This window comes from Hemitrygon akajei, chromosome 11 (assembly GCF_048418815.1).
Source record: "Hemitrygon akajei chromosome 11, sHemAka1.3, whole genome shotgun sequence".
NCBI classification, from domain to species: domain Eukaryota; kingdom Metazoa; phylum Chordata; class Chondrichthyes; order Myliobatiformes; family Dasyatidae; genus Hemitrygon; species Hemitrygon akajei.
Genome location: NC_133134.1, coordinates 130356646 through 130428734, shown reverse-complemented (window position 1 = coordinate 130428734; position 72089 = coordinate 130356646). Strand labels below are relative to the sequence as shown.

At 41.2% G+C, this 72089-nt stretch overlaps 1 long non-coding RNA gene across 1 annotated transcript; it reads right to left on the bottom strand.

Moving 5' to 3' along the window:
• Nucleotides 1-33527: 33527 nt before the first annotated feature.
• Nucleotides 33528-44102, bottom strand: LOC140735189 (uncharacterized). Its single transcript, XR_012100718.1, has 3 exons — nt 44005-44102; nt 36318-36420; nt 33528-33736 (listed from the first exon to the last, which is right to left on the bottom strand). It is a non-coding gene; the product is annotated as an uncharacterized lncRNA (long non-coding RNA).
• Nucleotides 44103-72089: the final 27987 nt, after the last annotated feature.

Here is a 72089-nt window from a genome sequence, read left to right as displayed (position 1 = left end):
AAATTTGTTAATTTAGCAACAGCAGTTCAATGCAATACATAATCTAGCAGAGAGAGAGAAAAAAATAATAACAATAAATAAAATAAAACATTATAATAAATAGGCAAGTAAAGAAATTACGTATATTGAATAGATTTTTTAAAATGTGCAAAAACAGAAATACTGTATATTAAAAGAAGTGAGGTAGTGTCCAAAGCTTCAATGCCCATTTAGGAATTGAATGACAGAGGGGAAGAAGCTGTTCCTGAGTCGCTGAGTGTGTGCCTTCAGGCTTCTGTATCTACTACCTGATGGTAACAGTGAGAAAAGGGGCATGCCCTGGGTGCTGGAGGCCCTCAATAATGGACGCTGCCTTTCTGAGACACCACTCCCTAAAGATGTCCTGGGTACTTTGTAGGCTAGTGTCCAAGATGGAGCTGACTAGATTTACAGCCTTCTGCAGCTTCTTCCAATAAGTGTGAATTGGTTCATTTAGGTCAATTTGAAGACAGAATATAATATTAATGGCAAGACTCTTTGCAGTGTGGAGGATCAGAGAGATCTTGGGGTCCATATCCATAGGGCATTCAAAGTTGCTGTGCAGGTTGACTGTGTTGTTAATTATAATATGTTATAATTATAATATTATAATATGTTGTGTTGGCCTTCATTAGCCGTGGGAGTGAATTCAACAGATGTGAGGTAATGTTACAGCTATATAAGACCTTGGTCAGACCCCACTTGGAGTACAGTGTTCAGTTCTGGTCACCTCATTACAGGAAAGATGTCGATACTATATAGCGAGTGCAGTGGAAGTTTACAAGGATGTTGTCTGGATTGGAGAGTGTGCCTTATGAGAATAGGTTGAGTGAACTTGGCTTTTTCTCCTTGGAGTGAAGGAGGATGAGAGGTGAGAGGTGTATAAGATGAAAAGAGGTATTGATCGTGTGGATAGCCAGAGGCTTTTTCATAGGCTGAAATGGCTGACACAATGGGGCATAGTTTGAAGGTGCTTGGAAGCAGGTATGGGGGGGAAGTCAGGGGTAAGTTTTTCACACAGAGAGTGGTGGGTGTGTGGAATGCACAGCCCATGATGGTGGTAGAGGTGGATAAAATAGGGTTTTTTAAGAGACCCTTAGATAGGTACATGAAGCTTAGAGAAATAGAGGGGCATGCAGTAGGGACATTCTAGGCAGTTTCTAGAGTAGGTTACATGGTTGGCACAACATTGTGGGCCAAAGGGCCTGTAATGTGCTGCAGATTTTATGTTCTATGTTCTATACAAACTTAGCATAAATACTGTACATTTGCCATAAACCAACATACATACATCAGATGTACCATTCTATTACTCACTCTAAGGGACATGTAACTTGGTTAAGGTGACTCTGTTCCAACTGGCCAACATTTGTTTGTTCTTCTCCAGGAACTTGAAGGAAGGTTAGTTATCTGCTATTTAAGAGATCTACTGTGTTATTTTGATGGATACTATACAGCATTGATCCATCCAGCCCTTCTCCTCCACAATAATTTTGTAATTGTCTAGCAGTTGCAGTGATAATCAACAATCTCGCATTTGTATAACATCTCTGAAATGCTCATAATGCCAAACATGACCTCTCACTCAATCTATTTTTTGAATAGGCTGGTTTTTACCATTGTTCTGTAGGCATCACACTCAATTTGATTACAGCAATCAGCAAGGGATTAAATATTCAATATCATAGGAAATCCCAAACTCCAGATAATACCTAGTCAAGCAAAACTATCCTGAGGCGCAGAATTCTAACTGTAAATAGTTCCATATTTAAGAACAATGATCTCTTATGTGAATGAATTTCACATGGATGTTCGCAATATAAGAGACTAGACTTAAGCGATAGGATGATATTGGTAGTTGGTAAAATGTCAAACAGAATGTAATCCTGATGAGCGTGAGTTGTTGCATTTTGGGGGGACTAGTAAGGTTATGATATGCGTAATGCTTAGTGCAAGAGGTTTAGGTGAAGTAGAATCTATTAGGTGCACCCAGTAGGGTTTCCTAAATCAATACGTAGGTTGTCCAACAAGATGAGGGGCTTTACTGGGTAATGAGCTTGGTCAAGTGTCCAAAATTTCAGTGGGTGAGCAGTGAGGGAACAGTGACAATATCTCTTTAAGTTTTAAGATAGCTATAGATAAGGGTAAGTAATGACCCTGTGGGAGAGTATTAAATTGGAGCAGGGAAAATTACGAGAGCGTTAGGCAGGAACTAGGGAGAGTTAATTTGGAACAGCTGTTTTTGGCCAAGTCCACATCTGACATGTGGATGGTGTTTAAAGATCAACTGCACAGAGTACAGGACAGGAATGTTCCAGTCAGATGGAAAGGCAAAGATGCCAAAAAAAGAGAACTTTGGATGTCAAGAGAGGTGATTAATTTATTCAAGAATAAAGAGGAAAATTATGTAAAACTAAGGAGACTAGAATCAAACAGAGCCCTTGATGATTATAAAAATGGCAGAAAGGAAATCACAAAGGGAATTAGGAAAGCCAGGAGAAGCCATGAAAAGTCCTTGGCAAGTTGGACTAAAGAAAATCCAAAGGTATTCTATACATATTTCAGGAGCAAGAGGATAACTAGGAAGAGAGTGGGACCATTCAAGGATAAAGGAGGAACATTTGCTTGGATACAGAGGATGTGGGTGAGGTCCTTAATGAGTACTTTGCATCAGTATTTACCAAGGAGAAGGACGTTGATGATAGGGAGATCAGTGCCAAGCATATTAGTATGCTAGGGTATTTCGAAGTAAAGGAGGGGGTAGTGTTGGGTCTCTTAAAAAGTATTGTCCGATAAGTCCCCAAGGCCTGATGGGATATATGCCAGTTTATTGAGAGGCAAGAGATAAGATTCCTGGGGCCTCGACCAATATCTTCATATCCTCTTTAGCCACAGGAGAGGTCCCAGAGGACTGGTGAGTAACTAATGCTGTTCCATTATTCAAAAAGAGAACGAGAACCAGGGATAATCATGAAAACTCTAGACTGGTGAGTCTCATGTCAGTGGTAGGGAAGATGCTGGAGAGAATCTTTAGTGATAGGATTTATGAAAACCAGGGCCTAATTAGAGAGAGCCAGCATGGCCTTGTGCAGGGCAGATCATGTCTTACTAACTTGATTGAGTTTTTTGACAAAGTGACGAGGGTGATCAATGACCGTAGAGCTGTGGATGTTGTCTACGTGGATTTTAGTAAGGCGTTTGACAAGGTTCCTCATGGGAAGCTCATGCAGAAGATTAAGATGCATGGGATCCATGGTGACTTGGTCGTTTGGTTCAAAGCTGGCTTGCACATAGAAGACAGAGTGTGGTGGTTGAAGGGACTTATTCTAGCTGGAGGTATATAATTAGTGGTCTTCTGCAGGGATCTGCACTTGGACCTCTGCTGCTTGTGATATATATATAAATTACCTGGATGAAAATGTAGACGGGTGGGTTAGTAAGTTTCCAGATGATATGAAGATTGGTGGTGTTTAGAGCAGAAGACTGGCAAAGAATACAATGGGATATAGATCAGTTGCAGATATGGGAAGAGAAATGGCAGATGGAGTTTAACCTCACTAAGTGTAAAGTGCTACACTCTTTACACCTCAAATGTATAGAGACAGTACACTGTTAAGGGTAAGGCATTTAAAATTGTTGATAAACAAAGGTATATTGGGGTCCAAGTTCATTGGTCCCTGATCAGGTGATTAAGAAGGCATATGCAATACTTGCTTTTATTAGTTGAGGTACTGAGTTCAAAAGTCAGGAAGTTATGATGCAAAACTCAAGTTAAGCCATACCTGGAGAATTGCCTACAGTTCCGTCACCCGATTATAGGAAAGATGTCAATGCTTTGCAGATGTTGCAGAAGAGGTTTACAAGGATGCTGTCTGGATTAGAGGGTGTCCACTACAACATGAGTTTGGAGATACTTGGCTAATTTTATATGGAGCAGTGGAGGTTGAGGGGAGATCTGATAGAGGTCTATAACATTATGAGAAGCAAACACAGAGTAGACAGATAGTATCTTTTTTCAAGGTTGAAATGCGGAATATCACAGGGCATGCTTTTAAGGTGAAAGGGGTAAGTTCAAAGGAGATGTGAAAGGCAAGTATTTTTACACAGAGTGGTGGGTGCCTAGAATGCGCTGCCTGGTGTGGTGATAGAGGCAGATACATTAGGGACTTCTAAGAGACATTGAGATATACATATGAATGTGAGGGAAATGAAAGGATATAGACATTGTGTAGTCAGAAGAAATTAGTTTAGTTGGCCATTAGATTACAAATTTATTTGGTTTGGCAGATCATTATGGGCCAAAGGGCTTGTTCCTGTGCTGTACAGTTCTATGCTTTATGTTTAATGTTGAAATGAATAGTTCAGTAAAGTATTGATCAATGGGAAGGATGGGTTAAAAGTACAAGGATCTATGATGATGCTAGTGCAGAATGACAAGATGGTTAAGAAGGGATTTCTTGCATTTATTGGTTGGGGCATGGAATACCCATAGGTGCTTTTCATACAGCTGTATAAAGCATGGGTTAGGATTCTTTTTCCTCTTAAGCCCATCAGCCCTAAAGCAACAGCAGCTCACCAGAGTCCTCTGCCCTGGGCCAATAGAAATTTGATAGGCCTTGTCACCACACAACTTCATATATCTTCCTCTCTCAGGGATGAGATATTTGGAGCTACTGTTGGTGTTTCTGCAGCTCTGGGTTTTTACAGGAAGGAGTTGCTAGCCCCACACCCAACCCTCCTCTTTTTGCAGCCATGCTTGGGACCAATCATGGCAGAATTATTGGTTAGAATACAACTTGAAAATTGTGTGCAGCTCCCTTCACCACACCACAGGAAGGATGTAATTTCACTACAAACGGAAGAGATTTTTCAGGATATTGCCTGGGATAGCTCATTTTTTCGCAAAAAATGTTTGGATAGGCTAGGTTTCTTTTCCATTAAGTGGTGGAGGCTGAAAGGGGAACTGATAGAGGCAAAGAAAAATGAAGGACAGAGATAAAGTAGATATTAAGAAACTGATTCTGAATCTGATTCAAACCATAAAGTATCGGTTTAAGGTAAGGGGATGGAAGAACTTTTCACCTAGTTGGTAGCTGGAATTTGATGTGTCCTGCTGAAGGGTTTCAGTTTGAAATGTCGACTGTACTTTTTTTCCATAGATGCTGCCTGGCTTGCTGAGTTCCTCCTGCATTTTGAGTGTGTTGCTCTGGAATATACAGCATGACTGGGAGGTGGAAAGAGATAATCTCATAATATTTAACAAGCATCTAGGCAAGAAACTGAATCATTAAGACATTTAAAAAAACACGGACCAAGAGTTGCAAAGTTGGATTAGATAGATAGATAGATAGATACTTTATTCATCCCCATGGGGAAATTCAACTTTTTTCCAATGTCCCATACACTTGTTGTAGCAAAACTAATTACAAACAATACTTAACTCAGTAAAAAAATATGATATACATCATTGATGGGTACTCAATGCATGGATATGATGAACTGAAAGTTCTGATTCTCTGTTGTATGACTTTATTACGCTCTAATAGCAAATAGTTTCTGGTGGGTTTATCCCCAGATTCTGGAATATCAGTATTGCATTTTACTTTGCTGATGTTGCTGGATGCCAAACTAAGCAAATTTTTGATTGAAATTATCAATCTAAATGCATTTAAATGTATACAAATACTTTAATTAATGTGATGAATGGTTACACACAGTATTATTATTAATATTCATAGTATTGTTAACATTAATGTGCAATAACAAAACATACAACCACTGAATTAATTAAAGCAATCAATTAAAGTTTCAGAACTAGAGAGAGTTCTATGATGGCACTGAAATTGCCAACTTGTGTTCATCATAATCCTGTAGATTGGATAACATGACCAGCCTCCTCCAACTCATTCATTCAGTCAGACATTCTTATTTCCTATCCTCAATAATTTTAGGTCATAAGACCAGAAGACATAGGAGCAGAATTAGGCTATTCAGCCCATCGAGTCCACTCTGCCATTCCTTCATAGCTGATTTATTATAACTCTCAATCCCACACTCCTGACTTTTCCACGTAACCTTTGACTAATCAAGGACCTATTAACGTCCACTCTAAATATACCAAATGACTTTGCCACCACAGCTGTCTGTAGCAATGATTTCCTCCGATCCACTACTCTCTGGCTAAATAATTCCTCCTCATCACTGTTCTAAATGAATATCCCTCTATTCTGAAGCTATACACTCTGGTCCTAGATTCTCCCACTATAAGAACCACCCACTTCACATCCACTCTATCTAGGCCTTTCAATATTTGATATGATTCAATGAGACTCCCCTTCATTCTTCCAAACTCTACTGAGTACAGACCCAGCTTCCTCAAATGCTCCTCATATATTACCCCTTCTATTCCTCAAATCATTCTCATGAACCTCCTCCGGACCTCTCTGAAGCTATCACATCTTTTCTTAGATAAGGGGCACAAAACTGCTCACAATACTTCAAATGTGATCTGAGCAATGCCTTATAAAGTCTCAGCATTACATCCTTGCTTTTATATCCTCGTCCTCTTGAAATGCTAACTTTGTATTTGCATTCCTTACATTGACTCAACCTGCAAATTAACCTTCAGAGAATCCTGCATGAGCACTTCCGAGTCCCTTTGCATGTCTATTTTTAATTTTTTTCCTCATTTAGAAAATACTCTATGCCTTAGTTCTTTCTACCAAAGTGCATGAATATACACTGCCTTACATTACATTCCATCTGCCACTTTTTTGCCCATCCCAATATGTCTAAATCCTTCTGCAGACATCCTGATTCATGAACACTACTTGCCCCTCACCCACCTTCATATCATGTGCAAACTTGCCCTCAAAGCCATGAATTCCATCATCCAAAACATTAACATATATAAAGAAGTATAAAGAAGTGGTCCCAATACTAAATTCTGCAGAACATCAGCAGTCAACTGTAGCCAACCAAAAAAGGCACCCTTTATCCCCACCTGTTACCTCCTGTCGGTCAGCCAGTCTTCTAACCATAGGCTCTTATCCTGTTAAGCAGCCTCATGTGTGGCACTTTCTGAAAATCTAAGTATACAACATCCACTGGCACTGCTTTGTCTATCCTTCTTGTTATTTCCTCAAAGAATTCCAACAGATTTGTAAGGCAAGATTTCCCCTTAAGGAAACAATGCTGACTTTGGCCTGTTTTATCATGTGCCTCCAAATACCCTGAAACCTCACCTTTAATAATAGATTCTAACATCTTGCCAGCAACTGAAGTCAGGCTAACAGGCCTGCAGTTTTCTTTTACCTGCCTCCCCCCCACCCACTTCTTAAAAACTAGAGTGACATTTGCAATTTTTCAGTTCTCCAAAACCATTCCAGAATCTATTGATTCTTGAAAGATCATTGCTAATTCTTCCAACAATCTCTTCAGCTACCTCTTTCAGAATCCTGGAGTGTACACTAGGTGATTTATCTACCTTCAGACCTTATGTGTACCTAGCACCTTCTCCTTAGTAACAGCACTACATTTACGTCTTCCCCCGACACTCTCGAATTTCTGGCATTCTAGTGTCTTCCACAGTGAAGACTAATGTAAAATGCTTATTAAATTCATTCATCATTTCTTTGTCCCAAATTTCTACCTCTCCAGTGTCATTTTCCAGCAGTCCAATATCCACTCTCACCTCTCTTTATACATCTTAGATTTTTTTGGTATTCTTTGATATTATTTTCTAACTTGCCTCATTTTTCTGTTACGGGTCTTGCTGTTAACTGTAGACCTTGCCTTTACATTTAACTTTCCAGACTGCAAAACCTCACACTTGATTGAATTAAACTCCATCTGCCATTTCCGGTCAAAGTTCAAAGTTTAAAGTAAAAATTTTCTCAGTGTACATACAGTACGTCACCACATACAGACAGATAGACAGGCATACTTTATTGATCCTGAGGGAAATTGGGTTTTGTTACAGCCACACCAACCAAGAATAGTGAAGAAATATAGCAATATAAAACCATAAATAATTAAATAATAATAAGTTAATCATGCCAAGTGGAAGTAAGTCCAGGACCAGCCTATTGGTTCAGGGTGTCTGACACTCCGAGGGAGGAGTTGTAAAGTTTGATGGCCACAGGTAGGAATGACTTCCTATGACACTCAGTGTTACATCTCGGTGGAATGAGTCTCTGGCTGAATGTACTCCTGTGCCTAACCAGTACATTACGGAGTGGATGGGAGTCATTGTCCAAGATGGCATGCAACTTGGACAGCATCCTCTTTTCAGACACCACCGTCAGAGAGTCCAGTTCCACCCCCACAACATCACTGGCCTTACGAATGAGTTTGTTGATTCTGTTTGTGTCTGATACCCTCAGCCTGCTGCCCCAGCACACAACAGCAAACATGATAGCACACATGATACAACCCCGAGAATCATTTTCCTGTGTCCATACTTAGCAAATCTATAGACCAATAACTGCAAACAGGATCACACAACAACCAACTGTGGAAGTGTAAGTATAAATCCATAGCAATAAATAATGAGAGCATGAAATAACAAGATAGAGAGTCCTTAAAGTCAGACCATTGGTTGTGGGAACACCTGAATTAGAATGCGTGTATTTAACCCCTTTTGTTTAAGAACCTGATGGTTGAGGGGTAGTAACTGTTCTTGAACCAGGTGGTGCGAGCCCTGAGGCACTTGTACCTTCTACCAGATGGCAGCAGTGAGAAGGAGCATGGCCTGGGTGGTGAAGATCTTTGATGATGAATGCTGCTTTTCTATGACAACATTTCCTGTATTGTAGATGTGCTCAATGGTTGGGAGGGCTGTACCCATGATGTACAGGGCTGAATCCACTACCTTTTGTAGGATTATCTGCTCAAAGGTATTGTGGTTCCCATACCAGGCTATTATATGACAATATCTGTAAGTAATTTATGTTCTACTGTATCCTTTGATAGCCTTTTGCACTGTCAACAACCCTTTGTGGGATTTGCAAACCTACTAACCCACCCATCCATATTTTCATCCATCTCGGAATCACATGAAGAGATATTAGGGCAGGTGGTTAAAAGTTTGGTCCAAAAGGTAGGTTTTAGGGACAGAATTAAAAGAGAAATAGAAGAATGGAGAGGGTTCCAGAGCAGGCTTGCACTTTATTCAGTATTAATCCCAAATTATGATAACATGACAAAAACTCCTTTAGAGAATTCGGAGACCAGCCAGGCCCAAAACTCTAGAGTTGCACTTTCACTTTTTCATCAGTGTTAAATAGAAACCATTTCATAGAATCAGAGCAAATGCAGTCAGCTTCAACCTTCGACTAACCACAACTGTCTGCACACAAAAAAGATGAGGCTTTACGGATCCAGCACTCCATAATCAGAATGACAGTGTAAGGCAGCAACCCCAGCATTTGATATGCCAGCTTGGAAAATTGAATTATTCAAGCATGTGACATTCTGAGATGTGAGATATGGTATTCTCCAAATCAACTTCCATTATTATTGATTTGCAAGGAGCCTAAATTCTAAAACACATTTTGCTGTGTCAAACTTCAAATTCATGTTATCATCTATAATGTTCCTACCAACAAACTGGAAGGGAAAACAATTAATATTGACTATAGAGTACACCACCTTAATTTTTGCATTAGCAGTTTAAACCATTGTTAAGCATTCCTGGCAGAAGCTTCAGGTTTTTTTTTGTTTTGACTGGAACCTGCAACAAAACATCAATAAAGGTTGATATTTTTCCAAATATATTTTGCCCAGTCTGATATTACATGTGTTATTCTGTTCAGTATAGTATTTTTCCAAGATATGAAGATATAACTGCAATATTTTGTATAATAAAAAGACTATTGAAAAACCCTGAAATGTCTCAATGATTATTGCCAGGGTATGCATGTACCGAAGTTATTCCAGAGTGGGACCAGACAGTCTCAGAAAAAGTCAACAGCTCATCCTTTTTTCCCTTGCGTAGTCCCCTGGGTCTAAGATTGATTTCCTTTGACTCTGGTTTTGTGGGTTCTGAGGTGGTAATTGCACATGTAACTTGTGAGATGGTGCAATCCTTCTGCCACTTAAACCCTTTGTGTGCTCCTGCTGCATGGTCTAATACATTCCGAGTGTTCCTTCTGTCACTTTCTATAGTAATGGGCTGGAGGTTCCCAGGGGTTTGTGGGGATGTTACATTTCTAACATGAGGCTTTGAGCACATTCTTGAATTCTGTTCTTTGACCTTCTGGGTATCTAGTTATCTCTTTCCACAACAGAGCTTGTAATAATTTATCTGTTTTGGAACTCTGGTGTCACGGTTGCAAAAAATGAAGTCAGCCCAATGTAAAAGGTTGAAAGTTCAAAGTGCATTTATTATCAAAGTATGAAGTTTGAGACCCATCTTCTCACCGCCAGCCACAAAACAACGAAACACGGTAGAATTGATGAAAAAGCCCACAGCACAGAGACAGTAATACATCTAGTGAGTGAAAAAGAAGGAATAATTCATGTAGACAAGCAATCCACAGAACATGAACTGCAGAATGCCCAAAAGGAAGTTCACTGCCTCAGAACCGTTTCAGTACTGCAGAAGGTCCAGGCCACAGCTCAGAGCAAGCTTCAATGCTGTGGCGAATTCCCACGGCTGCAGGCCACAGCGTCAGAACCAGTTCAGTGCAGAGGCGAGTAAAGCCTCACGGAGCTGGGAACCGAACACCGGTTCATCCTCCGCCTTAATCTTTTTAATCTGGCTCGGCGCTTAAATCAGCCAAACGTTGGTTTGCTATCCATTGTGGGCAAGGGCCCCGCCACTTCCGTCTGACCTGAAGTTTCAGTCTGACTTCAAATCCACTCCAGCAATGGCTGCCGCAGCTGCACCAGCATTCTCGATAGTTCAGTTTGCCGAATATTTCAGGATATCACAAAAATGCCTTCTCGTACAGACCATGCAAAAGCACACCACCCAGTGGGAAATTACAGGCTGTGGATTGCAGTGATCACAGTTCCGAGAGAATATACGTAGAAGGATTGTTAGTAGCTTTGTTTGCTGTTCACAAACCATTCGCGTGTCTTGCTAGTGCCATATTCGCATAATGTAGCCACTTAAAGGAAACTTTTCCTTATTTGGTGGAGAATGAACAAAGAAATTCCCCACCTGAGCAATCAGGAGAGGATCTGACTCACCAGCTTGTGTCTTGGATCAACTGAGGATCAGCCCTTTCTAGAGAATTGATAGGCATTATCACACTTTTATTGCAATCTGAATAAAATATGAAGCTACTCAGGGAATGGAACTGTTTTTCTCTATAACAATGCAGATGACATCCCGTTTTAACTCTGTTTTGAGAGTTTTCAGAATGAATGGAATTAATAGAAACTTCCAAGACATAGTATTTCAGAAATCATTAATTAGTTTTGACTGGCTCGATGATAAAGCAAACCTTCTTTCATTCCTATTAGTATCAGTGCACTTGAGGTTTTCACTGTGGTTACACGCCTTGTCTGACCAGATCCATTATCTCAGCTGAAGCAAACCAGAATAGTATAATGCTCACACTATGATACACTTAGCTCAGCAATGTGGTGCTGTGCCATACAGAGCAAGATCCCTCCTCTGTGGTGAGGCTGCAGAGCCCCATCTCATTGCAAATTCTGCAACTAATTTCAAGGCCTTCAAAATTAATGTGAGAGAAAGACATATCAGCTAAGCGTCCTATTACTGATCACAATCCAGTGCCCTTAGTGAATTAAAAACTCTACGGAGCTTACAGCATCCCAGGGTTTGAAACATTTTAGTAGCGAATCAAAAATATTATTAATTGGTCATGATAGCCTCTGCTTTGTCCACCAAACCAAGATTCTTGGCAAGGACAGTAGCATTTACTTTCTTCAATAATGTGTTCATGCAAGGAGGAGTGGGCCCTACAATGCAACATCAATGTTCATGTAACTTCCTGATACTTCACTTGTGCTTCTCACAATATTCCAGCAGTACTACAACAATACAGAAGAGCTCTGTTAACTGCCTGTTTTAGTAATAGCTGCTTTCCCAGAGTGAGATGAAACAGCACAAGGTTAAAAAAAAAGACTAAAGGCTCTGGAAATGGAGTGGGACAATAAATGGATTGACAGCATCAGATAGGGCAGACAGCAGTGTCAGAGCTCAATACATGAAAGGACAGTGAAAGCCAGCTACTTCATTAGTACAAATCTCAGTTTATTATGGATCAAGTGTTTAATCTGAAGGGATCTAAGGCTTAAGTGCACAGTTTGGCAACTTGGACAACTTTGCCCTCATTGCCTTCGAGGGTTTATTGCTGTCACAGGTGTCTCACCATAATTTTCAGCATGTGCGTATTCTGCTCTATCACTTTGAACCATACCCAGATATAATGTAGTACCTAAAGGGAGTACAGTCGGCCCTCCTTATCCACGGGGAATTGGTTCACGGGGGTTCCCGTGGATACCAAAATTCGCGGATGCTCAAGTCCCATATTTAACATGTATCAATGCGATGGTCTTTAGGACCAGCGGAACCCCAGACTTTATTTAACATGTCTCTGTGCAGTGGACATTAGGACCTGGCGGCGCAGGTCTGAATCCGCAGTGTTTCTGTTCATGAATATAATCATGATTGCGATTGAAAATAAAGTGGAAGTAATAAAGTGATCGGAAAGAGGTGAAATGCCATCGGTCATTGGAAAAGCATTAGGCTACAGTCGGTCAACGATCGGAACAATTTCAATGGAGCATGTGAAAGGCTCTGCCCCGATGAAAGCTACAATTATTACTAAGCAACACAGTGTTTAATTATTGAAATAAGTATGTTTCTTAAGTGTTTTATATGCATAGAAATGGAAAATATGTACTATACACTAAGAAAAACGTTTGACTAACTGACACTTAATACCGGATGTACCTGTTCCGACTTCAAATCCGACTTAAAGATGGACTCTAGAATGGAACTCATTATAAACCCGGGGACTGCCTGTACTTCTAAGTCATTTCTAGATTACTTATAATACCTAATACAATGTAAATGTTATGTAAATAGTTGTTATACTGTATTGTTTAGGGAATAATGACAAGAAAAAAATAGTCTGTACATGCTCAAGCAACGAGGACTTGAGAGAGAACTTCTGGGTTTTCCCGATCCGCGGTTGGTTGAATCCGCGGACAAGGAGGGTTGACTGTACTTTCCTTTGTGTGTCATTAGCACAAAATAATGTAAGAACACAAGGAGACTGCATTACCTCTCAAGACTCATTTTCCATTTATTAGAATCATGCATGAACTGTGGCTTAATTTTATATACACACCTTTTCCTCAAATTTAAAATTCACATTGCATTCCCATTTGTAAAATTAAAAAGGAGCTGCTTGGGGCTGCTATCGAACACCTGTACAAATTAACTTAATTTCAGACATTTTGTGGAACGAATGGAAGTACATTTATTTAGCAATTTTCCCCATGCTTCAATGTACTTCGACGCTAGATAAACACTAGTGCAGCCAGTGAGGTAATGCTGGAATTTCTGACAGGTTGGATTGCATACAGAGGTAGAAAAATAACTGGACACTACTTTTAATGAGCATTTTTAAATCAAGCAAATTCATGGGATCCTTTGCATCATCCAAATGGACAGGCAGCTCCTCATCCTACACAAAAGGCAGTTCTTTCAATAAAACTTGGTACCTGATTTTTGTCAGGAAGGCTGAAATACAAGCGTTACATGTTGTTTGACACTAGTGCATATGTCCACTATTCTCCATGCCTATGAATATCATATCACAATTAAGGAAGTGCTATTCTCATGCAACTAGAACCCAATTGCATTTTTGATCAAACCCTACCACAAAGCCCAGAAAAAATTGTGTCAGGGGTTACTAAGCTTTATTTTCATTGGTAATTTTCTTGTGGTGGTTGTCCATCGTGTCGGACATGACAGGAAACCTGTGAGGGAGAGTTTTTAAAGTGGAAAAGCCATTGCACTGGGGCCACTCTCTCAACCTCAGATGTCCGGGTCCAGTGGTACAAACGAGCATCACAAACTGGGTCTTCCTTGGTTGCAGAGGATGACCGTGACATCTTCTGTGCTTTATCATGCCCCTTGCGCTCCACGGAGCGTTGCAGAACCGCCTTCCTGGCTGTTGGATCTCACTGAAGATCTCATCCGACCAGTCCGCCAGAGCTAACTTCGCATGCTAGGACAGGCATATCCCTGTCTCACCAGGGTTTGAGGCCACTGGCTATCCTCACCCGATTTAGCCCACTTGCTCAAGCAATGGTGAGGCTGTTGTCACACGTAAGCAGCTACTTGGAGCCAGAGGTGAGAGCTGAGCGTCGGTGGGGACCAAAGGTGAGTGAGCTGCCCCAGAATGGGCATGACAAGCCCCTTCACCAGAGGTGCTGTCCCTTCCTGGACACCCCAATTTCTGCATTTTTTTACAGAAATGTTACTAGCTAACAACAGGCAGAATTCACTGGCTGAGAAATAGGACATTGCCATCTTGAAAACTAAAAGCGGATAAAGATAGACTGGTTGAGAATCAAAATGAATGTTTTACATTAAATTGGACACAACGTATCAGTTTTCAAAACTACATCAGTTGCATGTTCTCATGAAGGTTATCAACCTTAAATGTTAATTTTGCTTCTCTCCCTCCAGATGCTGTCTGACCTGCTGAATATCCAAGCATTTTCTGTTTTATGTATCAGTCACACACTTACTACACAATCGAGCTACTTTCAGAGTACTATAATGTTGCTTTTGTAGCATTGCATTCAGTTGTTCCAGAAATACCTGCTGCGTAGCATAATACCAGACGGAGACCTGACCAAGGCAAGTCTCATACTCACCTTTTATCTTTCAATAGAATTTCTCAGGCTAAATGTTTACTGTGCTTGAGGAATAGAGATATGAGGTTCTAACACCACATAGGGAATGATGCAAACCAAGAAATGATAACATTGTTCTAGTTGATATAATTTGAAACATTCTTCTTATTACATTCAGATCATACAGTGCCTTGAAAAAGCATTCACATAAACAAGTATTACAACCAGGGATTTTGATCAATTTAATTGAGAATTTTTATTTGTGAATAATGTGCACCTTTTTTCACAGTAGAGCATGTAAAGCTAAAGATTCAAACACTGAAATGTCAGCAGTTCAAAAGTATTCATTCCCCCTTTGCTCAGTACTTAATTGAACCAGCTCTTGCAGCTATTACAGCCAGTAGTCTTTTTTGAATAGGTCTCTATTAGTTTTGCACAATGTGATGGAGCAAGATTTGCCCATTCCTCCTTGGAAAATTGCTCAAGCTGTGCCAGGTTAATTGGGGAGTGGCAGTGGACAGCAACTTTGAGATCTTGCCGGAGATGTTCAATTGGGTTACAGTCAGGACTCTGGGCCGCTCAAGGACATCAATTTTCTTCATTTGAACCCACTCTGGCAGTACGCTTTGGGTCATTGTCCTGTTGATTGATGAACTCCCTCCCCAGTTTAAGCTTTCTGGAAGAGGCCAGCAGTTTTTATCCAGGATCCTTCTGTGTTTAGAAGCATCCTCCTTCCCATCAATCCTGACCAGATTTCCAGCTCCTGCTGCTGAAAAGCATCCGCATGCATGATGCTACTTCCACCCGTATTTTACAATAGGGTTAGTGTTACCGGGCTGATGCGCAATATTAGATTTATGCCACACATACTGCTTAGTGTTGAAGCCAAAAAGTTCCACTCTAGTTTCATCCAACCACAAGGCCTTCTTCCACTTATTTATAGTATCTTCTAAATGACGCTTTGAAAAGTCTTTAAAGGCAAGGATCGGCTTTCCTTTTAACCAGGGATTTTTCCTGGCCACTCTTCCATCAATACCCTTTTTGTGCAAGGCCTTAGAGTTTGTAGACCCATGAACTTCATCTCCAGTTGCGTCAACTGATTAAGGGACAACTCTCTCAGGGTGACTGTTAGCATCACAGTAGCCTCTCCTACAAGTGGCATTCTTTTCCAGCAACTAAGTTTAGAGGAATGGCTTGACCTAGGCAGTGTGGCTGTGGTTTTCATATTTTTTCCACTTTTTCAAGATGGACAGCAATGAACTCTGGGTATGTTCAGTGCCTATGATATGGTCTTATACCCTTCCCCAGATTTGTGCTTTTCTATTAACATTTCCCTGAGTTGTCTTGAATGTTGTTTTGTCTTCATTTTGGTTTGGTCTTTTGAAAATCTACAATACTGTTGGACCTCACAGAGAAAGGGGGTATTTATTTTCATGAATTCATTGAGAACAGATTCTCCTCCAATTTTCTACATCAACAAATTGGGCAAGTTTGTACGGTAACATATTGCACCCAAGGAACTTTAGCATAGTAATTACAAAGAGGATGAATACTTTTTTGATCTCACAATTTTGGTTTTCGATTTTCGGTAAATTGCCGACAGGTTTTGGATTTTTTTAATTTCCCATGGTGCATGATGCTTTGTAGATTAGCAGAACAAATCCTACATCAATATATTTTAAATTTAGAAAAGGAGACAGTAAAATGTGAAAATAGTTGTGGAGGCTGAATACTTTTCAAGGCACTGTATTTATATTATTAAAGTGAAATAGAATGAGAAGAGTATAATATTGGAAGAATTCAACTGATTTTGCAAAAACCATCAAGCATGCATTACATTATTTATAAAATTACTCTAGGAACAATTAGATTGGAAGGCAACATTCAGATTAATACCGATCAGAAGCTGCAGTACAGCTGGTTTCTCTGGAACAACCTACTGCTTCAGATTTTAACACTCTGCTTGTCAGTTCTGATGGATGCCTAACTACCTGGTGGAAAAAAAGAGCTCTGTACATAAACATGCTTATATATATTGAATGAATGTCAGGAACAGAAAATAAACAGAGGAATCAGTAGGAAAAATGTACCACTGTAGAAATTCCTAGGGTTCTGCTGACTTTAAAACGGAAATGTTAACAAAATGCAAGTCAATATTGGTGCACAAAGATTAAAATAAAGCATAGGAAGTGATATCAGGACAAGATCAACATTTGTACTGCATTCAGAAAGGGTACAGTATATTGAATGCTTACACCTTCCCCACATACAATTTCTCATGTCTAAGAGTATCCAATTTGAATTTATCCAGGATACCCTAAATTGGTTTGTGTTTTGGACGGACTATTTTCCATGGTCAGATCCACTATGTTGGATAAGGATTGCAGATGCTGAAGTGATCAATATGCCCTATCTCCCATTTCCCTAAAACAAATAGTTTACATTTGCTTGGTTGATAACCAGGATTGACACTGAACCAGACTACAGATAACCCTGGATTAGCAATCTTGTTGATGATTTTATATTTGCTGAACAGGCCCAAGCAAGATAAGGAAGGATTGCATATTTATTTGAAGGTGCATTAAGTTTGTAATATTTAGTTTAAAAATATATATGGAAAAAGTTGACAGTTTCTTGGCACTATTTTCTTAAATTACGTTTATCATGGCTGTTTAAAAGAATTTTCAAAAATGCAATTCATAAGTGCTTAATGAAGTTTCAAGTTACATTTGAAGTTGTTAAAATTTGACTATCGTGTGGATAGTCAGAGGCTTTTTCCCAGGGCTGAAATGGTTGCCACAAGCGGACACAGGTTTAAGGTGCTGGGGAGCAGATACAGAGGAGACATCAGGGGTAAGTTTTTTACTCAGAGAGTGGTGGTGTGTGGAATGGGCTGCTGGCAATGGTGGTGGAGGCGGAAATGATAGGGGCTTTTAAGAGACTTTTGGATAGGGACATGTTTGGCACAACTTTGTGAGCTGAAGGGCCTGTATTGAGCTGTAGGTTTTCTATGTTTCTAATTTTGTCATTTATTCCATAATTTTTGTAATGATTATCCTTTCATTTGCAAGTCTAGCTATATTATGCATACAGCATGGGTGTGAGCTTACACACACACACACACACACACACACACACACACACACACACACACACACACACACACACACACACACACACACACACACACACACACACACACACACACACACACACACACACACACACACATACATTTTAGTCAGCTGTTGCAGTAATACCATGGTCCAAAATTATTTGTTCTTCTGCCATAGAATCTGAGTCAGCTTGCAGGTAGACCTAACATTGGATACTTTCCTCCATGTTTGATGTACCTATACTTTGCCCTGATCATAGGCATCTTTTGAGGGCCCAACAGTATATCTAACAGCCTCCAAGACCTTACCACCTTCAAAGTACTTTCCTCACTGGATCTTGTGCATCATTGACAATGACCTACTGCTGCTGTCCATTCCCACAATATTGCTCCAGTGACAAGAGAGCTTATGGAGACAAGGCACTTATGCACCTTTCGTTCTACCACCTGCTACATTGTGTGCTTCAGGCATAATAGAACCTTCCCATAGTGGGACCTTACACACAATTAGTGTACAGAATATCCCCCATGCTGTGCCCCAGTAAACTTACTTTTTAGGTCCTGCACAATTTCTGATTCTTTGATTATTTAAAAGTTTGGAGAAGAAGAAAGTGATTATGGACTTAACCAACTTGCTGTTTATATTTTGCCGAAAGAAAATAAGGATACAAGGAGAAGTTTAAATCATGCAAATAGATGGCATTGGAAAAAAATGGATTTTTCCACTTTGAGATTATTGTCTTTCCTGTGCTAATAGTTCTGTCTCTTCCCCTTCACAACGTTCTTCAAGAACAGGATTAGCCTTCAGTTCAGGACTTGCTCTTCGGTTGTCAATCCCTCAGCCAAGAATTCTGCAACAGCTGTGCATGAGGAGCCATGATTAAGGCCTCAACAAGCAAAAAGCTAAACTTTGAAACAACTTTTGCCAAGTTTTGTGAAGTTTCAGAGTTCATTCCTTCTACTTACAATTAGAAGAAAGGCATTAATTAGAAATAAATAAAGCTTAAGGGCAACTGAGATTAATTGGGCAAAGATCAGACAGGCAGTGCTCCCTTAAAGAAAACCATGTGCAGAAATCATCCCATACAGAAATCCCACGATCCTGTCTGCCACCAAAGGCTTAGCTTATCTAAAACAGTCACTGTTTAAAATAGACAGTGAAAAATGGATTGTCATATAATTTTTACAACATCTGTAGTTTATCTTAAGCATTTCCAGTTTGTAAGATGTTACTGCTATGTTAGACCATTTATGTTCTGATTATAGCTGCCCAGATGTCTAACTGATGCATAGTTTTCTTAGTGTGTTATAGCACAGGTTTCCTTTGCCTGTGCCTTCTCTCCTCTTCTGGTAGCAATGACTCACTCTGGAGAAAGTATCCCTGTGGACAGGCAGCTCTGCAGTGTCACCCCAAGTGGTAGCTCTTCATCTACACTGAGTATGCACAGCCATTTCCCCAGAAACTCAACAGAAGCAATGGCAAAGAGTGTATATAATTGTGTTTCATAAAATTGTTTAAAAACACTTTAAAACCTCAATACAATTTTAGAAAATGTTTTAGATTTATAGGGTGGAAAGAGAAAGAGAGAGAATCAGTGTAGATAGGAAATAACATCTCTTCCTCACTAGCAGTCAAAACAGGTGCACCTCAAGGACGCATGCTTAGCCCACTGCTCTACTCTCTCTATACCAATGACGGTATGGCTAGGCACAACACAAACACCATTTATAAATTCACCAATGACTTCACATTATAAATTCACAACTGTTGTCAGCCGAATCTCAGATAGTGACAAGGAGGCACATAGGACCAAAATAGATTGGTTGGTTGAATGGTGTCACAACAGCAACCTTGCACTCAATGTCAGTAAGATCAAAGAATTGTTTGTGGACTTCAGGAATGGAAGTTGAGGGAACACACACCTGTTCTCATCGAGGGATCAGCAGTGGAAAGAGTGAGCAGTTTCAAGTTCCTGGTTGTCAACATCTCTGAAGATCTACCCTGGGATCCAAAATATTAATGCATGACAAAAGAGGCACAACAGTGGTTATATTTCATTTGGAGTATGAGGAGATTTGGAAAATCACCAAAAATTCTATTGAATTTCTACAGATTTCTGCTGTATTACCATATGAATGGAGGGACTATAGGCATCCGTTAGTCTCATGAGACCATGGATTTGCACCTTGGAAGGTTTTCCAGGGTACAGGCCTGGGCAGGGTTGTATGGGAGACCAGCAGTTGCCCAAGTTGCAAGCCTTCCCCTCTCCACACCACTGATGTTGTCCAAGAGAAGGGCACTAGGACCCAAGCAGCTTGGCACCAGTGTCGTCGCAGAGCAATGTGTTGTTAAGTGCCTTGCTCAAGGACACAAACACGCTGCCTCAGTGACCTTCAGATTACTAGTCCGATGCCTTATCCACTAGGCCACGCGCCAACACGATTGGAGGGACTACTGCACAGGATTGGAAAAAACTGCAGGAAGCTGTAAAATCAGCCTGCTCCATCATGGACACTAGCCTCTGTATCATCAAGCATATCTTTAGAACGCCTCAGAAAGGTGGCATCTATCACTAAGACATGCCCTCTTCTCATTACTATCATCAGGTGAAGAGGTATAGGAGCATAAGGACACACGTTCAACATTTTAAGAACAGCTTCTTTCCCTCTGCCATCAGATTTCTGAATGGATCATGAACCCGTGAAAACTACCTCAATACCTTTGTTCATATATATATATATATATATATAATTGTAATTTATAGTATAGTTTATGTATTGCACTGTACTGCTGCCTCAAAACAACAAAGTTCAAATTTCAGGATGTATGTCAGTGATAATAAATCTGATTCTGATTTTGATCCTGATTCTGATTCAGCTTGGAACAACAGTTTGTCCACCATTTACCATTCCCCATCCCCTTTTCCCTCTCTCACCTTATCCCCTTGCCTATCCATCACCTCCTCCGGTGCACCTCCCCCTTTTCTTTCTTCCACGGCCTTCTGTCCTCGCCTATTAGATTGTCCCTTCTCCAGCCCTGTATCTCTTTCACCAATCAACTTCCCAGCTCTTTACTTCACCCCTCCCCCTCTCCTGGTTTCACCTATCACCTGGTGTTTCTCTCTCCCCTCCCCCACACCTTTAAAATCTATTCCTCACCTTTTATTTCATCCGTCCTGCTGAAGGGTCTCAGTCCCAAACATCGACTGTACTCTTTTCCATAGATACTGCCTGGCCTGCTGAGTTCCTCTAGCATTTTGTGTTTGTAGTTTGTTCACAGTATAGCATTCCCCCAAAGAACAAGGTATTGTGGTGTTCATGTGTATACGCAGTAACAAATGGGACAGAACAATTGTTGCTCCAGCAAAGCTCTGGAGCATTAATTTGCTGAGTCTTGAAATAAATCAGTGTGTGATCTGAAATAGATTTAGCTAGTGATCAGTTCATTGTTGATATTGCTAGGACCTGAAAGTAACAGTGTACCACCAGAAACACTAATCAGTGATGCACAGTTTGTTTGACTCTTGGTGCAAAGTGAAGAGTAAAATTTGATCCCATTTCAGGTTTCTCTAAGAAAACCCTGCATGTGGTAGAATTCAAAGGCCTAGTCCTATGGCTAAATTTAGAGTATCCAGTCTGTCTCAAATTTGCAAACAAAGGTACTTGCACTTGGCTAGAAAGTTTTCAAGAAATTGTGGAGTGCTGAGGGCCTGAGGCTGAAGGGTTCCTCAGTGAGGGTTTATAGGGAGTAGATGGCTCTGAGCCAGCAGCTGCCACTGTAAAGTTGTGTGAAGTAAAACATTTATATGGTGCCAGGAGGAGCAAAAGCTTGTTCCCACCTTCAAACAAGAGAAAATCTGCAGATGCTGGAAATCTAAGCAACACACACAAAATGCTGGAGGAACTCAGCTAGTCTGGCAGCATCTAGTGAAAAGAGTAAACAGTTGATGTTTCGGTCCAAGACCCTTCATCAGGACAGAAACGTTGACTGTTTACTCTTTTCCAGTGATGCTGCCTGGCCTGCTTAGCTCCTCCAGCGGTTAGTGTGTGTTGCTTTTTTCCCATCTTACTAGTATCGACGTACTTGAGCAAGTCTTTTGACAAGATCCTTGATGGTAGGCTGGCTCAGAAGGTTAAAGCACAAAGGATTCAATGCACGCTGTCAAACTGGATCCACAACTGGGCTGGTGAGAAAAGGCAGTGAAGTCTGTAATCGGTGGAGTACTGCAGGGAACGGCATATATAAATAATGTGGATAAGATTGTAGGTGATTTAGTTAGTGAGTTTGCTGACAGAACAAAAGTTGGTGAAGTTAGAGATAGTGAAGATGTCTATATAAGAATACAGGTGGATATACTGTAGGTCAGATGGAACACTGGGCACGGGAAGGTGGGTGGGTGGAGAAGGAAAGATGAAGTAAGAAGCTGGGAGGTGATAGGTGGGAGATGTAAAGGATTGAAGAAGAAGGAGTCTGATAGGAGAGGATAATGAGCCATGGAAAAAGGGAAGGAGGAAGGGAGGTGAGGAGAGGAGAAGGGTTGAGAGGGGAACCTGAATGAGGAATGGTCTCTATGGAAAGTGGATGGGTTTGGGGGTGAAGTTGTACTTAGTTGTAGATTCTGCTGGTTACGGTGGAAGTTATGGAGAATGATGTGCTGGATATGAAGATTTGTGGGGTGTAGATAAGGGCAAGGAAAATCTAATCCTATTATGATGGCAGGAAGATGGAATGAGGACAAATGTGTGGGTAATTGAAGAGATGCAGCTAAGGGCACATTGATAGTAGTGGAAGGGAAACCCTTTTCATTGAAAAAAGAAGACATCCCAGATGTTCCAGAATTGAAAGCCTCATCCTGAGAACAGATGCAGCAGAGGTGGAAGAAGGGAATACTATTTTTGCAAGTGACAGGGTGGGAAGAGGCATTGTCAAGTTGACCATGAGAGTAAGAATGTTTGTAAACATTGTCAATGAATAGTCTGTCTCAATCTCTGGAGAGAGAGAGAGATGAAGAAAAGGCAGAGGAGTGTCTGAGATGGATCAAATAAATAAAGATGTATAGATTAGCTTTATTTGTCACATGTATATCAAAACATACAGTGGCATTTGCATCAAATCAAATCAGTGATGATTGTGGTGAGCAGCCCACAAATGTCTCCACAGTTCTGGTGCTACCTTAGCATGCTCACAACTAACTAACTCTAACTGTATGTCTTTGGAATGTGGGAGGAAACCAGAGCACCTGGAGAAAACTCACATAGTCAACATGAAAACATACAAACTCCTTACAGACATCAGCGGGAATTAAACTGCAATCTTACGCGACTCGAACTGTAATTTATTACGCTAATCACTGCCCTACCATGCCCCTTTGATGTATTTTTTTAAAATTTGAGGGCAGGGTGGAAGTTCGAGGCAAAGAAGATGAAATAGACAAGCTCAACATGGGTGCAGGAAGCAGCACAAATGCAGTCGTCAATGTAGCGAAGAAAAAGTTAGGGAGCATTACCAGTGTAGGCTTGGAACATGGGTGTCCAAAATAGTCACGAAAATGCAGGTGTAACTGGAGCCCATGTAAGTGCCCATGGCTGCACATTTGGCTTGGAGAAAGTGGGAGGAACCGAAAGAAATAATGTTGTGGGTAAGAACAAAGTCCGCCAGATGGAGGTGTGTGGTTATGGAGGGGAGCTGGTTAAGCCTGTTGTCTAGAAAGAAGCAGAGAGCTTTAAGACCTTCATGATGGGTGATGGGAGTGTATAGAGACTGGATGTCCATGGTGAGGAGATCCAGGCAGGGAACAGAAAGCAACTGAAGTGGTAGAGAACATAAGAGACATAGGTAGGACGGGACTGAACTAAGGGGGACAAAATGGAGTCAAAGTATGTGGACACAAGTTCAGAAGGACAAGAGCAGGCCAAAACAATTGGCCTACCAGAAAAGACAGGTTTGTGCATCTTGGGTAGGAGTGAGATATTGATCATAATAGCTATAAAGATGGTTCTTGTACCACTCAATGTTCTGTTGGGCAAGGAATGGCAATCTACTTAGGAGTAGCAAATAATTTGTATCCGTAAGGAAAATGTTGGGCAAATTGTTCACATGGAGCATGATGGTTATACAACAGCTAGTGGAGGTGGTAAAGAAAAACATAATTAAAATATTCAGAAGGCATTTGGATAGGAAAAGGGCAGGTAGATACAGACCTCATGCAGGCAAATGGGATTAGGAAGGAACAGGGGCACTGGGATTGACATAGATGAATTGGGTTTAAGTACCCAGTTCTCTGTTGTACGACTCTTTGAGCCTATGATCTTCCATTTTACTTTGTTCCCTTATGGAGTTGTTTCATTTATCATTCAGCAATTTCATCCTCCTCCTCAATTTTCTCAATAATACCTTTCAAAGATAATTACATTTATTAACATCTTCTTTGCACTTGTTGTTTAGTATATTTGGAGCATCTTTTTAGAACTCAGGTGGAGGGTGGAGATACATCTCTACTAAAAGAGGTGTAAGGTGCTGCTTCTCTCTGCTAGCCTGCAGGTCATCCTTGGGCAAAGAGTAGCAGCCCCTTAGCCCCCGCTGCCCCCAATCAGGGTTTCATGAAGACATGGAAGCAGGTGGTAGATGGTTGTATGAACAGCTGGTGAATATCGTAAGTCCTGGTCAGGCAGACAATCTCTGATCAGAATTACTAATGGTTGGGGTCAACTTTTTTGGAAAGACATTGCCCAGAAGAAGGCAATGGCAAACCACTTCTGTTGATAAATTTGCCAAGACCAATCATGGATAGAGAAAAGAATCAGATTAAAAGCAGATGGAAGACCATGATCACCCACGTCATGCAACTTGGCACATATTGGTGATGATGATGATGACTTAGGGTGCTGTTAGCTCCTGACTTTGCCTTGATGTAGAGCTCACAGCAAACAACAGATTTAATAACAAGGCAAGTAAGTTTACTCAGGAAAAAAATGGAAGAAATGGAAGAAATAGACAGAAAGTGCAGCACCTCCTCCCAATGATAGAAGGGGAAATTTGCCAGACAAGTGCTCAGAAGAATTGCCTAGGATTGTATTTTTGGGCATAAGATAAAAGCAGGCACTTGTAGCAATCCAGGCATCATAACTGATGAACATCACACTAATCATTAACTAACTTCCTTCATGTTGTCACACCATGAATGTTACTCACCTAGCATTCTTTAACATCAACTACCAAATCCTCTTGACTGCTCCAACCAAGGAGCAGAAGGGCAGCATGCACATTGGAACATCAGCTTCCCTGCCAAGTCACTCAATACCGTAATTTTGAAATACCACCTCCTGTTCGCATCACTGCTGGGTCTAAACCCTGGAACTTTTCACCCAACAGCAGCATGGGAGCAACTTCATCCTAGAGACCCGATCAGTTCAAGAAAGTGGCTCATAGCCACATTCTCAAGGGCAGTTAGGGACGGACTTTGCTAATAATGCCAAGATTCTGAAAAAAAGTCATACATATGCCAAAGCAGATGTTTCTTTTGTTAATAAATGACAACATTATTTAGGAAAGAAAACAGTGAGAAAGGATAAAATCAGACAGAAAGGAAATAAAAAAAAAACCTTTGAATCAGTGTCCATTAATCAATTCATTAAGTTGATAATGACTCTATGATGCTGCTCTCTAAGGTTCATTCTATTTCTCTATTCAGGACTTGTGTGACTTCGAACAAAAAAAAAGTTGTTGCAATCTGCCTTGTATCATTCTTTCACAGTGCAGCTAATATATCATTAGTGTAAACATTTGTACAAATGTACTTGTTTCAGTTACATGTTTAGGTCAGTTCAATTCAGTTCATTGTCAATATCAATAAGTGGATTCTGTGCAGGTACATATCAGCAACAATTAAGTAGATCTTAACCATAAACCACATAACTAGCTCTTTTACTTCATGTTTCTTTAAATTCTGATGTTTCCATCGAGTATTTGTTGCACCAAACATGACACAAATGTGGTATCCTAAGTAGGTTAGCAACAAAAATGTACAATCCGGGATGACAAAATAAAACTCTCATGTTGAAGAAGAAGTCTGTAGTTGTGACAAATGTGAAACAGGAGAGACAGAAATAAAATGTTTAATTATTACACTTTGCCATGGGTCTCAGGTTTCTCCTGATTCCTATTGACTATTATGTGATTCAGTACTACAGTGCAATGGAAGAGAGATTTGTTGAAAGCCAAACTTTATGGGCCTCAACTGCAAGCTGTTTTCAATCTTTGTTTCACTTTAAACAGAGAATTTTCAACTCAAGATTAAGAGATTAAATCAAACATGACTTAACCCTAGCCAAATGCCTTCTCAGTGTTTATTCTTGGCTTTCAATGAGTATGTTAAGTTAAAGTTTTTCAAATATTCATGGAAAGGCAGCTATAGCTCATCAATCCACACCAACATAGTTTACTACAGATATTGTGATTTATATTACGGAAAATGCAAAACTTGCTTTACATGTGAAGATACCATGAGGCCCATATTGTTATGTTCTGCTATATTGTGGAAGTGTTTTTGTGATTGGTAGTAAATAAACAAAAGAATATTGGCTTTAAAGCTATGGTAGTGTTTGCTTTTAGTGTAACCAGTGGCCTTCCATTATTGGTCAGGTGGTATACAGTGGTTTTGAGCTAGATGTTAGGCATGGGTCATGTCAGTATAGGGAGAAAATGGGAGTGCAGGGAATGCTGTTCAAATAAAAGCCCAGTCTTTTGCACATGTAAATATCTGACCCTGCTGCAGTGCCATCCCCTTTTTGCAATGCTAGGTGACCCTGAACTATTCTGGTCTATATATGGTTTCATAAGTTGTCGTAAATGGGATTGTTGTCCACACTGAAAAGTATTATATACTCATATGAAGTTGGTGTTGGGAGTGGTGAGAGAATTCCTCCTAGATCCAGAGTAAAAGCACAGGAAGCACTGAAAGAACAACCTACCTGTTCCCAATCCCACACTGGGACATCAATACAACACGTCCCAGAGGTTAATGAATGCCTTTCACCTCAAACGTCCTCATTTCCAATGAACACAATAATGACCTTTGAGGAGAAGGACACTATGTGTAGAGCAGTTGCTTCAGCGCCAGAGACCTGGGTTCAATACTGACTTTGCATACTCCAGTCTCTTCACACACCCCAAAGATGTGCAGGTTGGTGGATTAGTTGATCACTGTAAATTGCATAGTGCAGAGGTGAATGTTAGAACCTGAGTGAGTTAATGGGAAGTGGGGAGAATAAAAAATTGGATTAAAGTAGGGATAGTGTAAATGTGTGGTTGGTGGTCAGTAAACCAGACAGCATATTTCCATTCTGTATGATTCAATTGCTCCATGACTGTAACATGGCAGCTCTGCTCCCAAAATGCACCACTGATAACTAACAATGTCCTTCACATAACCCCACCATAACTGTCTCACATGGTATTCACTTTCTGGTGTCTCACTTCAGTTTTGCTGTTGGCTGTGCAGTGGTCCTATCTTCTTTGGCTAGCAGCCCAAGGACAAATATTAGGTATACCCTTGATGAGGATCAAGACTTTAAATGCAACTTAAAATACAATCAGGTGCAGTAGTTGATTTATGCTTTCCATATGCTTGAGACTTTTAGGCCATGGTATGCAATTAATATCAGAAAAATCGTTCAGCATGGACAAATTTGAATTTATTGCTCTTTGCTTCTCAGGACCTTTTTTCTGAATTTTTATTTGAATGTTTGAAATTTGAGGAAATTAAACAAGACTAATAGGAATTCACCAGGAGAACTTTACTTTATATGTTCCTTAAATTAAACTTTTGAACATATATAGATTGCTGCATGATGGTGAACCATTTGGAGACTCAAATTAGATTCCCGGTTCCCCTTTATCTAGTGGACCTCTGCTTAGTCTGTAGTACAATATCTATAAATGGTCTCATTGCTATTGAACTAGGAAAAAAGTGACTCACTCAATTTAACCACAGCAGATTGTTGCCCAGTTAGCTTTTCATGAAGTATTGGCTTGCTTTAATTATGACACCAAAGTCAGTGCATTCAAATGTTTGAAAATACATAAAAGTGAATGCAAATCTTCATCAGATATCCATGGACTCAATGAATACAATTGCAGATTCCTCTTTTGGAGCTATCAGCTGCCAACAAATGGCTTTGCTGAGAACTACCTTGGCATATAATCAATATAAAAGTAGCTTCGCTTTTCACGGTGGAACCCACAGGTCCAATGAGAGCAGGCTTGGGCTTAGTTTTGATGGCCTTATACATAATTGCACAGTGAACCTAGCCCTGAGGATTTGTACATGCAGGATGCTCCTTGGGTAAACAAAATCAGGAATCTTTTAGTTTCTTTGAAATCGTGTCTCAGAAGAGCTTGGCTTTAGCCAGACTGGAGAAAATAAAACCTACAGGTCTAAAAGAAAAGGATAAATAAATCTTGGAATTACTAAAATATTCTTAAATAATTTATGAAACGAAGGATTGGAAGAGTATTTAAAGTACTTAATACAGTACTTATGGTCGATCTGTTACAGTCTGGTATGGCCCTCTCTACCACCCCCCCCCCCCACCCATTTCTGATGAATGGTCTCAACCCGAAACGTTGGCTACTCTTTTCTCACGGATGCTGCCTGACCTGCTGAGTTCTTCCAGCGTCATGTACATAATCTTTGATCCACAGCATCTGCAGTTGTATTTTTGTGTTTAGATTCAAGATTGTTCGTTGCCATTCGGCTACTGTAAAGGAAAATAAAATGATTTTTACTCTGGTTCAGATGCAGCAGATAAAAACGCAATAACCATAATGAACATAAATAAAAGAAGGCAGGTAGAAGTATTTTTTATCTCAGGAACAGTAAGTGATTGGCTGCAGCTTGAGAACATTGTTTTGGAGCTGATTTGCTGCCCCAAAGAATGTACGCAGGAGACTGCTGCCTGCTTATTAATCTTTTCATCAGCAGTTCCAGCTACAGTTTGTATTTGATGATAGGCTGCAAGGAAAGGATTGTGTTTTTATAGAATACCAGGACTTCCAGCCCGCAGTGTAGGAATCTGCTGCAGAAGTAAAGTAAAGGAACCAGGTGAAATTGCAGCCAGGCTTAGATCAGTGAAAGGAGTGTATGTTGGTGTCGGATGGTATCTGGGTCATGAGGCAACAAGAGAAGGGACTGAACCAACAAATGGGCTGGCAGAGGTAAGACAAGTATCACCCTGAATTTAAGAGAGGGAAATTCACACTTTGGTGACTATTCATGTGCACTTAGTAGACAAGAGTGTCACTGTGAAGATTTAGAGTAAGAGGCGTGGGTCTGCTGAAAGAGAGATATGTGGCTTATGCAGTTTGATAAGAAGAGTTTCTCTTTTCATTTCATTGGTTATAGATGAACACAAATTTCCCTTTTTTAGATTTAAAAAATGTATGAATAGTTAATAAAAACAATTAAAGGAACTACCACATTTTATATGTAAAAATAAAGATATTCTAAGGTTAATATGCCCCAGGCCCTGGAGAAATGTTAGTGTGCAGGGCATGCAATACTTGTAATGAGTGCACATTATATCGCTCTTCACCTGCAGACTATCAATCCCACTTACAAAGGCTAACCACATTTTTCCCTTGTCATAAAACCTAATTGTGAAGCTACAAATGACTACTACTCTGCCTGAAAATCTATAAAGTGAAGTGTGCCATAATTAAAAAAAGGTCTTGTCAAAATAGCAGTTAGTTTTTAATCTGCAGCCGGTTTTGGTATCTTTCTGATTCTAGGTCATTTTATTATGAAATTGCACAGGGGAAACTGCTCTTACAAACTTTAATAACATTGAATTCCCATTATCTAACTCTGCTGACATTTTCAGAGCAAATCTGGATAGTGGGATTTTCGGGATTTGAGTACTTGGATTGTACAATCTCCACTGTACTATGAAAATCATTTATACTTGGAATTGACAGCTCGATTGGCAAAGGAAAGCAACTGTGTGTGATGTATTAGCTAATGTTCAGCTTGAAGAAACAAAATTTCAGCTTTGGTGGTCTGTATCTGTTTCGAATGGACTAAATGCAGCAGCCCTGTCACCATAAATACTGGTAGACGACAACAATTATTCCTCCTGACTTAATATGGGAAAGCCTCCATATCCTGGGATCAATTATAATTCACCAAAATGGCATTAGTGGAGTGATAGCCAACTGCCCCTTTTAGTTGCCATTTTAACTTTTGCAGGGGCCTACAGTTAAAGACTTCCAGTTCTTTTGGATGATAAGCAGAAGATGCATAGGGGTGTGAATGCTAATTTAGAACAGAAATAGTCAGAGTATAAGCAATCCAACATTCAATCAGCTTCCTTGACAACCATGGTGAAGGGCAGGAATAATATTATTTGCGATGGGGCCTGAAGGTACAAGAATCTAAGTTCTGGGTTGTGCCATATGGAAAATCTGTGCCCTCTCCCTACCTTTGGTGGGACCAGGCCTTACACGTGTTAATGCTGACTAGGGAGAATGGGGTGGGCCCGAATCCAAACAGTGCGATGTCTATGGCCTGCTGGCTCAATCTTAATGAGACCTGGGCCTCAAACTAAATCCTTATCTTGGCTATCCCACGAACTAGACACCGCATAGACAGAACTGCCCTCATCTGTCTTGACAGCCAAAGTCTTTATTTAATACCTTCAACAAATCTCATTTTAAAACTTGCCATATATTAAAATTGTATTGCATTAAAGTAGCAATTATGTTTATTTTCCCCAAATGCATTTTTAACATGCTTCAAGTGAATTTTTAAAGATTGCTGGTGAAAAAGATTAATTTAAGGTAACAATGTTTAGGACCATTAAGCAGAAGGATGGGATAACAGTAGGAGGCAGACTGTCTGGCAACAACTACACATTTCACCACCCAAGCAAGTGTTTTTCCCACTTCTGCTCGTAAAGCACTACACAGTATAACCAAGCAAAGTGTATTTTCACTCACAAGAAGCGTTGCCTCCACATGCTTTGGCTCAAATGCTGAACGCACAGGTTGACGGGATGTAACAAGAACACAAAATATCAAATGAAGTTTATGTATGGCTGAATATATATGCATGTCTGTTTTTATTAGGCCCAGCAAATGATGTTGGTGCATCATTTGAAACAGCACAGCACTTTACCCAAGATTGACCCTTGTGTAGTGGGAGAAAAGGTCACAAAGCCACACACTGCAGTTGTTAGAAACAAGCAGAGAAACTGCTGGGAACGTTCAGCCAATCAAGTGGTATTTGTGGAAAGGACTCCACGGCAATATTTTGGATATAAACCTTTCCTCACTCTTTTTCGATAAAGAGTTTGTGTCTGAAGCACTGACCCCATTCTCTCCAAAGGCATTGTCCCAGAGGACTCCTGGATTTGCTGCTTTCAGTTTTGATGCAGGAGGTCTTTGAAGGAAAGAAAGAAGAAGCAGGAAGCTTTGTTTCTAATTATAAGCTATGACCTTTTTGGATTAAGATCCAGCCAAAGGATTTTCTGTGAAGTGAGAATGGGTGCAAGCATTGGATGAGAAAATACAGATCCTAATATAACACAGGCATCAGAAAATTTTTCCATTATGTACTTTATTTCACTGAAATGGAAGATTCTACAAACTTTATAAACCCTGCAACCTCACTGCCCTGTCATCTCAATATCACAGAGTCTTCGCCAATACTTTTTCAGTCTCTTCCCATGCCTAATCCCTCCCACACCTCCAACATCAATCCTCCAATCCTACTGTCCTGATCAGCATCTCCTTTTCATACCCAAACGGCAAAAGCTTCCCTCAAAGTACATTGTTCCATCTCAACTCCAAAAATGTCAGCGTTCATTCCACTCTTCTCAAAGTTTCACCATCTACCCTCCAAAGCACAGAACCCTCGACCAACCCACCACCTCTACCCCAATCCCAATTCAAACAACCTTAAACCTCACTGTCTCAGACCCCACCACTGATTCCTCACTGCAACACCTCCTTCATTCCTTCCAACCATACCATGACTCCATGAACACTGCTGCTTGCCCCAAATTCTCTGTCCCTCCACTCCAACACTCTTTCTCTCCTATCGACCTTTCCCCCTAAAAGACATTGCTCTCCCCCTCAACCCTCATCATTTTGTGAATCCCACCGATTCTTCCTAAACCCCTGATCCATTATCCAATTCTTCCAAACTCTGGTTGTCACATCCTTGTCCCAAACCCACAACCCAACCCCAATCCCTGCCCAAAACTCTATGGTTCTCTCCTCCAACCAACTACCATCGCCCGAAGTTAAACTTGCCCCAACCTAATCTGTCCAACTCTGCCCCATATCCACTCTTCTGAACTTCCTCTCCCTTTCCCTTCATCTCATTAGCCTTCAGTTTCTCCTCCAACTCCCCTGCTCTTTCATCTCTACCATCCCCACTACACAATGCCCATAACACCCCCTTTCCTCACCACCATAAACCTTCATTCTAAATGTTGGTTGAGTATTTTTGAACAACAAGGGAAAAATAAAATATAATTTCTCTCAACTGAACTTCGTAAATAATCTATTCTAATAACTATAAAATAAAATCAATCTAAAACAAGGGCATCACCAGTGTAAATAATACCAATGAGTACTGAGGATGTGAGATAAAACAGTCTGACCACTGGATGTTCTTATCCCAACTAATTCCAGGTAGAAATTGTCCTTATGTTTTTTTATTCTGCTGGATGTTGTGGTATAAACTACAAGTGGCACTTTCCAAGGACTTGAGTGGATATTGATAAAATTGGAACAACAACGTACGTATTCAAGTGTTGAATTTCATTTGCAAATTCCAAAATATTTTCTGGAATACAATTTCTCCAAGCTGAATCTGCTGTTGAAGCGAGAAATGTAAATATTTCCACTTTGATTACATCAATAAAGTCAATCCAATTCTGTTTAATCATGTTAAACACTCAGGACAGTCAACAGCTTGCCTGTTAAAACCTCTCGCTCTGTAGGAGGTGTGACGATGCAGCTTCCTGCAACAGGAGTTTGTAATCAGAAGCAGAGCTATTCCCCCAGGTGACTGCTGTTCATCCCAGCCTTATTGCTGTGGGGCATCAATGAAGCAAGAGCTTGGTATTTCTCCAGGAAAATCAGTACGGACTACCTTTCTCTGTCACTCCTGAAATGCATTAGTACAAGTCAAGGAGCAGATAGAGTGAAAATCATTCTGCCATTGTTGTTGCACTGTTCCGGATAGGCCAAGAGACTGGAAACAACAGGCCATCCATCCCTGGATAACAAACAGACAGCCTTAAGCGGATTTGGTCCATGTGTCAGAAAATACATACAAGTCACTTGATATGGCAACCATACCTTCACAGTACAGTATTGTAATTAAATTGCATGAAACGGTAAAAGACAGAAAAGTGACTAAAATTGGACAGAGAGACCTAACTAGTTCTGCCATTTGCAGGAATTAGCATGTTCTGTCTGTCTTTGGAGATCATCTGTATGTAGGTGATGCACCATCAATAACTCTCGGAGACGGGAGGCGAACAATAGGCTTTTATTAGCTGCAAGAGACCACCACACAACATCCTGGAGACTGAGGGAGGAGCAGTGCCTCCAATCGCCTTTATACAGGGGCCTGTGGGAGGAGCCACAGGAGCAGTCAGCAGGGGGGGCGTGTCCAGACAGGTATATGTAGTTCACCACAGTAGGTATGTCCATAAATCAAGTGTTTATAACCCAGGGATGGCCTGTAGATTAAAATAGCAAAAGAATACCTTAGTGTGAATTAATTCAGACACTATTACACTTATTCTAGAGAATACTGATTATACTGCAATAGAAATATATTTGCACAAATTGGTATTATATTGCAGAGCCAAGGATTGATTCATTCAGAAATTGGAAACTTTTATGAAAGCAGATTGTATAGGTTGGACTTATTCTTTCTGGAGTTAAACAATGAGAGTTTTTTTTTGAAGTACATTAGATTATCTGGTATTTGTTGGTACATTTGAGGAGAGTATGTTTCCTAGTGTCTGAGGGTATGGTCTCAGAATAATGGATCAACTATATAGGACTGAGAAAAGAAGTGATTTCTTCTCTCAGAGGGTTATGAATCTTTGAAATTCTGATCTCATGGAGGTGAGGATGTTGAATCATTAAGCACACTACAGACTGAAGAGAAAAGACCTTTAGACTACATGGCTATAGAATTGTCCAAGTTCACATCAGTACTATCGAATTGAATGGTAGAGCATGGCTAAGAAGCTGCAGAGCTACATTTACATTTGCTCCTCTTTTTTATGTCCACTACATGGTGGCGCAGTTCAAAGTGTCACAAGTACCTATTCCGTGCTGTATCTCAATGAGAGAAATTTTAAAAATAAAAAAATTCAAGAAGGAATCAGACAAAGGAAAGTTTTTTTTCCTCTGCCTGATTTTGTGACAATTAGGCAACAAGCTGCAGCCTATTGACATCCCATTTGGGATTCATTATTATCAATGCTCATGACAGGCATTGAATTGGAGAATTTCCGAGCAGACGTCACAGCTTCTCAGTGATCCTGCTTGCTGAGACATCGGGGGAATAATAGATCTAGGAATCTTTCCAATGCCAGGACGGATGTTGTCAATAGGCAGTGGGACAATGCATGTTCTACCCAAGGAACCACCACTAAGAAATTTTAAGGCCCAAGTGCAGAGATCACAAGAACAGAATCCTATGCTTTTAATGCTTTTTCCTTCTGCTGCACATTATCAATGATGGTGATTTAACTGGAACATGCACGTTTATGAGGGGCTTGCAGGGTAGGTGCAGCTAGGATTTTTTCCCTCCTGGTCAGGAAGTCTGGAACACGTGGGGTGGTCAAAGTCTTGATGAACATGAAACATGTGGGGTGTACATAAGAGGCCATGGATGAGATGTGAGGGAAATTCTTCTCTTGGGAGCTCAGAATCCTTGGAATTTTCTGTCCCAGAGAACTGTGGATGTTTAGGATTTTTAATCATGGGTCGTGGAGGAGCCAGACACCAAGCTCTCACTCAACATCAGCAAAGTCAAAGAGCTTATTATGGACTACAGGGGGAAGAAACTGGGCATGCGTGAGCCAGTGCATATTAGGAGACTGGAGCTGGAGAGGGTCAGTGACTTTAAATTCTTTGGCACTATCATTTCAGAGGATCTGTCCTGGGATCAGCATGTGACTACCATTACAAAGGAGGCACAACAGCACCTTTACTGTCTTAGAGGTTTGCGCAGATTTGACATGTCATCTAAAACTTTGACAAACTTCTATTGATACACAGTGGAGAGGACCCTGATTGGCTGCATCACAGACCGGTAATGACCAAGAATGATAAAGCCTACAAAAAGTGATGGACGCAGCCCAGTCCATCGCAGTAAAAGCCCTCTCTACCACTGAGCGCATCTACAATGAGTGATGCCACAAGAAATCTGCATTGTCATCAAGGGCCACACCCATCCAAGCCATGCCCTCTTCTTCTTGCCTGCCTTAGGTCCCATACCACCACCGTTATTACCCTTCAATCATCAGGCTCCTGAACTAGGATAACATCACTCACCACAGCAATGAGCTGATCCCTCAAAGTATGGACTCATTTTCAGCTCATTTTCTCACTATTATTTATTTTCTATATATACATTGTTTTCTTGTATTTGCAGTTTGTCTTATTTTGCATATTGGTTGTGTATGGTTCTTCAGTGATTCAATTGTATTTCACAGTTCAAAGTACATTTATTATCAAAGTATGTATACTGTATATAACTTTGAGGTTCATCTCCTTACAGGCATCACAAGACAAAGAAACCCAACAGAACCCATTAAAACAAAGGAAGCCTATCACCCAATGTGCAGGAAAAAAAACAAATCATGCAAACAATGAAAGTAAGCAAATAGCATTCAGAACTGAAATTCACGAAAGTAAGTCACAGATACAAAACCAGGCATCCCCATAGGGTCCAATTCGGAAGCCCATTTGTTGCAGGCCTCAGACTCAGTTCATCACAGTGACGAGTAAACCTTGTGGAGCAGCGAGCTGAACCGGCCTGACTCTTGCCACCAGTCTGCCACTCTGGCCTTCTCAATCTGGCCTGTTGCTTAAATCCTCCGAACCTCAGGTCTTTGCTTGCTCTCAGGCCCAGGCTCCAACTCAACTCTGCCTCGGATCAATTCTGTCGCATCAAATTGCCTCCTAGCAATGAGCTGTACATTGGCTCATCCCCGCTCTCAGGCCCACACCCCGCCGCAAAAATTCCAACATCAAATCCGACAGGGAGGTTACTGGCTATCGTTTACAGTGATTGTTTACCAGAAGAAGTATGCTGAATGAAGTATTCCGTTGTTTTCCTTGTTTTATTTCACCAGCAAGTAGTCGCTGAGCTTCATCACTGCCATCCCAAAGTGGCGAATGCCTGCAAGAAAGCAAATGTGCTCATTCCAGTTTGCCTATCACCACAATAGGTCAACAGCAGACACAATCTCAATGGCTCTTCACACGGCCTTTGACCGTCTGGGCAGCACAAACACTGTTGTCAGAATGCAGTTCATAGACTATAGGTCAGCATTTAACACAATCCTGATTGAGAAGTTATAGAACCTGGGCCTTTGTACCTTCCTCTGCAACTGGATCCTTGACTTCCTAACCGGAAGACCACAATCTGTGCGGATTGGTGATAATACCTCCTCCTCGCTGACGATCAATGCTGGTGCATCTCAGGAGTGTGTGCTTAGCCCACTGCTCGACTCTCTCTATACCCATGGCTAGGCATTGCTCAAACACCATCTATAAATTTGCTGATGATACAACCATCACTGGTAGAATCTTAGATGGAGATGAGAGGGCATACAGGAGCGAGCTATGCCAACTAGCGGAGTGGTGTCTCAACAACAACCTGGCACTTAGTAAGATGGCATCAGTAAGATGAAAGAGCTGATTGTGGACCTCAGGAAGGGTAAGATGAAGGAACACACACTAATCCTCATAGAGGGATCAGAAGTGGAGAGAGTGAGCAGTTTCAAGCTCCTGGGTGTCAAGATCTCTGAGGATCTAACCTGGTCCCAAAATATCAATGCAATTATAAAGAAGGAAAGACAGTGGCTAAACTTTATTAGGAGATTGAAGAGATTTGGTATGTCAACAAATACACTCAAGAATTCCCATAACTGTACCATGGAGAACATTCTGACAGGCTGCATCACTGTCTGGTATAGAGGGGCTACTGCACAGGAGTGGAAGAAGCTACAGAGGGTTGTAAATCTAGTTGGCTCCATCTTGGGTACTTGCCAACAAAATACCCAGGACATCTTCAAGAAGCAGTGTCTCAAAAAGGCAGCGTCCATTATTAAGGACCTCCAACAGCCAGGGCATGCCCTTTTCTCACTGTTTCCATCAGGTAGGAGGTACAGAAGCCTGAAGGCACACACTCAGTGATTCAGGAACAGCTTCTTCCCCTCTGCCATCCATTTTCTAAATGGACATTGAAGCTTTGGACACTACCTCACTTTTTTAATATACAATTATCTATGTTTTTGCATGATTTTAATCTATTCAATATACATATACTGTGAATTGATTTACTTATTTTTTTCTTCTATATTATGTATTGCATCGAACAACTGCTGCTAAGTTAATAAATTTCCTGTCACATGCTGGTGAAAATAAACCTGATTCTGATTCTGAATCTCAGGGTAGTATATGGTGACATATACATACTGATTCCCACTGTTGCCTGTAAGGAGTTTGTACATTCTCCCCGTGACCACGTGGATTTCCTCCGGGTGCTCCAGTTTCCTCTCACAGTCCAAAGATGTACGAGTTGGTTCATTAATTGGTTGTTGTAAACTGTCTAGTGATTAGGCTAGGGAATTGCTGGGCAGCAAGACTCAAAGGACTGGAAGGGCCTATTCCTCTCTTTATCTCAATATGTAAAATAAGTAATCAATTTCATTTGAAATTTCTACTTTGAACTTTGGAAATGGAACAACAGTCAGATTGAGGCCTATGGAGTGCAGATTGTGAGTCATAAACTGAGGCTTATTGGAGAAGTATCTCATCTGGGTGAGGGTGGATCAGTCAAAGGAGAGCGGGGTTGGCTGAGATGATAGGTGGTATCGGCTGTTGGGACTGATGTCGACGTTGAAATCAATTAGAGTTAAAATTGAAATGTGGTGGCATTGTTGGATTTGGGTCAGAATACAAGGAACGAGGGTCCAAGGAGTCAGCAGCTGCGGTCTGCAGTTATCAGGCTCCTGGACTGACTTCTCTTGCCTCAGCACTGATCTGGCTCCATGGCTGGAATTCACGTTCGGAGACTCTGCGGATCATGTTCTATTTGTTGTCTTCTTTTTATTGTTTGTACAGTTTGTTCTTTTTCTGAACATTGGATATTTGTTGGTTTCTGGTGCTTGGTGTTTTATTTGTCGTGGAATTCTTTTGTGTTTCTTTCTATTGTGGCAGCCTGTAAGAAGACGAATCTTAAGGTTGTAATATGGTAGACATACTTCTATAATAAATTTACTTTGAACTTCGAGAAGCAGGTTCTTAAATTAAAGGACCTCTAACTGCAGACAGTTCAGTTGTGCCCCCTTTAAGGGTTGCCACAGCAGACCTCACAGTTAGTTGTGAAGACCTATTTCTGAATGAGTCAATCACACCATTGACCATGGATGAATGGCTAAAATGCAGGAAGTGGCAACTAGATGTGCACTGGAGGCCACTAATTGTCAAAATACATATCCAGGCCCTTTTCGTGTTAGAAAAACACAGAAACAATGTGATAATCTTTTTTTTAAAGCCAATAAATACATTAAAAGATTGTTTGTTCAATGAAATTATACTGAATACATAAACATTCAACAGCAGGATAGAATTTCTAGGCTATAGACATTACTTACAGAATTACAGAAAAAGAAACTGATTAAATATTTTTTTATGTGTCCCTTTAAGAGATAAGATTTCAATTTGGGCTGCACAACAGATGCTGGGTGAAACGTTCCCTTCTGTTTTCACAGATACACATTCAGCGACATAAATTGTCTGCAGAAATTCCATTTTTGCCTCATGCATGCTTCGTGCAATTAGTAATATAATTTAAATAGTGAGTGAATTTCATGCACACTTTGCCATCAGTTTTGACTTTTAATTTGAAATTTGCACTTGATTCAATTTATCTGTAAAGATATTGATTTGTCTTCCAATAGTTGATCTTTAATTTCTGGTTTTATAGATCAACTTTTCAATGAATTGGTTTGTGGGCTGTTACTCATTATGATCTGGAACTTATTCTAGCCGAAAAATAAATCTTTCATTTAATGGAAATAACAAAAGCATCCTGCACCTGAAGAAAAGATTCTTTTCCATAGTAGGATCGGTAGCATAGCGGTTAGCATAGCGCTTTACGGTACCAGCAACCCTGATTCAATTCCCACCGCTGTCTGAAAGGAGTTTGTACGTTCTCACCATGACTGCATGCGTTTTCTCTGGGTGCTCCGGTTTCCTCCCAGTCCAAAGGTGAACTGATAAGTAGTCCGTGATTAGGCTAAGATTAAATTGAGGGTTGCTGTGCGGTGTGGCTCGACGGGCGAGAAGGACAGTATCTCAATAAACAACAGAGTAAATAAGAGGAGAGTTTGCCTCTGCACTGTACACTGTCCTCGGGATCGATGTGATAGGGAACATGACAACCATCCATTTAGTTCTGGACTGTGTAGTTGCCAAGGTCTGCCTGAAATATGTTAGCCTTCTACTCCTGTGATCTGTTCCATGAGCAGGGTAAAAGGAGCAACGCACTATCAGTAGATTACCTCACTACCTAGCTTGCTCTGTAGTTCATTTTAGACCATGGACAATTACGTAATCTCCTCCTTCACAACATCCTTTAACATCATTGGTTACCAAAGGGCTGGCTTATGATCTTGATATGATATTTAGCTTTAACACTGGTTCAGTAATCAAATGGCGCAGATTTCCTTCATGTTATAGAATCTTTGATGCAATGCCAGTCAGGTAAATTCTGGGAAGATTATACAATCAGCTCTGCCAGTTTACTCCTCAGGTGATTAAGCTGTAAATTATCCAAGTCAGTTTAAAACATGTTTTTAAATCCTTCTCACAGCTGCAATCAGTAGTCATATTTTCCTGAGGAGACAGTTCAAACCGATCACCAAATTTGCAATATTTTTCACACAATGATTTGATTGAGACGTTCATTTCCAGGAAATTATTTTTAAATTGATGGTCTGAACTCTCTGAACTAAAAGATAATCTTTCTATGCTTAAATTTTCATAATTTATCCAATACAGATTTAATCCTGGGGGATTCTTTTCCCCAACAACTCCAGCTTAATCTTAATCAATGTCCATTGATTATTCTGGCTGGCATTCAGTATAAGCACGTGAAATCATAATTCAGTTGAAACTGTTTGGAAAGCCAAGGTGTCTTGTCAATCATGGGAAAGAGAACAAGCATTTGCAGAATATGGTGCAGCAGTCTGGAAATGTTGGAAAATACTTTGTGCCAAAAACTTGTGCCTTAATCATGTTACTTCTGCAGCATGTAGCACATTATAAACAGGTACCACAGCAGCAGAATGCACAGAGTCACAGATCTGCCTGAACAGATGCAACTAACCGCAACTTGATAGATTTAAATGAGCAAAGAAGAAAGCCGTCAATACTTCAGCATCTGTCATCCTCTCAACTAACTTCGAACTTCTGTGTGACGCTTTCTCTGCTGTCCTGGTTCAGAAGAGGCACAAGTTTACAGCAGGATAAATGAATCAAGCAAACAGCAGGTGATGATATGTGAAGAATCAATTAGCACCCCTTCCCTCCTCGCTAATGCATCATCTGATATGAAGCTTTTGATAGCTGTGTGATAGAGGCTGGCTTGTTTATTTGTGGTTGGAGTCAGAGAGACCAGGTGGTCATGATGTGTCATTGCTCACCCCCCAGAGGTGAGAAGTTGGAGATCTAGATAGGACAGTGACATAGGTGAAGGGCAGATCCACCCTGAGCTCAGAAGACAAGTGAATCAATAGTTAGTCAGCAGGATATGGCAAAGACGGAGGAACTGTGCTTTAACTGTTCTCATCTAGCAGGAAGCCGGGCAAGTGACTGCAAATGGTACAGAAAATAACACTGAGATGAAAGGCAGGACCATCAGGATGAAGACGTTTGTTGGGCGTGTAAATCTCATGATAACTGGATGGTTAAATAAATACCGTTATGGTTACAGATCATTTATGCAAACTGCAATGAACATGGGAACATTTTTATATTCGAGCTAGATGCAGAGCAGAGAAAAGATTCTGAAAGTGTGACATCATTCCCATGGCTGCAACATATGATTTAGCTTAACTTCCGTTTTGCCAGTTAATTAGTATTCTGGAAAAAAAAATCATGTCAGAGTAGAGGTCTCGGGATTAATATTTATGACCTATGTGGGAAACTCAGCAGGCAGGCTGTGCATGGTTGACGTCTCGCAAGCTTGATGATATGATAACAACTAATTTGACAATGACCAGTAAAGCTGGTGATGCATAAGTTTTGTTTGGTCCGGACAAACATCGTGAGAACAGTGCAATCTCCCATTGCTCCTTCAATATACAGTAGAAATACAGTCATCCATAGGTGGTAAAAATTAGTCTAAATCAGAATATAAAATAATAAGGTACAGATTTTTTTTAATTTAGAGTTACAACAAGGTAACAAGGCTTTCTGCCCAATTACACCCATGTGACCAATTAACCTACTAACCCATAATCCGTTTGAAAATGAGAGGAAGCTGGAACTCCTTACAGAGAAGAGTGTAGCAGAATCCGGGTCACTGGGGCTGTACTAGTGTTATGGTAACTGCTGCACTATTGCCACCCTATTTATTCAAGAAATCTCACTGCGTCTGTATCTTTCTCAGAATCAGAATCAAGTTTACTATCGCCGGAATATGTCGTGATTTTTTTTGTTATACGGCAGCAGTACATTGCAATACATAATAATAAAAATGGTGAATTACAGTAAGAATATATATAAATCAAATGAGTGCTGCAAAAAGAAGTAGTGAGGTTGTGTTCATGTGTTCAATGTCCATTCAGAAATCTGATGGCAGAGGGGAAGAAGCTGTTCCTGGGTCATTGAATATTTGCCTACAGGCAGGCTCCTGTACCTCCTCTCTGATGCTAGTAATGAGAAGAGTGATGGGTGATGGGGTCCTTAATGATGGATACCATGTTTTTGACACATCACTCCTTAAAGAAGTCCTGGATGCTGGAGAGGCTAGTGCCTATGATGGAGCTAAATAATTTCACAACTTTCTGCAGTGGCATTTCCCCCACCCCCCATACCAGAGGGTGATGCAGCCATTTAGAATGCTCTGCGCGGTACATTTTGCTTTACTTGTGTTTTCAGGTAAATGAACCTTATGGATTTGAGAAAGTGATAGTGTATATAAATGCATTTTGAGGATCAGCTATGACATGGGTGCTTCAGAAATTGGAAAATCTAAGTAACTGCTTATACAATACATAATGTTGCAGATAAACATTGACTTCTCAGGAATGTTTACTTTTCACTTACTGATGTTCACCATCTTTACCAGAATGGATTAACTGGGAGCTCAGAGTGACAGAGAGAATCACAAAACAAATTTTTAACATTTCAATAAATAAAGTGCAAAAACCAAAACAGTACAATTATATTGAGATTTAAAAAGTGAAACAAATGCCTGCTTGTTCTAATTTCTCCTGGAAGTATTTTGTGATTGTTCGACAGAAATGAAATGGCCCCAGTAAACATCAAGGGGGTGCAATAGAAAATTATATAGCCACATATTTTATTAATTTTAGTTTTGTGTTAGATGGTTTCCCACCTTTACCTTCTCGGTGTTCCACTAGAATTCTTGCAGCTAAAAAAGCAAGCAGGTGGCCTGGATTCTTTTTGCCTCTAAAAATGTTTTACTGAACTAACCTCCAACAAGACACCTTCCTCTCTAATTGCGACTTCCTTAAAGCAGCGTTTAAGGATTGGAAATTTTACTAGGGGGGTCTCAGGCAAGCGTATCCTTTTAAATATTCTAACATGATTTTTATATAAGCCATGTGTTTATATTTTAAATGAGTCATGTACATTTAACAGTTTATGGCTTTCACAAATAACTACCAAAAATAAAAAGAAACACCACAACTGCTGAAAATCTGAAATCAAAGACAAATGGGAATTTTGTTTGTAGCACAATAGTGACATGTGTTAACATGTGGTTGCCAAATGCATCAAGTACATTGAAGTGAATATCAGACACATTTATCCTTATATTGGGAACTTCACACCAAAATGGTAATGTACTCAAAAGCATTTAAAAGCTGCTTAAAATTGTACGTTATCCATTTATTTTTTAATGTGACAGAGGTTTCCTTGTTGAGTGTCAAAGCTGTTCCATACACCAAAGTGCCAGACGATTCCTGACGTTCACTTAATTAACCACTTTGAAGTTTGCTACAAATGATGTTAGTTCTCCTGGACTAGTGGAGAAAATTTTGTTTGGGATTCTGCTCCCAACTATTATCCACCAATATTGGCTAAAATTCTTTACACACAGAGACATGGCAAAGCTAGGAAAGGAGTTCATTATGATGACTCTTGTTGCAAAGAACACGTCAAGACTCGCTGACGAGACATGAACAACAAATAATGGAACAGGGCCACCCAGGCAAACTCTGGTTGGAAGCAGGAGAGTTCACTGGTGGAACCATTGCTCTCTTGAGCCTTAGTAGTTATAGGAGATGAAAGAGGCAGAGAAACCAGAACTCAAAAGCACACAATGGGGACCAAAGATTTACACATATCCCACCTGCTATAACTCACAATGTTTGCATAGGTTACGTGGTCAACTACAGAAACACTGTTACTAATTTCCTACAATCATTTAACTCCGGCAGGAATTCTTCATATGTTTATAGCACTTACAGAAATCTCACAGAAAACTCTCAGAAGATTTACTTACCAGGCTTTATGACTTCTCAGTGCATTCAGGGAAACATGTAAAGGCATTCCAAATTTTTTTAAGAAAGCAGTGACTGTGGTGCTGGTAATTGGGCCTGGTGATGTCATTGTACCACAGGAATGTTCAGACTTGAGTTCAGGCTGCACCTTCTATTAAGTCAACAGAAATTTCCAAATCCATTTATCCACACTTATTAGCAAGCAAGAAGACCACACCTTAGCAAATTTCCCTCATCTGACCTATGGGCCTCAGGAATGAAACCATCAGAGAAGATGCTTGGATAAGGATCATTGTCTATCATATTTAACTTCATTGATTCTCGTTTCTTTCATTACTTTTATAAGGACTGAGATACATTAATCCAGTCTTAAAATCCACTACATCATGAATCCAATTTTATTCTACATTTATTTTACCATTTAATATTGTTCTTATCCTTTTTCTTGAGCATTGTGCAGCTTTGCAGGGAGGACATAAAGCAAAGTTTTGGCATCAGCGAAGTGAGTGATCTCCTGTTCACTTGAACATCTATGTAAATGAGACAGAGTTTCACAATATTCAGGAAAGTAGTATTTAGGAAAAAATTCTGCAGACTCTAATTATAACATTGGCAAAGGCTGACATTTCAAATAGCCACATCTCTAATGCTGTAAACAATGGACTTAGACACGAAATGCCCTATTTTTTTCCCCAAATGTATTCATTCCCATAATTTTGTACTTAATCTAGACAAATACAATAAGATTTCTCTACAAAAATGCCAAGTAAGGTAACTGTATTTGTTAACTGGCCAACAAGGACTTTGTAGAACATAAAAAATGCTTAGGATAGCAATTAGGAATAAATTTTCTTAAAAGGTCACTGGACCTTTGATGCAAACACAGATGAGGTCAAAGGATACATTATTAAAAGTTTCTTGCATTTTAATATTTGCGTTGCATTTTTTAGCAAAATAGTTCCTTCAGCTCAGCAACCATATTATGAATTGAATTAAATGAATTATTCCATGAGGGGTTTCAACTCCTCCCTACCCCAGACACTCTTCCTAGAAAAATGCAGCAGTTTATTTGCACTTGTTATACATTATTCATCCTACCAGTCAGTCCGGTAGAGTGACCCCAAGCTTCTGATCTCTTGGCACTTTAATTCACTCTATCACCCCTCTCTAATTTCTCTGCCCTCTACCTCCTGTCCTGACCCAATAAAACTCAGTGCAAACCTATGGAATAGCTTTCAGTTAAGCATGTAATTACTTTCCAGAATAAATTACAAATTAAGAAATATAAATACAAATTAAATAATTCAGAGAATTTCTCCTGTTTGTTTTAATGTGCTGAGAGTGTGGAAGTAATTTACCTTCTACCACCTATACCTCCTTTTCATCCATTTTCTGTAACATGTTTTATCTATTGCCACCTCACTTTGGTTTGCACATTTATCATTTAAATATTGCTGCCTTCCACCCTACCACAGACCATTCTTTTCATCATTTGTGCCCTTCATGCTTCTCCTCCTGTACACTGGCTTACAGCCTGTTGCTTATCCCTTCATCGATAGTGTTGTTAGAGTGCTAACCCGGATTCTCTCCGTTCAGATACTGGTTAACATGCTGAATATGTTCTGTGTCAGCAAACTCTTGCTTTTGTCTTATTGAAGTAAAAGTGGGATACTTATAAAGGCAGAGAATGACTATCTTGCCCATCAGGTAAAGACCTTTAAGAAAAGCAGAAATAAATTTCATGTCTTCACAAGGTATGTTAAGTAACTTCCACATTGAAATGAATTTCAGTATTCAGATCACAGGTTCATCCACTGATGTGTCATGTTAGTGTAGGAGAATGCAGTGAAGGGGCTTTATGCTATCAAGAAAGACAGTGGATATGAGGATTGACTTCTGCTGACAACCCCCTAGCATCCCCCCCACCCCCCACTTTGGAGCTTATTGGTCAGGCTGTGTCTGTACTCAAGTCATTCAAATTCCAGGGTACCATTACCAATACATTGAAATAAAACAAGTATGTTTAGGCCAGTTAGAAAAGTGGGCCGAAAGATGGCAGATGGAGTTTAATGCTAATAAGTGTGAGGTGCTACATTTTGGTAGGACTAATAAAAATAGAACATACATGGTAAATGGTAGGGCATTGAGGAATGCAGTAGAACAGAGTGATCTAGGAATAATGGTGCATAGTTCCCTGAAGGTGGAATCTCATGTGGATAGGGTGGTGAAGAAAGCTTTTGGTATGCTGGCCTTTATAAATTAGAGCATTGAATATAGGAGTTGGGATGTAATGTTAAAATTGTACAAGGCATTAGTGAGGCCAAATTTGGAGTATTATGTACAGTTCTGGTCACCGAATTATAGGAAAGGTGTCAACAAAATAGAGAGAGTACAGAGGAGAATAACTAGAATGTTACCTGGGTTTCAGCACCTAAGTTACAGAGAAAAGTTGAACAAGTTAGGTCTTTATTCTTTGGGTATAGAAGGTTGGGGGGGGGGGGTCTTGATGGAGGTATTTAAAATTATGAGGGGGATAGATAGAGTTGACATGGATAGGCTTTTTCCATTGAGAGTAGGGCAGATTCAAACAAGAGGACATGAGTTGAGAGTTGGGGGCAAAAGTTTAGGGGTAACACGAGGGGGAACTTCTTTACTCAGAGAGTGGTAGCTGTATGGAACAAGCTTCCAGTAGAAGTGGTAGAGGCAGGTTCGAAATTGTCATTTAAAAAAAAATTGGATAGGTATATGAACAGGAAAGGAATGGAGGGTTAGGGGCTGAGTGCAGGTAGGTGGGACTAGGTGACAGTAAGCATTCGGCACGGACTAGAAGGGCCGAGATGGCCTGTTTCCGTGCTGTAATTGTTATATGGTTATATGTTATGCACATCTCTTAGGAAAGGCCAGCAGAGATTGTTCTTCCTACACCAGCTAAGGAAACCTAATATCTCAGTGTGTATCCTGAGGAATATTTACTCGGCCATCATTGAGAGTGTTGTGACCACCTCTGTTGCCATTTGGTTTCCCACTGCCTCCTCCCTCTCCAAGTCCAGGTTGCAGCGAGCAGTCCACTCAGTGGCTGTCAGCTACCGACGTTGAAAGTCCTGCTCGTCTCAAAAATCACATTGAATCCACCAAATTACCATCAGGGTGAGTCTACAAGCCCATCACATCATCCAGGAAGCTTGTTTCCTGTAACTATCCGGCTTCTCAACAAAACTCGCTCAGGTGTAATATCCCAACAGTCCCTGCACAACATCCGCTGAATGGTCTTTCCTGTTCTTGTCCTAATGATAAATATTGAACCTGTTCATACGTTCGCATTTATTTGAGTTGATTATTGAGGCTTGCGCATGTGACCTTTCTGCTAATTGTAGATTGCTTATGGCTGTTTGCACTATTGTCTTGTAAATTGTTGGTTGCTATTGTGTTGTCTTTTATGGTACAGTATTGTCCTATGTTTTATACTTGGCACTGAGCCACAATCAGTTTTGGCATGTTTCACATTCTGGCAATAAAGTGATTTTGATTAAGAATCACGATGACTGATCACTTATGTTAAGGACATGATGGAGGCACCTCTTTCTCCCTTATTAGGGAGAGAGAGAGCCTGTGGTATGTCGAATACCAGGTGAGACATGAAGTCTTTGGAGTACTGCAAGTCTGTATCTTTCTGTTGCCTTGCTCACACTTGAGTGCTCGGTGGTGGGTGCCAGTACTTTTTTTGCCAGTGGAGGGGAGGGGGATCATTGCTTGCTGTTGCTTATGAGCGGGAAGGAGAGGAACTGGGGGGTACTTCGGGGTTCTAACATTTAACTGCCATTTATTCTTTGAGGCACTCCTCTGTTTTAGTGGATGGTTGCGAAGAAAAAGCATTTCAGGATGTATACAGTACACATTTCTCTGACATTAAATGTACCTTTGAAACCTTTGACTGTATGACAGAGAGGGATTGGTGAAGCTGGTTTTGGGGATAACAGTTCTGGACACATCTTACGAAAAGCATTTCCCTATTGAGTTTCCTGTGATACCAATAACATCAATACCTTTCTCCTCTTGTAAGATGGGAAATAGTGTTGCTGATATTCTACTGGGACTCCTCCCAGTAACCTGATTTGTTCTCCACTCTTCCTGCCCTTGCCTATGCTCTGCATACATATTAGCAGCTTTAGGTCTTCTAATTCCTCTTCTTCCAGCACTGACTGCTCTCTTTGCTTGCCAGCTGATGAAGCATGCAGTATTCAACAAAGAAGTCCCTGCACAGGCTGGACTTATTCTATAGGACCCTAACCTGATGCAGGTATAATTTGAATCTCATTTTTGAGAGACTAATAGAATATTTCGCAACAGTTCTCTAACTTATGTGGCTCCCAATCCTGAAAGACCTTGTCTCCCAGGATTCATCCTGGTCACAGAAGATGTCTGTTAACATGGCCTCCTTAGCAAGTGTGCTGAGAGTGTTGTCTGGAAACATGACATTTCCCAGAAGGAACATCTTCCAATGAAGCAAACCAGCCACACATTCGGAATGTGGAAACCCTTCTATTGTGAAATGGTTTGGCTTAAACATAGTTATAACTCGTGCCTGACAAGATGTCCCAACAAGCATTTTCCAGATGACAATGTTAAGCTATAATTTCCTACATTCTGTCTGTCTCTCATTTGAGTAAAGCAATTATATCTGTATTCTAACAGGAATTTATCTGATGTTCAATTTCACAGGCCATTTTCATCTTTTTCCACATTAAAATCCATTTGCCAGATCCTTTACCACTCACTTAATCTCTCGATGTCCATTTGTAGACTCCTTTCCTGCCTTCACTACCTACTTATCTACCTAATTTTTTGTCATGAGTAAATTCAGCAAACAGCCCTTCAGCCCCTTCATTCAAGTCACTTATTGGTAAAAGCGATCTTCAAGTCTGGCAGCTAGCTCATGATCTGGTAGCTGCAATGATCTCCACCTTCCTAATGCATTGGCGAGCTGGACAATCCAGCAGGCGCATTAAAGGCACTGGAAAAGTACACTATTGTCATTTCTATTAAATCATCCAAATGTACGACAGGATACGATTACCAGTGCCTCTGGCTGTCCTAGGCTAACAGTGAGACTTTGCTCGTGCTCAATCTGCTTTGATGAGCGAGCTATATTTTTCACATACCTGATAGGATGTGTTGAGTTATGAAATGGCAAGTGATTATCAGTACAACAGAGAAAATGCTTCAGCAAAATCTTCAATAACTTCTTGAGATATATAACTTATTCTTATCAATGCATAAGAATTCCCAGTCCCCGATTGCTCAAGTTGGCTGGCAAGCATCTGGGAGGGCAAAAATAACCTTGAGTTCTTCTGACAGATGCGTAATAAGAGCAAATGCAAAGAGTAAGTGTGTGCAAGAATTCAATTAACTCACCAGCCATCCTGACTAGGCCACCTGAGGCACAGTCAGTGACCTTGCATGCATTCACCACTGAGCATTTAATCTTTGCTTCTAATTCAGAGCACTACAGAGGGAGAACAGCATTGCTAGAGATGCTGTCTTCTGAGAGAAGATTTTAAACTGAAAGTCTGTTTGTTCAGGTAATGCAAAATAAATCCTATCACGGCATTCCAAGGAGAGCCAGAAAGTTGTCCCTGTGACAGAAGTAGAAAATGCTGAAAATACTCAGCAGATCAGACAGCAGCTGTGGAGACAAAACACAGAGATGATATGTCTGACACTGTCTTTGACCTGAAACATTATCTGTGTTCCTTTTTCCACAGAGGTTGTCTGACCTATAAAGTGTTTATAGCATTTTCTTCTTTCCAGGTTTCCAGCATCTGCAGTTTCTTTTTGCTCTCCCTGTGAATTGGCCCCCATTCATTCTGCAAACAACATCAGATTAAAGAAATAGGCTGGTTCCACTTTGGGGAGGAAGAGCAAGTAGCAGCATTGACAAAACATAAGTTGTGAGGTGCACTGGGACATCCTCAAAGTGTAAAAGGACTCTGAACAACATCCTAATTTTAATTTACCTAGGTAGGTAACTGAGCATTTGCTTCCAACCTTTGTCTGCAGTGTTAATGAAGCGTTCCTCCTCTGAGATGCAGTAAAACTACCCCCTTGAGGTGCAACGAATTGAATATGAAGGTGCCCTGATTCAGTGATAATTATCTGGTAGTTAATTAAGGACAAAATGATAATTCTATACTATATTCCACTTTCTCCTTTACTTTTCAAGGTGAAAGCCTTGGCTTCACCACCAGGAAACCTATTTCATGATTACATCCAAATCTAATCCTCCCACTTCACTAAGTTCCTTTTGATCCAATGTTTCATGAGCTATACAGAAATCCCATAACTATACACATCAATTTCTACATAGATGTAATATTACCAATACAGAAACAAGTTAACCTAGTAAGTTAAAGGTTAAACTGCCACACTACATTTCCATGTGTAGCTCTTTGGACTGCTGTAAAATTGTTAATTTGTGTTTTTGTAATAAAGTGAAGATAATATTTTATTTTCTCCACCCATAAATAAAAATTTATGAATGTAGAGTAGATAGAAGTGTGGAATCTGTAAGTCTGTAACTGGCTACATCTGTAAGTGCGTAGACAATGTCAGTACTTCAAGAGCAGTCATAGAAACATAGAAATCACAGCGATCTGCCAAACATGTACTTACTTTAGAAATTACCTAGGGCTACCCATAGCCCTCCATTTTTCTAGGCTCCATGTACCTATCCAGGAGTCTCTTAAAAGTCCCTATCATATCTGCCTCCACCACTATTGCCAGCAGCCAATTCCATGCACTCACCACTCTCTGTGTAAAAAACTTACCCCTGACATCTCCTCTGTGCCTTCTTCCAAGCACCTTAAAACTTTGCCCTCTTACGCTAGCCATTTCAGCCCTGGGAAAAAGCCTCTGACTATCCACACAATCCGTGCCTCTCATCATCTTATACACCTACACGGTCATCTCACAGCCCAACCAGAAGGCCTGGGTAAACACAGAGGTGTATACCGTACTAAAAGCCAGGATAGCGCTTTCAGGTCCGCTGACAGAACCTCTCAGGAGAAGCCACATCTTCGGCATGAAGAGGGCACAATAACGCACAATAAATTCAGAAACACCGGGCTGGTAACGACACCCAGCATATGAGGTTGAGCATCGTGCATTACTGATGATGCATCAACTGTACCAGTGACATCTCCCTCCCCAATGCTGTGAACAACTTTTGTACACACTTCCAGCCACGAAAGCTATCGCCTTGCAGGTGATCAGCCACTGTCTGTAACGGCAGCAGACATGATAAGGACTCTGCACAGACTCAACCCCGAAAGGCTGATGGGCCAGACTACATCCCAGGCTGAGTACTCAGAGAGTGTGCACACCAGCTCAATGATATCTTCATGGACATCTTCAGCTCTTCACTCATCCTGGCTGCTGTCCCCTCATTCTTCAAATCAGCCGTCATCCTTCTACCAAAGAACTCCACACCTTCAGAACTAAATGAATACCGCCCTGTGGCACTGATACCAATCATCATGAGGTGCTTTGAACGGCTGATAATGATGCATATCAAAAACTCCATTCCTGCCACATGGACACTCAGCAATATACATACTGACAGAACCACTCTCATCTATCATGCACCTGGCCTGACACACCTAGAAAACAAGGACACTTATGTCAGATGCTGTTTCTGGATTTCAGTTCAGCATTCAGCACTGTTGTCCCACAGACTTTGGTGAACAAACTCCTACTCCTCAGTCTAAATACACCACCGTGCAACTGAGTGTTGGAATTCCTAACCAATAGACCTCAGATAGTCAGGATGCACAACCGCTCCTCCCTCCCCATCACCCTCAACATGGGTGCCCCCTAGGGCTGTGTGCTGTGTGCTGTGTGCCCTTTGCTGCACACTCACGCTTGACTGGACCCAAGTAAGTATGTTGTCAAATTCGTCAATGGCACAACAGTGGTGTGGCTCGTCACCGATAATAATGAGACAGCCTACAGAGAAGAGGTGGATGAGCTCAAGGTCTGGTACCAGGCAAATAACCTCTTCCTCAATGTCAACAAGACAAAGGAGATGGTCACTGATTTCTAGAGAACTCACACACCTCACGCATCGACAGCACTACAAGCAGTTGCAAACACCAAGGAGTGTACATCTCACACAAACTCTCATAGTCTCAGAACATATCCTACATAATCAAGAAAGTTTACCAATGCCTCAGTTTTCTGAGGAAGTTGAAGAGAGCTGGACTACGTGCATCAGTACTCATGAGATGCACAGTAGAGAGCATCCTAACATGCTGCATTAGCGCACAGTACCAAAGCTGAACTGCGGCCAACAGGAAGGCATTAAAACAAGTGGTCAAAACTGCCCAACGCATCGCCAGCACCAGCCTTCTCATCATCAAGAGCACTAGTACAGAAAGATGCTGGATAAAAGGCCAGCAATATCATAAAAAATCCCACCCACCCTGCTCCTTGGGAAGGCTGTTTAGCATCTACGCCAGGACCACCAAACTCAAATACAGCTACTTCCCCAAGCAATAAGACTGATCAACAACTCCACCTACTAACCCCCCCTCACCATCGCTACTTTATCATTTCCTGTCAGTAACCTTATATACAGACACTCCTGTAGCTAATGTCACTTTCATCAATCAATAATCATAACTTAATAATAATAATTTTACAGTCAACCTATGTACAGTATACAAGCTAACTTATGTACAATATTTATATATGCTGTGTTTTTTATTATTGAGTTCTTTATCTTAGTGGGGTTTTTAATGCTGCATCAACAATGATCTCATTCTTCTTTACACTTGTGTATTGGATATTACATCAAGTAATCTTGAATCTTAAATTTTGCAACCCAGAAATTCTATCAGATGTACTCTGTACATCATGTGATTTGGTTCCAATTATAATCTGCAAGGTCCATTATTTCCCTTCCTGTGCCTGCTGAGGTAACATATGGAGGTGCTTATACATGCACTGTAGTGTTGAGTAGTCTGAGTAGTTCGTCCGCATTGGTCCTCACCTACCACTCAGCTCTCACCTCGTAGCTGTTTGCATGCAACAGCGGCCACACCCCAGGCAACGGCTTCGACTGGCCGGCAAAACCTGGTGAGGGTAGCCGATGGGCCTTAAACCCTCGGTGAGTTAGGACTTGTCTACCTACGCATGCAAAGACCGAATTCGGCGGACTACGCGGAGGAGACCACCACTTGGCGGTCCAACGAGTAGAAAGACGGATCCAGCAAAGCGTTGTAGAGCGCAATCAGGGCACAGTGAGACATGTAGGACACTGCTGGCCATCCACTGCATCCCGACTTATCTCCAGCCATCTCGACTCCATCTTGCAACTGGATACAGAAAGGTCGGGACGAGAGAGTGAGGCTGACGATTTGCGCAACTCTCCCTCACTTTAATCCAAGTCAAGCGCAAGTCACGACTCCAAACCCATTCCGCTAAAAAACTTCAAGTCCTGTGGCAATGGGCGAGTGGCGAAGCAGCAAGTGTGGATACCCTGGAAGCTGTAGTCACAAACCTGCACACAGGCGGCCCAGGGCATTGGGTCGTTCTCCGCTGGAATGAAGCAGCAGTGGAGCTCGGCAGCCCCCTGGGTGTCTGAGCAGTCCTCTTTAGGAATCTCTCTGCTCACCTCCATGGAGCAAGGGGCTAGAAAAGGTGCCTCAAACATACCCTGCTTCATCTTACCCTGGCCAGCACACCGCGGCTGGCGGGGATCCCACTCAGCAGTCGAACTACAAAGAAGACAAAAGTGAAGGTGCTCAACCTTAGCACGTGGAACGTGCGAAATCTGCTTGACATCACCAAGGCCGTCAGACCAGAAAGAAGAACAGCATTGGTCGCCAAAGAACTAGCCGGCTATAAGGTGGACATGCAGCACTCAACGAAACACGCCTAGCAGACAAGGGCCAGCTTACAGAACGTGGCGGTGGGTACACCTTCTTCTGGAGCGGTCGCAGCAGCACTGAACGACAAGAGGCTGGCGTTGGATTTGCCATCCGATCCCACCTCGCTCGTAAACTTGCCAAGCTTCCAGAGGGCATCAACGATTGCCTGATGATGCTTCGGCTCCCACTTGGCAATAAGAGGAGTGCAATGCCTATCAGCACATATGCCCCAACAATGACCAACCCAGATGACATCAAAGATAAGTTCTATGAAGAACTTGACACCCTCATAGCAGCAGTCCCACAGTCAGAGAAGCTTATTGTCCTCAATGGCCTGCTGCTCCTCAAGACATGCGCTACGCATGACCTTGTCATCATCAACACCCTATTCCACCTCCCTACCCGTAACAAGACATCTTGGATGCACCCACGCTCTAGGCACTGGCATCTGATCAACTATGTCATCACCAGAAAGAGGGACTGGCAAGACGCGAGAGTGACAAAGGCCATGTGTGGTGCTGACTGCTGGACGGATCATCGACTCATAGTATCCAAGTTTAAACTTCGCATCCTGCCTGTGAGAAGACACCAAGGTCAGAAGACTGCAAAGAGGCTCAATGTCTCCAAGCTGAAGAGCAGCGTAGTTGCAGAAGAATTTCGTGAAGACCTAGATAGCAGGCTGCTTGACACGCCCCAGGATGACCACACCAGCACTGAAGAGCAGTGGACGGCTTTCAGAGATGCGGTCTACTCTACCGCTCTCAAACACCTCGGACCAGCAATCCGTAGACATCAAGACTGGTTCGATGAGAACGACGAGGAGATACAGGCACTGTTGTCAGAGAAACACCTACTGTTCAGAGCGCACCAGAACGATCCCACTTCACAAGCAAAGATAGATGACTTCGCCGGTACAAGACAGAGAGTGCAGAAGAAACTCCGTGAGCTGCAGGATGTCTGGTTCAGCAATAAGGCTGATGAGATCCAGGGCTACGCAGACAGTCACGACACCAAGCATTTCTACGACGCTTTGAAGGCTATGTATGGACCTCAGTCCTCTGGCTCCTCCCCCATCCTCAGTGCAGATGGGACTCGGCTGCTGACAGAGAAAAAGCAGATTTTGGAGAGATGGGTTGACCACTTCAACCAGATCCTCAACCGCCCTGCCGACATCAATGATGAGGCCATTGCTCGCCTACCTCAGGTGGAGATCAACCTGGACCTTGACAACCTCCCCACAGAAGAAGAAGTCAGAAAAGCTATCAGGTAACTTTCTTGTAGCAAAGCACCAGGATCAGATGCAATCCCTGCTGAAGTCTACAAAGCAGGAGGCCCATTCATGATGCAGAAGTTGACTGAGCTCTTCCAGTCTATGTGGAACGAAGGAAAGGTCCCGCAACAGTTGAAAGATGCCAGCATTGTCCACATCTACAAGAGGAAAGGCAACTGCCAGTCTTGTGACAATCACCGAGGCATCTCCCTCCTGTCCATAGCTGGGAAGATCTTGGCTCGCGTCCTGCTTAATCGCCTTCTCCAACACCTTGAGCAAGGTCTCCTCCCAGAAAGCCGGTGTGGCTTCCGTGCAGAGCGTTGAACTGTCGACATGATATTTGCTGCACACCAACTCCAGGAAAAATGTCAAGAGCAGCACAGCGACCTCTTTATGACCTTTGTCGATCTGACCAAGGCATTTGATACGGTCAGCAGAGATGGCTTATGGAAGATAATGGAGAAGATTTGCTGCTCTAGCAGGTTCATAATGATTGTTCAGCAGTTCCACGATGGCATGATGGTGAAAGTTTTGGATGATGGTGACGAGTCAGAAGCCTTCCCAGTGATGAACGGTGTGAAGCAAGGATGCATTCTCGCCCCTACACTCTTTAGCATGGTCTTCTCTGCTATGCTGAATGATGCCTTCCGCGATTGTCAGGATGGTATACAGGACAGATACAGGACTGGCGGTGGGCTATTCAACCTCCAGCGTCTACAGGCTGTTACAAAGGTAAAGGAGATTGTTGTCAGAGACCTCTTATTCGCTGATGATTGCGCCCTCAACGCCAGCACAGAGCAGAAGATGCAGCGAGAAATGGACTGCTTCTCACGAGCCTGTGACAACTTTGGACTTACAATCAGCACCAAAAAGACCAAAGTTATGTACCAGCCCGCACCCGGAAAGCCCTACCAGGAACCACACATCACAGTAAAGGGGCAGAAGCTACTGGCAGTCGACAGCTTTAATTATCTGGGCAGTACTCTATCACGAGCGGTGAACATAGATGCAGAGATCAGCAACAGAATTGCCAAAGCCAGTGCCGCCTTTGGGAGACTCCGTGAGAATGTATGGGAGCGGAGAGGACTCAGCCTTACCACCAAGCTGAAGGTCTACCGAGCAGTGGTTCTCACCACCCTCCTCTATGCCAGCGAGACCTGGACTGTCTACAGCAGACACGCTAAACAGCCCAACCACTTCCACTTGAGCTGCCTCCGCAGACTTCTCCACGTACGATGGCAGGACAAAGTCCCAGACACGGAGATCCTGGAGCAGGCTAGCACCCACAGCGTCTACACCCTCCTACAGAAAGCCCAAGCCAGATGGGCTGGCCATGTCGTCAGGATGTCTGACAGTCGACTACCAAAACAGCTGCTGTATGGAGAGCTGAGCCAGGGCAAGCGCTCAGTTGGAGGGCAGAAGAAACATTTCAAACACTCCCTCAAAGTGTCCCTCAAAGACCTCAACATCAATCCCAGTAGCTGGGAATCGCTTGCTCTGGACCGCCCAACCTGGTGGAGCAGGACCACTAAAGGAGCGTATGCAGCAGAAATCAGACGCACCGCAGAGGCTCAGAGGAAACGCACCACGCGCAAGGCTCGAGCTACCTCCACTTCCACTGCAGCACCTACCCTCATGTGTCCCACATGTGGGCGAGCTTTCAGGGCCTGGATTGGCCTCACCAGTCACCTCCGGACCCACAGTCACAAACCCTCCACCTGACAGAAGTCGTGGTCGTCTTCGACTCCGAAGGACGAACAACAACAACAGTGTTCAACGGTCTACAACACTACCTCCTGGGTTTACTATTGTACCCACAATGGCTGCAGGCTTGGCTATTGGAATGTGAATCAGGTTTATTAGCATGGCCTTATTTGATGTGAAGTTTATAGTTTTGTGGCAGAAGTACAGTGGGAAGACATTAAAATAGTGCAAAGACATTAAAAATTTCCATAAGTTACAAAAACAATAGTGCACACATGAATGAATAATGAGGTAGTGTTCATGGACTCAATGATCATTCATAAATCTGATGACAGAGTGGAAAAAGCCGATCCTCAGTTGTTGAGTGCGGGTCTCAGGCTCCTCCAAACTTGAAACACAAAAGGATGCTCATGGCTTGAACGCTATCGCCTCCTGCAAAGCAAAACCAAGCAGCACACACTCTGTGGCTACTTCATTAGATACCTTCTCTATCTCATAAAGTGACAACTGAGTGTACGTTCATGGTGTTCTGCTGCTGAACGTACGGCCCTCTGCAGCCTCTTGCAATCCTGTGCATTGGAGCCTCCACACCAGTTGTGATACAACCAGTCAGATTGTTCTCCACTATGCATCTATAGAAATTTCTGTGAGCATTTGGTGACACATTAAGTCTCCTTAAACACTTAGTGAAGTAGAGCTGCTAGTGGGCTTTCTTTGTGATTGCATCAACACGTTAAGCCCAGGACAGATCCTCGGAGGGGCTGACGCCCAGCAACATGGTGCAGAATGTGAGGCTGCTCCAGTTTTAGGTAAGGAGATGTCAGTCTGTGTGAAAGGAAAAGACATAACATGCAAGGCTCCACCAGAGTCCTGTACACTCTGCAGCAGTGGGTTAACCATAACCCTCCCCACAAACAATTTAACACGCCTTTCCAATCAGCAGATCATTTCAAAGCTAAAAATGTTAGTCTATTGTCTGGTACGGCAGAGTTTGGGACAACTTATGCAATTTATTTTCTTCTTTACTACATTTCTTCTCGTCTTCCTGTCTTTACTTTCCATTCATCCACTTCCATGTAGTAACCTCACTGCATTACATCAGCATCTTCTCAGAGTAGCACACACAACATCCTGAAGGAACTCAGTAGGTCAGGGAGCATCTATGGAAAGGAATGAAGAGTCAGTGTTCTGGGCCGAGACCCTTCATTAGGATTTTCCCTCAATTTTTTATCCTCTTTTATTCAGAATCTTGCTGTTTTATATTTGGGACAAGTATGGCAAAGAAAGATACATTTTTGATCTTTATTTTCCCTTCAGGAAAAGTGAGATTGTTGGTAAGTAAAGAAAATCTTGATGCAAGAAAGGGAGATGAAGAAATGAATAAATCAACAACCATAACTTGAATCTTGCCTTAAAATGAAAATTACTGTTCCGCAAACTTCTGGTAAGATGGTGGCCTGCTTGCATGCAGCAGCTTCTATGGTGCCAACCAAAGGTGCTATGGTCTTTTTCAAAAAAATTTTTACCATCTCAAAACCCAACTGGACATTGAGAACTTAAAGTACTGCAGGTCTACCCCATCAGTGAGTTGCTCATTGGTGGAGAAACTGAAGAAGATGGACTTGGTGCAGATTGCAATGCCAGCTGCGTCAGAAAGCCGTCAGAGGAGTCAGTGCACGAAGATGATGTGCAGTCTAACAGCGAGTGAACGGCTTAATCACTGTTCTTCTAGTCACACAACTCTGTTGAACATTCTTCTGCAAGTCCTGTTCACTGGTTGATTGCTGGATGGAAGATGCAGACAGCTTGGGAGCCCTGTTGCCTTGTTCATAGCAAGGAGTAGGCATCAAGCTGCAGTGTCACCCATTTACAGACACCTGGGGGAGGCGTCAGAGTTGGGTGATCCACTGGTGTGCAGGAGGCAATGTGGTGCGGCCCTCAGTGTTCGCTCAGCAGAAGACAAGCCATATTATGTTCATCTACAGACTGCTGCAACTTTCATGGACTCAGGGACTTGGACTATTTTTCTTTGCTAGACTACATTTTACTGCTATCTTAAATGTGCTATACTGTTTGTACCTTGTACCATGTATGACCATTGGTACTGTGTTTTGCACCTTGGCCCTGGAGTAACCCTATTTCATTGGTATTCATGTATGATTGAATAACAAATAACCTTGAACTTGAAAATTTTAAACTTCTAGTGAAGGCATTGACAATCAAACTTGATTTTAACACAAATGTAATTGGGACTGAATGGAGTACACAAATTAATAAACTTTTCAGTACTAAATATATACTACTAGCTCCAATTTTCTTCTAATTTTGTTTTAATTATGACATAGCATAACATGATATTGTTTTTAGGGAGAGCTGGTAGCCAATGGCATGGATCATTACATCTTTATTCGGGACCCTCCCTCCTTAAAAAAGCTAGTTCAACAATCTACCTATGTCACAAAATATACTCAGTGGTCACTTTATCAGGTATCTCCTATACCTAATATACCAGCCGCTGGTGCACATGTTCATGGTCTTCTGTGGCTGTAGCCAATCCACTTCAAGATTCAACATGTTGTGCATACAGAGATGCTCTTCTGCACACCACTGTTGTAATGCACGGTTATTTGCGTTACTGTCACCTTCTGTAAGCTTGAGCCAATCTGGCTATTCTCCACTGACCTCTCTCATTAACACGGCATTTTCACCCACAGAAGTGCCACTCACTGGATGTTTTTTCTGTTTTTTCCATACAATTCTCCATAAACTTTAGAAACTGTCGTGTATGAAAATCCTAAAAGATCAGCAGTATCTGAGATACTCAAATCACCCTGTCTGGCATCAATACTCATTTTGCAGTCAATGTCACTTAGATCACATTTCTTCACCATTCTGATGTTTGATCTGGGCAACAACTGAACCTCTTGACAATGTCTGCATGCTTTTTTATGCATTGAATTTGCTGATTAGATATTTGCATTAATGAATAGGTGTACAAGTTTACCTAATGAAGTGGTCACTGAGCGTAAACAGAACTTATTAATATAATAATAAATACTTTATTGATCCCAAGTGGGAAATTCTTTTGTTATAGCAGCAACATTTAAAAACCCACTTAGCGGTGTGCAGACTTAACTAATAATAAAGAACAGAATAATAATTTATACAATAATAATTTACCAGCATGCAACAATTTGCAATAACGTGCAATAATAATGTATGAAATAACAAAACAGAGACTATTGTACCATGCTGTGTGCCCTCCTGTCACACAGTGATGAACTGTTGTAAATGCTTATTGCATTTGGTAGGAAAGATTTTCTGTAACAATCCTTGTGACAGCGGAGCTGAATGAGCTGAAAGGGGGCTCTGCTGCTTTTTCAGTAGGTCATGCCTGGATGAGCCAGATTGTCCATAATTGATAACAGTTATGGACTATCACTAACTGAAAAGAGTCCAGGGTTGTAGCCAAGGATGGATCCAGCCCTTTTGATGAGTTGAATTTGTCTTTTTGCATCACCAGCAGTGATGTTGCTTCCCCAAAATAAAGCCGCAAGGAAGACTGCAAATTAAATACAAGGAAAAATCAGAAATGCTCTGCAGACCAGGCACTGGTCATGGAGAGAGTAACAGAGTATCTGATTCCTTTTGTGTATTAATTGGATTTCCAGCACTTTGTTTTTACAGAGTTAAAATGCACATGATTGAGCAGGGGTAACTTTTTTTTTATAGTAATGGCACTTACAACTAAATATGTCAGTAGCATTTTCAGAAACTTGGAAAAGGCTCCTATTATTTTAAATTGCTATGACTATAAATTCCAGACCAATGGTCTTCAGAACAATTTGCTTCTTGTCTCACCAAATCAGTGGTTCTTAGATTGGTCCTTGCTGCAGTTAATGTTTGGTCCCACATAAAAGCCTGCCAAAAGCAAATCAAGTCATTACTGTTATCAACAGGCCCTTGAGGACAGAACATTTAGACTGAAAATGTTGTGCCAGATCTGAAACACCTATACTTACTGCCACCAAGCCCCAGAGGAAGCTACATTCTGTATTCTATAAGGAAAAAAATGCATCCAACTGGCTAAACGTTAATGAAAATTCCCAACATTTTAAAAAAAAGTGGAATTTTAACAATTTTAACAGCCTTCTCAAACAAGAAATGATCCCGTTCCGGTTAATTATTTGGGCAATTATTTGATTCTGTTTCTTTGCAGCAACAACCTCAGAAACATGCCTCAGACCCCTATCTTCTACCCTGACCCTACCCAACTGTCAGCGTGAAAACCGCTCGCACTTTTTAAAAGAATAGAATCAGGGCAGGATATTTGCTGTCTCCGAAAGTTGCCATGAAATTACTACACCCTGGATATCATCTGGTGTTCTTGCAATGATTTTTTTTTGTACCAGGCAAATGAATTTCATCTAAAATTTTGTCACTAAAAGTCTATGGACTTCTGGAAATGTAGTCCAAGTCCTTCATGTAAATTGCTCACCAATCAATAGAGGCTACTAGACATGCTCAGTGACATAAAATGTGTGACTGAAACCATGTACTTGAGTTATAATTGTGCATGAATGGTGGTTCTTGAATGCTGAGACAGTTTTTATTTGGATGCAGGTGGATGTTTGCATCACCGCTTAGTTAAAGAGCCTCCCTTCACCTGGGCTGATGCCAGCCTGTCATGGATGCAACCTTATGTAAGGCTAGAAACAACCATGCATCAGCTTCTCACTCACTTAGGCACATTGTCCTTTAGCCTCATCTTGTATAAGATAAAGGTGAGGCTATATTTGGAATATTGTATGCAGTTCTGGTCACCTACCTACAGGAAAAATATCAATAAGATTAAAAGAGTACAGAGAACGTTTACTGGCCTGTTGCTAGGACTCGAGGACCTGAGTTAAAGAGAAAGGTTGAATACATTTGGACTTTATTTCCTGGAAAATAAGAGAATGAGGGGAGATTTTGATAGAAGTAATCAAAATCATGGGGCATATAGATAGGGTTATTTTAAGCAGGCTTTTTCTACTGAAGTTGGGTGAAATTAGAACTAGAGGTCATCAGTTATGAGTGAACAGTGAAATATTTAAGGGGAACCTGAACGGTCACTGGTGCAAGTGTGTAACAAGCTGCCAGCAGGAGTGGTGGATGAAGGTTCAAATCAGTACATGGATGGGAGGAGAATGGAGTGCTATGGTTATATGACCACACACACATATGATCAGTGGACCTAAGCAGAGTAACTGTTCAGCAGGGACTAGATGGGCCAAAGAGCCTCGTTCTGTGCTGTAGTGCTCCATGACTCTATCTGGCTATTTCTTTATCATCATAAACTGTTTTCAGCAGGATCACTACTTTCTGCAAAATCTTTCATCCATTGATGCTCACTGGAGTATTATAGGCACTGATGAAAACTAATTTCAAAGTTTGATTCCACTAATTCCTTAGATCTTCACTTTGGCGTGGATGACATCGCTTCATCAAGCAGGGGCCTTGAATATTGTCATACTGTAGTGGCATAAGCTGTGAATTCTCTTGTAGTGGATTTCCATCTAGGGAGATGAGCATGTCATTTTCTACACCTCATTCTCTAGTGAGAGCTACAAATCTTCTGACCAAATGTGTGGAAGTGTGGCTACTTTCTGCAACGTCTGCTGCTGCTGGAGCCCTCCTACCTGCCCCAATTCAATAGTTATCATCGGTGCCCAATGTTACTCCTCCAGATATGCTCAACGACAAACATACAGAAAGTAGTCCACATGAATGATAAACCAGCCCTCCCCGTCCACAGAGTTTGAAAGAAACTCCCATATGTGCACTTGGTACCCTTCTTGGAAAAAACAGTGCAGACTTGGAGGGTACTGTGAATACTTATTATCATATATGTTCAGAATCTATTAAAAATGAAAATAAGGTTACAGAAATAACAATAATTTGCAATTTAAATTATAAGAGAATCACACTTACACACATACACATATGCACACATGCACTCATACGCCAATCAAATTTCCACCAGTAGATGCCTATTCCTCTCTGTCATTTTAATGGTACTTACAGCAGATCAAAACTGGCTCAGAATCTGCAGCCTGATATCCCAGCCTGAAAGCTGGAAAACCTGCAGAAATTAGTTTCACCCCTTGCAATCCCTGTGGAATCCACTGGTGCAGTGCAGCTGCCCCTGGGTCAGTGCTCTTGATAAGAGGAAGGCAGTTTTACCCCTTCCTCAGCAACTGTGGACAGATAAGACAAGTTTTCTGTCTGAAATTCCAAGCGGCTTTTGCCAGAAGATTTGTCTCAAAACAACTAATTGACAGTTGAAGATGCATGAACGGATTTTAGTGTGCTTCTTCTCTATGTCTTTAATATATGATATATAATTTTTACATGTGGTTCTGTTGTCCATCAATTTAACAGAGTTTACAGTGGTGAAACAATTGGATTACATATTAATTCATTATGTTCTAATGGATCAAGATTTGCACAGTAATTTCAAACCCACCCACCAATAAGTTTGTTAGGGACAAATTCCCTCTGGCCAGTAGTTCTGGCAGTGTAAGGAGTGGGGCCAAGAGTCAAATACAAAATGAAATTGTTGGTCTTAATTACAGGCCTGAAGTTTCCAGCTCATTTGGGTACATTCCCAAGCACTTGACTTCATGTTATTTGCAAACTTTGAGACATTTACTTCAGCTGATTGTCTTGTTACTTTGGTGTTCCCAAAAATAAAATAAGATAACTATATAACTATACACAAGTGTTTACTTAAATTAACTTTAGACAGAAATGGTTTACAGTCATGTAATGCAGACATTTGTTCCATATGTCAAGAGCAGTGAGGCCAAGTTCAAAATTAGTGGCAAACTGCTCATACATATCAACAACTTTGCACAGATTACAGAGTTATTTTGTTTTATCTGGCTAGGCTGTCAGCCTATAAGAGAAACTCAGCTTAAAATATAAAAATTACAAAAAAAAATGTGTGTTCTTAAACTGAAATCTGGCAAATAAATCTGTCAGAATATTGAAGAGACTGCACGATGTATACTCCTGTTTCCACCCCCATGGAAGGAATTTTTCTTTGTCTCATAACTAATTCCTTTTTTCTAGATTTCCCATGGAAGTCACAGATCCCAGTAGTTAATAAACTATCTGACAACTAATTAGGCCTGTCCCTATGTAAAAAGTATGCTTCGTAAGGGTTCTGTAATGACATGGTTATTTATGCACGAGGTTCCCGTGTAAATCCACTGGGTGCCTTGTCACCAGGAAAACCAGAGACAATAAAACTGGAAGACGGTAAAAATTTCAACTGTTGCATTCCAGCTCAGTGGAAAGAGCTAACTTTAGTCTTGCTTTTTCTGTTTTCTTTTGGATTTCCAGAATTTGTGGTTTTCCTTTTTCAATTTGTTGTCATAGCAGCTACCAGTTATCTACCACTTTACCCCTAACTGACTCATCTGGCTTGCTGGAAAATCTGCAAGTGAAGCCAAGCGTAGGGCTGACACTTTTCTGAGACTTTGGCATTAAATGGACTAAACGACTATTTAACAATATAAAGAGCAACTCTAAGCAAGGAAAAATGCCCAACTCGCCATTGGTTTATGCAATAGCATTAATATATCTATCAACAATATTATAAATTAAGAATACCTTAAATGTCTCACGTTTACAAACAACACAGAAAGACATAACCAGCCCTTCGAATCAATGCTGCTTCTCAGAACAATCCAATCAAACTTATTCCCCATAAACAAGCGAAAATCTGCAGATGCTGGAAATCCAAAGCAACTCACACAAAGTTCTGGAGGAACTCATCAGGTCAGGCAACATCTATGGAAATGAGTAGATAGTCAACATTTCAGGCTGTAACCCTTCTTCAGGACTGAGAAGGAAGGGGGAAGGGCCTTTCAGCTAGCCTCTCCCCCCCCCCCCCACCTTTTCGTTCTGGCATCTTCCCCCTTCCTACTGAGTTCTGAAGAAGAGAGTTAGCCTGAAATGTTGACTATCTAGTCTTTTCCATAGATGCTGCCTGACCTGCTGAGTTCCTCCAGCATTTTGTGTGTGTTGCTTTGGATTTCATCCACAGGGATATAATAGGAAAGTAGCGCATGGTGGGAGGAGATCATTGGGGAACACATATGTAGGAGGCACAATAGTGCAGCTGGTGGAGTTACTTCACAGCCCCGCAATCTTCTCTTAGGATACTATCTATGTGGAGTTATCACAATCTCCCTATAACTGCATGGGTTTTCCAAGGTTGTGTCCCAAAGACAATGGGGTGGTCAGTTAATTGGCAATGAAATTGCCGCTAGTGTGCAGGTGAATAATAGAACATGGATGAGAATGAAGACCAATATGGAGTGATTAGGTTGCAATGAGCAGGCATAGACTCAGTAAGCTGAAATAGCCACATTATGCTGTTAGGAAATATACAATTGAACACCAGCATAAGAAGAACACGTATATTCCATACATGCAGCACCAAGGTCAGGAACAATCAGGGCTGCTGCTAGAGTTTATATGGCAACACTAACTGATGCACCATTTCTCTAAATTCTGTAATTCCTTACAAGGCAATTTGGGCATGTTTGTTGCAAAAACTGTTTATGAGAAGTTATGGAATTAAAGCTTATAATCAGCCACTCCAGATGCTGCAATTTGCGGTGTTATTAAGGGACAAATGTAAAATGATTTTATTTATCTCTTCTGACAGTTTCACTTCAAAATCATCCAGTTGCTGAAGCAACCTCTTACAGGTCATTGCAGCCCAAATCCCTTCATTACCTCTGAAGAGACCTTTACTAAACGTGTGGAATGTGACTACATTTATTGAGGCAGTGAAACTAAAATTAGGTCCATATTTGTTTTCAAATGTCCTTTAGCCAAAGACAACAAGACTGTCCCACTTCACTGAAATTTGTCTTTCTGTTGATCTCGTAAAGGTCTAGCAGTTTGTTTCTGTGCTAGATTGCTCCATTGCCAAAAGTGCTTTCGTTCAGATGAATGTTCACTAGTTAATTGCAGATGGAGAAGCTCATCTTAATTTATGATCTAAGAAGATCATTACTCCCTTCTCTTACAACAGCCAGTTATGTTTTAATTATGCCTCCACTGCTCTTTCAGGAAGTTTAGTTCACATTTTGATCACTGTGTGCAGAATAAAAATGACCCCATCTTACTTTGAACTTTGATCTTAATGCACTATCCAGCTTCAAGACATCTCCTGTGTTAACTATTTCTGTACCTTTAACCCTCTTGCACAAAATTATTTCTCAGATTCCTCTCATCTAAGGTATAAAACTAGTGGACTAACATTTCTTTAGCAGCCACTCTGCTCTCGTTACAAACGTGATGTTACAATTATTAAAGTTGCCTAAAGTAACAGTTTATAATCCACAGCAAAATACAGTCCTTCAATTTCAACCAAAGATTTTTCATTTAAAGTAAAACTCAGTTCATAGACGCTTGAGGACAAAGTTGGTCCAGTGTGTCAGCCATGCTGTTATGTGACTGAGATATATGGTATAAGCTTGACAAGCTGAATTGGTCCAGTTCATTACAAGTTTTCCACCATAATGTCCCTTAAGTGTGATGCCCATAAGAATTAAATTTCTGACAACTGCTACCTTATGAAAATAAGATAAGAAATAGGAGAAGTAACATGCTATCCATCCATTTAAGCCTTCCCGACCATTCATCAGGATTATGTCTGATGTTCTACACCCCATATCCTTTGGCTCCCTTATTATACAGAAATCTATAATTTTGAATAAACTCAGTGACTGAGCCTTCATAATCATCTGGGGGTGGGGGGAGAATTATAAAGATTCATGACCCTCTTAATGACTAACTTTCTCCTCGTTTCAGTCCTACATGTCCAACCCTTTATCTGACACTCTAACCATTCATTCTAGACTCCTCAGCCAGGCATAACATCCTCCCAGCATTCAATTATTCAAGCCCTTAAGAACTTCCAGAAGTTTCACTAACATTTTTTTCTCATTCTTCTGTACTCTAGTGAATGACTTAAACTTGAAAAAACATACTAAGTACTTAAGATTACCTCTCTAAAACCTTTGTCAAGGGGCAGTTTTATATTTTGCAGTATTTCATAGCAAATCTTTATTTTCCACGTGTAGTGTGGCATGAGGGATCAGATTGGTAGAGGACTGTGGACTTGAGTACAAGATCCATCTTCTCTTATGGTTAGGTGAACAAATCAACACTGAGTGTCCTGATTAAGGGTCTCGGCCCAAAACGTCAACAGTTGACTTTTTTCATAGATGTCACCTGGCCTGCCTGAGTTCCTCCAGCATTGTGTGTATATTGCTGTGGGAGTTGGAGAGCTAAGCAAGTGTGAACACAGCTCGACTGCTGAGTTTCAGGTGATCTTGGTTCTGGAGAGGTTGAAGGTTAGTTCATTAGCCCATTATTTCTGAAGGTTAGCTTTGCTCCATTGGTAGGTATACTCAATATTGTAACAAGAGAGGTTGTGAAAAGTGTCGGAGTAATGATGCAACTTATTTTACTCTAGTTTTTATTGAGATGGGTCCTGTTATACAAGTAGTTTTTATTGAGATTGGTCCTGTTGCAGGCTTATTGGTTGTTGTTGAGCTAAGGTAAGATAGAGATAAATTTTTATGGGAAGCCCAATACGAGGAAGGTTTTCCTCAGTGCTTCCTAACGGATCATGTAAAAGGTTTTAGTGAGATTAGGGAAAACCATGTGCTTCAGCCTGATTGTTTCCTGGACTTGCAGTGTGTTGAAGATCATGTCCTTTGTTCTTCTCAATGGGCAGAATCCACAGGTGTAATTCAAGGAGCAGTTAGTTGGTGGCTGAATGGACGCTGTAGAATCAATTGCACCGGGATCAGTCTTTAATGTTAATACATTTTGTTGGTTCAATGGTGATTACTGTTTCCATTATTCTCCATGCCCTGTTCATAACTGAAACCCCTGAATAAGGTTGTGAGTTCCTACTCAAAACAATATTAATCAAAGCCAAAGTCAAAATACTATTAGTATCAGTGTATGTGTACTATATACAACCTTGAGATTTGTCTGCTTAAAGGCAGCCACGAAACAAGGAAACCCAATAGAACCCATTAAAAAAGACCATCAAACACCCAATGTGCAGAAAAAAACAAGTTGTGCAAATAGCAAAAGCAAGCAAAGAACCGAAGCTCATGAATGTGAAACCACAGCTACGAGTCCACGTCACTGCAGCAGATAGTTACAGGCACAGCCTTAAATCAGCACAGAGATGAGTAAACCACACAGAGCAGCGAGCTGAACACCAGGGCCATCTCTAGCCTCCAGTCCCAACACACTGACCTTTTCAATCTCGTCCGCTGCTTAAATCTTCCAAACTTTGAGTCATTCCTTGCACTTGGACTGGGGCCCTGCTGATTTGATACGGTCTCCGGCCTGGGCCCCACTGCCTCAATTTCGCCCGTACCCAACCTTTCCAATTCGGCCTGGAACTTAAGCTGATCAAACCTCTGGTCTCTCCTCACTTTTGGGCCCAGGCTCAGGCCCCACCGCCTTGTCTCTGCTCACCAATGTTTGCCTCATCTCAGTTCTGCAAGTCCACTCCAGCAATGCCAAACATTAGATCATTCCCTTGCTCTCGGACCTGGGCCCCACCACCTCGATTTGGCCCACAGACGCCACGACACAACTAGTGATAGTTATGAAGGCTCTGAGTACAAGAAAGCGTTTTCAAATGCATCCTTTTCAATTTTAGCCAAGGACACCATTCTACATCTCTGTGTGGTGCTATGAAAAATTGTGTTCCCGTACCTAATGAAGTTCAGACTTCTTGAGATCAGATTTCAATGGCTTTACTTTTTGGCAGTTATACTTCTGCCTCACAAAACTTACATGGGAAATAATGAATTCAAGTGGAAAGTAGGAAGAAGAGCTGCTTGCGTGACACTTGGTGCATCTGTTTTGAATGAGTATTTTGGCCTGGAGATCCATCAATACAACATCCGCTTTAGAGACAGAACATAAATCTTTATGCTTGCAATATGGTGGATGGTGAGAAGACATATTCCATGCCAAAAACTCACCCATTACTGCTTTGGCAAAGGGTATAGTGTAAGGGTCCAGGGCTGATGGTTTAGGTGACTTGAATATGCAAGCAAGATACAGCATGCTTTTCTCAGTGCCCTTCCTGAAACTAGACAGCATTGAACACAGCAAATCCATTTACAGTTAGGACAAACAAGTCTTCAAGTAAGGTAACCAGTTGATGTACTGGAAGTCACTACCAAATCTATAAAGTTTCAAAAGGAAATGTGGAACCCAGGAAGGGAGGTGTAGGCATCTTCACTCCAAATCCAGAGAAATGCCAAAGGCCATTACTGACCTCTAACCCTCCAGCCATCATGCCCTCCAACTTCCATTCAATTGCCTCAATGCTCTTAACTGCATTCCTCGTCTCTTGATTAATTTGAGTCCTCACTCAATCGCCAACCCTCTACTCTTAAGATATACACTCAACACTTAACTGTGGCTCACAGCACAGAGCTGCTATGGAATTCGCATATCTGGCCTGTTTTAAATGAGGCCAAATATCAAGTGTGCCTCAATCCAACATGTTCCAACTTCTCTTGATTGCTTCAACATGCTCTTCAATTTCACCCCGACTTTGGATTCAGTCCAGAATACAAAGGAATTTAAAAAGCCACCTCAAATTCATTTATAGGGGTACAGACTAAGTGTAGAATCAATTTAAATTCCAATTCAAGTCAAATTATGCTATTCTTCCTGACACTAAATTCATTACTGATTATGTCTGGATATACATGATGAAGCAAAATAATCTGCAATGGAAGCCTAAGCTGCCAAAAGCTGAAGACTACTGTGTGTGACTTTCTGTCCATGGATCCATGTCCTCACGGGCTTGGCCCCAGACATCAACTCACGTTGGTTTCCCAGGTAATAATGCTGGAGAGCAACATATACCTGTAACTGGGATATTCCTACAAGCTGAAACTTACGTAGAGGTTGCTGAAACCACAAGGTGTTGTTTCTAGAGGCCCTCGAGGTATTCATTTGTTGTTAGTTGTAATTCACAGGAATTCCATGTCCCTATCACATGGGAAGACTCAGTGTGTTTGTAGCGTTACATCCATATTAGGAAAATCTTTAAAATTTCCATCTTGTGCTGTGGGATCAATAGGGAATAGTTTCAGGTGATATCTAATTCTGTCTCATTTCTGTATCTTCAGGCATCAATGAATCCTGTTGCTTTCAATGGCAGGCTTTGGTTGAATGCCATACTCTCTATGGAGCATCCTTCTCAGACCCCCAGCCTTATAACCAATAAGCAACACAATAAGGTGAATGAAGGAAGTAAAATGGCTGAACCCTGTTGCCAGTCAGTCTAAGAGAGGTGTTGCTTTGGAACATGTAGCACATACATTGCTCATGTCAATAGAAGAAGCTGCCTTTCCAGTTTAATGTCCTCTTGTAAGGGGGTTTGAATGAAATAGGTGGAAGTTTCAGTTCCAATGGCAGAGCAAGGCTTACAGTGCTGCCAAAATTTTTATAGCTCAACAGCAAAACAGATCTTCAATGTCAGTGACTTTTCAGATTAAAGAAACAGCGAAGAGCAGATGTCCAGCTGTGCAATAGCATGTTGCAAATGCCCAACCCAATTTAACCATACTATTACAAGCATGTTCTGAACAAATGACAGCACACCTCCATATCGCACAGCTTGTCTTTATATTGAGCCAGATTTATCCCCAAATTAGCTCTCCTTGATGATAGAGTGTCATAGTATAGGAACAAACCCTTCTGCCCAACTCAACCATGTTGACCAAGGTGCCTTCTTGAGCTAGTCTAATGTGTCTGCATTTAGTCCATATCTGTCTAAAACTTTCCTTTCCATGAACCTGTCCAAGTGTCTTTTTAAAGTTATAATTATACCCATCTCGACCACTTCCTCTGCCTGCTCATCCCATAAAACCCAACATCCACTGAATGAAAAAAATACCCCTTTAAATCTTTTCACTCTCACCTTAAACCTATATCCTCAGTTTTAGACTCCCTTACTTTGAGGAAAAAACTGACCATCCAACTCACCAATGCCCCTCATGATTTTATAGACCTCAAGAAGGTCATAATTCTGTCTCCTTTGCTCCAGGGAAACAATCTCGGCCAGTGTTCTAACTCAAAGAGAACAGTCATGCCTCCTAAGGCACAAAGTTACTGCTTGAAACAGTACAGACTGAGCAAATAACTGAAATTTCAAAGCAGGCAATAGAGGGTGGGATGATGTCAGTGATGCACCCTTTCAAATGAGGTGTTAAAGCATCTGCTTATTCAGGTGGTAGTAATAGAATGTATGGATCTATTCAAGGAACAGGGAACTCTGCTGGCTAACGTCCACTAATGACGGAGGACTCCTATTGTTTCACAGACTTTTGCCGTAAATATCTCAATGGAACAAATCTGTTTCGTTGTCCTGGTTGATGCTCCAATATAGTTAGCTGAGCAGCTTAGGCTTTGATTAGTTGTAAATTCTGTAGGCCCTTAGGATCTTGCAGTAATAAACTGCAGTTGTGTTTTGTTTAGAGTGAATTTCAGCACACAGACAGTTAACTTTCCTGAGAATGTTAGATGTAAAGGATAGGATTTTTTTCCAGCTTAATGCTGATATGCAACCAGTCAGTAATCAGTCAGCAACAGCTGATAAATGCAAAGTAAATGATTCAACGTGAGGTCAAAAAGAAGCACTTAACTAATAAACCAGAAGATGGATTAATATTTTTAGAGTATAACTATATTTTTCATCACTAGAAAAGCAAGTAACAGTCAGGAAAGAGGTGGGGGTAATGGACTGACCTTGTCTTTAGTTAACTTTAGGCCTTTAAAAAATGCGTCTTGAGCAGGGACAGGAAGTCCCCTAGCAGACAGAGTGTCTGCTAGCCCGTAATGTTTGGCACAGTGGAACGCTCTGTTCAATGCCACCGACAAGGAAGAATTCCAAACAAAAAGCACAAGACTCCGGAAAAAGGAGGAAGAAAATTGGGATCTGACTCCTACAATCTTGCAGAAATGCTCATTTTTATGTTCCAAAAAGTTAAGACTTTGAAGTCTTGGAATCAGTTGGGAATTCTCAGTAAGATTTCCTTGCAGAACTCTGATGAGTTTAGCAATTTTT